Here is a 72089-nt window from a genome sequence, read left to right as displayed (position 1 = left end):
TTGCTTGGCTCTTTCTTTATTTTTGGAATCTTTGAAGTGCTTAAACTATTTATTTGGACTTGAATATTTGAACAATGCTTGCTTTTGGGTCCTTAGTAAATGCTATACTTGGGATTTGAATAGGTCATTCCGATTTCTTGGTCTTTAATTAACTCTTGACTCCATGAAGTTGAAATTGAGGAATGATTTGCTGATTTTGGTGGGTTTAGTTTGTTTATTTACATTCTATCATTAAATTGGTGCATTAATCCTTTGTTTGATGGTTTTAGCCCAAATTAGGACCTTTTTTTACTAGCTTCAAGAACGAGGGAGGTATAATTTTCTTTTATCCTTTTTGTCTCTCCCTATGTGGACCAATGTGCTAATTGAAATTTGCATGTCTACTTGCTTTCCTAGCCGCTCCTTATTTCCTTTCATTTATTTCATTTACTTTTGATTTTTATTAATGGGGTATGTGTACACCTCTTGGCTTGTAATAGATAGGGCGTAGCAAGTAATTTGGTCCATTTTCCCTTTCCCCTTTGTTTTAGTTAGCAAATGTAATGGTTGCATGCCTAGGTGTTACATGTTAAAAGCTTTATTAGGATCTTGCATCTAGTCGAGCATGATAAGTGCTACTCGATTTAGGTGATTTGCATGTCTACTCGTTTTTTTTAGTATAGATGAATGGAATGGATGAATGAATGTACGTCACCACACTAGTCCAACGCTAGTTGTGGTTCATCTTTTTCACTAATCTAATGATAGTAGGATGTCATAGAAAGGGCTAGTCCAATGCTAGACCCAATAGGTTCTTTTTTCCCTTTTTCATTAAGTGCATGATCACCACATATCACGCATTTTTCCTTAGTTTATCATTTGGTATGTTCCTCAAACCCCTTCCCCTTCACTTTAGGACTTGCATCTCATGCTAGTTAGGGTTCATTTGCGTGAAAATCCCCTCCTGATAAGGGAAACGAGCGAGTGTGGCTACTCGATAGCCTTAGCACGCTAGTTTTACCTTCTAATCCGAGGGAAAATCAAAGTCAAAAAATTAGACGTCATCCCCGTACCCAATTTGTTGCATTCCCTTAGGGACATACTTTCATCTTTTCTCACTTCCATGCTCTTTTAATCACTTTTTTTCCACATTTCTCAATCCATATTTTTCACTCATCTTACTTCATAAGTAGAATTCAAATTTCACATATATATTTATAATCCTATCTTCATTCATTTGCACACACTAATACTTTGATTTTTCACTCAAATTCACACGTGCATTTCCTTTACACACTCACACACTAATACTTTGATTTTTCACTCAAATTCACACGTGCACTTTCTTTACACATACGCACACAAATACTTTGTTGTTTGCACCATTTTATACATGAATCTTTTCATACACTTGCACACTTGCACTTGAGTTACCATTTGCATCAATCGACCTCCATGAGGTTTCCCTTTACTGGCCGCCACAATTCATGTGGTCTGGGACCAAAAACCTCACGAGAGACATTGTAGAATTTAGGATTGCACTTTTTTCGTTTCTGCATTCATATAGGCATAATCCAACATGCAATACATACCCTGGGTAGAAAATTAGGAAAGTTGGGGTTAAGCCACGCAACTAGCTTTGGCTAGGTCAAAGGGGTGCCTTGGAGTCTATCCTTGCCTTCCCCTTTGTCAAACGTGACTCCCGAACCTTTTTCTTTGTTTTACGTAGACTAGGAGTCGTTTTAAAAAGGGTTTATTACTACTTGATTTTAAAACTCATTTTTAGGTGACTTGGTACACCTTAAATCATTACCAAGTGGCGACTCCAAACTTTTCATTTCAAAACCCTTTTTAAAACTATTTTTGGGTCGAATCGTCGCTTCCCAAGTCCCATTGAGACCCATGTCTTTTCAACTCACAAAAAATCATTTTCCAATCAAAATTGAATCAAAAACATCTTTCTCAAACCATTTATTTTTCTTATCGAAAAAATGGGGCGCGACAGTTTGCATTCATGTAGTGCATCCAAATGTAATAAATTCTTTGGTTAAAACAAGAAAATCTTTGATTAAATCATGCAACTAGCCTTGGCTAGGTCAAAGGGGTGCCTTGGATTTTATCCTTGCCTTCCCCTTTGTCAAATGTGACTCCCGAACCTTTTTCTTTGGTTTACGTGGACTAGGAGTCGTTTAAATGGGGTTTCTTACTACTCTTTCCTATTTTTTTTAAAAATTCATTTTTTGGTGACTTGGTACACCTTAACTCATTACCAAGTGGCGACTCCGATTTTTTATTTCAAAAACCCTTTTTAAACTATAATTTTGGGTCAAATCGTCGCATTTTCAAACCCCCATTTAGACCCATTTTTCTTTTAAATCACAATTCATTTTCCAATCACAAATTGAATCAAAAAATACATTTTTTAAACCATTTATTTATTTATCAAAAAATGGGGCGCGACAACTTTATCCTTAAAATTTGAGATGAGATGACTTAGTCGGAGGTTCATTTCGGGTTACTAAACAGGCCCTGTTTGAAAGACCATAACTCACGACTCAGAGATCGGAATCAAGAAATTCCAAGGGCATTAGAAAGCTTATTTATAAGGCTATAACTTTTGTGTTTTAACCAAAAGCTGAATCAGTACGGAGCATAGGAAAAAATGGGTTCAAAGTTCCTGTCAGAACTATCCAAATTCAAAGGCAGTTCTGACAACCGATCTTGTTTTGGACATAACTGATGCTACGGAACTCGAATTTGGATGCACTTTATACTGTTTCGAAGCTAAGACCAAGATCTACATTTCTTATGAAGGGATCAACACCCAGTTCGCACGTTATCCAGGCGAACCGAGCATGGCCAGAGGCCAAATTTGAAAACGTAACACAATCCAGTGTTCCAAATAGGAGAGATTGTTTTAGCCATAACTCAGGCTACACTGATCCGTTTGACCTGAACTTTTGCAGGCACATCAAGGACTTAAGAAGCTACAATTTTCATGTTTTGAGAAACTTCTGAATCAGCATGCATCATAAAGAAAAACAGAAATCAAGTTCAGATTTGTGGACTGCCCTATTTCCAGTTTTGCCGGTTTTTGAACTTTGCAAACACATGGTCCGCTGCTACGATTCTTATACCAGTTTTCTGACTAATTTTATACCAAATAGTCCTACATATATCAGCTTCTAAAAGACCTACCAATGGTCCAAAATCTTCTCCTCAAATTACCACAAATATTACCAAACACCAACCACAATCTAGAATCCAATTTCACTAGTTTTTCACTCACTACAAAAACCCTAACCAACTAAACCCTAGCCAAGCTAAACTAACTTCCATTTATATTAGGGTTTCATAACCAAACCTGCTTTTGTTAAGAACCCACCATTCAAATGAGATAATCACACCAAAAGTTCCATTATCAAGTCTAATCACCAACCAAATCAACTAAGAAAACCTATAACAAGAAGCCCTAATTTCTCTTGGTTTGACCGAAATTTCAGCAGCAAAATATCACCAAGATGAACCATTAAACTCTATATAATCACCATCTATATCATATAAGATCATAAAAACAACAGAAGCATCACTTTTCATGGATTCAAGACTTATGCACCAAACTTTAACTTCCAAGAGAGATGACTTACCTTCTAGTTGCAAGTTTCTTAGGTTGATCTTCCAAAACTCAAGCCCCAAGTTGTTCCTGTGAGAACCCGTAAATACCCTAAAAATTTTCCTAGGGTTTTAGTTCCCTTAATTGCATAATTTTTGCATTTTCTGGCTTAGAAACTTTTTCTGGGTTGATTTTATGAGCAATTATAGTTTTTAGATGATTTTTCTAGTATTGGTGAGTTTTTAGAAAATTAAGAATATATACTGGACGTGGGACCCACTAGTGCGAAAAGTTCGAAAAAATTCGGCCAATTAGGTTAAATTCCGGATACTGTGTAAATTTTATCGGGTGTTAAGAGATAAGTAGAGTGTGTGAAGTGATTGATGTGAGAGAGAAAAGAAGTGATAAGAATGCATTAAATAGAGTGACAAGTGTCACCATGTTATTGGTTTTCCTTTAAGATTTACTATTCACAATTTTGACTTTTTGACCAAAGGATTAAATATCCAAAAATTGCATAAAATTCACAATTTTTCTTCTCTTGTTGGCCGGCCCTCTCTCTCAAGTTCAAGGAAGGAAGAAAACCTCTTCAAGTCTTGATTTCTTCTTGCTTCAATCCATAACTCAACCAACTAAACTAGTTTCTACTCCATAAAATCTTTCTAGTTGGTGTTAGTGGTTGATTTGGTGAAGTTTTTGGAAGAGCTAAGGTGTCCAACACCTCTACCTCTCTTGTTACTAGGTGAGTGGTGTGTGTATCTTCCTCCTACATCTAATGATGCTTAAGTTATGCTTATTAGTGATTAAAGTGCTGAAATTTCTGGTTTTTATCTTGACTTGAAGTGATTTGGTGAAGTTTTCCATTTATTGATGATTTTTCTGGTTTAATTGGATTATGATGGTGTGGTTGTTTGTGATGATTGGCAATGGCCTATAATAACTCTAGTGGGTGTGAAATTTGGATAAATGCAACCAATTTTGGATTTGGAATGAAAACTGAAAAGTTAGGGTTCTTAAATCCCCAATTCTGTCCGGTTTTGGATCATAGGGTTAGAGGCCGAATTTGACTTTGCTCAAAACATGAAAGTTGTAGGTATTGATGTGTTTGAGGTGCCTGTAAAATTTCAGGTCATTTGGATTAATGTGGAATGAGTTATGACGAAATTACTGTAGCTGTTCTGCTTTGGACAGAATGCGAAAACTGTACTGGTTATTGGCCATTTTGACTGGAATTGGTTTGGATTTAGTTGTTGGTGTCTTCTGATGAAATGTAGCTGGATGTCTTAGCTAACATATGCCTTTGGAATTTCGGCATTTGGACTTGTATAGACTACGTTATAGTAATTACAGTTTTGTGTGATTTGCAAACCTGTTTTGGTAATTCTGGTATAGTATTTGGCATTTTCGACCTATTTAAGCTAGGAACTGGATTGAGTGACCTTCTTCATTGTTGTAGCCCTGTTCCATAGCTTCGAAGCGGTGGGTCTTACACCCCCATCTAATAATCGTAGTGAGAGTTGTGCCATTACCGCATTATGAGGTCGAATCCGGTTTTCTTTCCAAGGCCTAAGTTTAAGGCCTTTCTTAATTCCTGGTTTGCTATCATGCTTGTATATGTTTATAAAACCCTATTGGGGTTGTGATTGGCATTGCTATATGACTCGTTATCGAGTCTCATTGCATTTGTTTACTTGTTCTAGGGCGTGACGGTGGTTCACGACATTCCCCTGACGGAAGTGCATGAAATAGCACTTATTTGATTTGTGAGTATACTACTCACTTAAATGTTACAATGTGGCTTTGTTATATGTGTAATTGATGCCTTGAAGGCTTATTTGCTTATTGGAAGTGATTAAGGTGAGGGTGTACTTGACCGCCCTCACCCCTTGTGATTTTATTCATGGCTATTGACTGTTTTACTGAAATACTGTACTGGTTATATGAAATACTGAATTCCACTCATGGAAACTGATTTGGTGTCGTTTGGATGAATGTCCAACGGCTTTACTGTATCACTGAGCTCAACCCCGTTTGGTAGTCAATTGGATCGAGCCGGCGAGGGCTTGGTCGTGAAAATTGTCTTGCCACGGGGACTGTACTGAGGAACCTTGTAGTAATGAGACTCTTGGTTCCGGTATACTCGAGTATTACCAAAAGTGACTGAATGGAGTGCGGGCCCGGTTGGGGTATGATTGGTGGAAGGAAAGGAAGTAAAGTGAGGTCTACGGTTTTGGTACTTTTAACATTGACGGAGGGTCAATGAGGTTGGATCAAGATTGCAAGTGTGGAAATGGGCTCTTGAGAGCCAACCGTATCCTTTCACTGGTTTGATTTATCTCTTAATTGCATATTTGAACTGAACGGTTATGATTATGTGATCTTGACTGCTTTTGTGTGATAGTTGCTCACTGGGCTTTAGCTCATACCGTGCCATTTGTTTTCCTTACAGGAAAATGACCACTTTTGGAAAGAATGTGCTAGTTGGTTCAAGTTGAGCTCATGTGAATGTATATTTTGAATAGCTCCTTGAGGGTGAAAACCCTAAGTGTTTTGTTGCAACCAATGGTTGGCTTGTAAATGGTTATTTGTACATGTATGAACTAGTTGAATATTTGATATGCCGTCTTGGCTTGCAAATGTTGGTTTCTAATGTATATATATGTTTGGTCGATGCTTGGTTGGATTTCGAACTGATACGCGTTTCAAACGGAAAAAAGAAAAAAAAATTTTGAAAAAGGAAAGGGCCAAATCCGGCCGGATTCTGACGTGTCCTCTACTGTTCATCGCGGCTTCGATTTTCGTTTTTTTTTATTTTGTGATTTTGACCTATTTGCGCGCGTTGGTAAGCTCCGGAGCGCATTAGATCGACGTTAACTGATCCGTAGTCCTGGCGAGAGCTGGGCAGGCAGTCCGCTAACCCCTTTGGTTCGCCTTAGGGGAAAGTGGGGCTGTTACAGTTCCTCCAAGATCCAAACTCAAGGTTGATGAAAACAAATGTGAGAAACAAAAGCTTTTCTCTCTCTTTTTCTTTCTCTCCCTCTCGGCTCTCTCTCTCTCTCTTTTTCTTTTGCTATTTTGTTGATGATTAGCTTGGTTTCTCTTGTATATTCTAGAATTATGCTTAGTCATAAGCTTAGTCATCAACCATAAGAGATATTTCTCACTCAACCAACCACATAAAAGTTTCACAATTGCCTCTTAGCCCCTACACTCGAAGTTGCATTTGTTCAACTCTTGCCCTTAAACATTTAATTCTTTGCAAATTAGTCCATAGGTCATTAACTTAATCTAGTCCAAACTAATTAATCTTACTTAGTTTCTCTCCTAATCATCCCACTAACTTAATCATCTATACTTAACCATGCATTAGTGTGACGGCCCCATCTTCCCCTAGGGCGAACCGGAGGGGTTGACGGACCGCCTGCCCAGCTCTCGCCGGGACTACGGGTCGCAAAACAGTCAAGTCGGATTTAATTCATAAAAGAAAACTCGACAAAATGAACAATTTTCCCCCTTAAGGTGTTATTAGAACAATAATATCATTGTACAAAAAAGTACAGTGCTCGAGCACTTCCATCGGACCAGAAAACGGAAAACGAAAATTTTGCCGCGGATGAACAGTGACCGGCCACGTCACTATCCGGCCAGAATCTGGCCGGATAGGAGGCCGAGGCTAAACCAAAATTTTCGAAATGTCCCCTGCCAATCCGGCCGGAAGTTGGCCGGATTCTGGGCAGTAGCCAGAGTCCAATTTTTTTTCTCTTTTTTTTTTCCTTTTCCCCTGCCTATCCGGCCTTATATCCGGCCAGAAGCTGGCCGGATTCTAGGCCGGATTCCAGGCAGTGGTTTTCCAAAATTTCCTGCTTTCATTTTTAAAACCGGCGATTGTACACATACACCAAATAACGAATCCAAGACTTGGTGAACCATACATACATGTCATCTATACATAAGAAAGTGTCCTTATACAATTCAAACACAAACACTTGAGTTCAAATACATCGAAGTTTCAAATGTTCGAGGAGCTTTCAAAACTAACTATGTCACTAGCTCAACTCATCTCAAATTGTGGTTCAACATCGCTCCTGTAAGGAAAACAAAACAACGGGGGTGAGCTTACGCTCGTGAGGTACCAAATGCACAATTTCATGCTACAACTATTAACACATATACATAAACCCCTTCATACAACATACACATATAAAAGGATACATGCGACCCTCAAGGGCCGATTTCCGATTGCCATACTTGATCTCACACGTTGACACTCCGTCAACCATTTAAACAAACCAAGATCCGTAGACACCACTTCGCACCATTTCCTTCCACCATTCACCCCCTATTCGGGCCCGCCGCCTCATAGTTCCAAAAGGGTAATACTCGAGTATACCACAAGGTCGAGGAGTTAACACTCCACTCGCCTATCAAGTACCCAAAGGCTCATTAACGAATCGCCCAAGCCCTTGCCGGCTCGACTCGAATAACGGTCTAAGGGTATGAGCTCAATTCCACATTAATATTAAGGCATTGCCCCATCACATGTCAAATCATGAACATATACCATTTCACATCCAAACAAAAATGGACAAATGCAAGTAAGTGGTCAAGAGCGATCAAGTACACTCTCGACCCAAATCAAGACATTTAAAATCACATAACAAGTATGCTCATCATATACTGGTACACTCACCAAATTTTCAAGCAAGTCACACGTTTGAATCAGGTGTAGGTCCCGGCCCACCGGTACGACCTAAAACAAGCAAATAACCATATTGAAGACTCAAACACAATTCAACGTACAAGTTTAACTTACTAATGCAAGTTGCTCAAAAGCCAATACAATGAAACATTAAGGTGTGGAATGTGAGTAAAAACCCAAAACTTATCCATTTCTACTCAAATCCTTCTCAATACAAAACCATCTATATTTCTAACCATTTGGACGGCATAACCCCTTAATTTCTTCACATTTCCAACCTAACCACAACCATTCAACTTATACCAATACACTTATATATCAAAATTTAGTCCATTCATCCCATTTAAGCCACAATATAATCAAATACACATCAACTACTAGCATATATACCATACATAGGAAAACCCCAATTTATACCAAAACCTAAAAACCGAAAATCCTACAAATGCTGAAATTTTCTACAATTAAACACCATTAACACACCAAGGCTCTAAATCAAGCCATATAAATCCACCACACCCAACTCAACCATAAGTTATCATATAAAACAGAAAATTCCTCAATAAATAGAAAATTTCCATAACTCAACCACAAGTCTTGAAATAACCCATAAAATGGCATCTATAACTACTAACATGTACTAATTTCATCTCACAACCAACAAATAAACATTTCCTAACTTGCTTACCTTACAAATGTGGGATACAAGGTAGAGGATAGCTTTTCTCTTCAAACAAAAACCACCAAGTAGTTCAATCCTTCCTAGCAAGCAAGTTTTGTGGAGAAATTTGAAAGATTAATGGTTGGTTTGCAAGATTTGGCCAAGAAATGAAGCAAAAGTTGAAGAGTTTTCTTTCTTTCTTCCTTCAAGGTTGGTCGGCAATGAGCAAGAGAAAAATGAGTAATTTTGGATCAATTTTTCTCTTAATAAGAAAGGTAAAGTGAAATTCAAAAGTCCAACTTCCAATAAGATCTCAACATGTGTTTTCCAAGCTTATCCAACATCTTTGTCTTGCAAAACTTAATTATACTAGCTAACCACTAATTAGCTCATAACACTAGGTACTAAAGCTTCCGTTTAGAAAATTTCCCAAAGTCACATTTACCGGTACCGATTACCCTAGTGGGTCCCACATGCACTGTACACCTCTATAAGCACAGAAATTGACCTAAACCCAGAAAATGATGCAAAATTCATATTTTCTCATAAAATTCCCCAGAAAACCTACATATAAAATAAAACCCCAAAAATAGACTTAAAAGTCCCAAAATAAATACCCGAAAAATAAGAAAATTTTCGGGGTCTCACACTCTCTCCCCCTTAAGTAATTTCGTCCTCGAAATTTCTCACCTGAGTCAGTAAACAGTTCTGGATATTTGGTTTCCATCTCACTCTCCATTTCCCAGGTTGCCTCCTCAACTCCGTGATTTTTCCACAGAATTTTCACCAGTGGAATTTGTTTATTCCTTAACTCCTTAACTTTTCTATCGAGCACTTGCACAGGTTTTTCTTCGTAAGTGAGGGCCTTGTCAATTTCAATCTCTTCCGGCTGAACAATGTGAGCTGGATCGGGATAATATCTCTTGAGCATAGACACATGAAATACGTCGTGAATCCGTGACAAGCTCGATGGCAACTCAAGCCGGTAAGCTACTTTTCCAACCCGCTGAAGGATCGGAAAAGGGCCTACGAATCGGGGTTGGAGTTTCTTTCCTTTTCCAGCAGTAAGACTCCGTAATGGTGTAATCTTCAAGAATACCTGGTCTCCTACTTCAAACTCCAGATCCTTCCTTCAATTATCGGTATAGCTCTTCTGGCGACTTTGGGCTGTCTGAAGTCTTAGCCGGATTAACTTGACCTTTTCTTGAGCATCCTCCATCCAAGGGATAATGGTAGGATCTAAGATGTGACGACCCCACCTCCCCCTAAGGCGTACCAAAGGGTTCGGCAGACCGCCTGCCCAGCTCTCGCCAGGACTCACTCCCTATCTCAAACGAGTCATGTACACACATCCATGAACCATAAATAACATTCCCAATTCAAGCTTATAATTTACATTGATAGAAATCGAGGTACAAAGTCTCAATACACCAAACTAGTTCAAAACGAATACAATCCAAGTACAACATGTTCCATCCGAGGAATAGCGCGAGTACAAGTCAAAAATCAAACAACTAGTCTATGCTAGACTTTACATAACTCACACCTCGCTCGTACCCCTGAAAGGAAAACAAATGGAGTGGAATGAGCTAAAAGCCCAGTGAGGTTCCAAATAGCAAATTGACCATTATTTATAAGTACAAGTTTTTGATATAGCAAAGTAACGAGCATGAAGAGTTCATAAATGTGAGCAATAACACGTCAAGTAACAATCTTAAAATGAGCGAGTGTAGAAGTTTTTCAAAAGAAACAATAATCCAATAAACAATAATCACCCCAAAGTATAAGGATACGGATGGCTCTCAGGAGACAAATTCCCATTCATCATCAGGAGCTTGATCACGTAGTAGTTGACACTCCGTCAACTTTCAAGTAAGTAACCAATCCAGTAGAACACCACTTACACGACTCTCCGTCCACCATTCACACCCCCTACTGGGCCCAAAATCCTCAATAAACACGGGTGGTAATACTTGAGTATACCGATTAGTCGAGGAGATATCACTCCACTCGACAATACAAGAGACCCAGGGTTCGTTACCCAATCGACCAAGCCCTTGCCGGCTCGACTAGAGTAACTCGCTACAGGGTTTCTGGAATTCCAGGAAGTGCGCGCATCATAAACAAGTATATCAAGTCAATTGCAACAATAAACAAGTATATCACGTAAGGGCAAGTGCGATAAAGTACACTCTTGCCCTTACAATTCACGTATATAACATGTAATCAGCTTGGTCACGTATCAAGTTCAAGTATCAAGTTCAATTCGGTATTTGAAAGCACTCACCAAAAGATATAGTGCCTTTACTGGTCACTTTCAGGTTATACTCCGGGTTCGGAGTCCAAATCTGCGATAAAACTCAGTTTGAGAACTTTGAAACATGACTTAGATTCGAAACTTAAACGTTTCGTTCAATAAAATTCAAGAAATTGGAATTCACTTGGATCGTAGTCGTGAAACACTTGCTCACTTTTTAAACGGTAAAACTTTGTAACTTTTATACTTGAAATCGTCATGCGAGTGGAAAATACAAGGAAAACATACTTCGAGCAATCATTATTTCATTTCTCAAGGGTACAAGTTCGGCCAAGTCCTTCCTTATATACCCCGAAACAAAAATACTCAAGTACCCTAGATGGTTCAAGTACTATTCATATCAATTCGACCCAAGTCGCAAGTGTATTTATATAGTCCTCGAGCGTAAATTCGGGCAGCATGCCCTTTGTGTTTACCTAATTTTCCAGCCATTTAGGCTTCATTATTTTTCTCAACCACAACCCAACATCACATATGTCAACAATTCATGTCCAGAGCCGTTCCATAGGCTCACAATATCATAATAACAAGAATCACAACAATGACAAGTGCAGAAATTCAACTTAGCACAAGACAGATTTGACGTACGAATGCGGAAATAACATATCCGAGGCTACGCTTATTGGATTGAGGCGTAACCTATGCCGTTTCGAAGCTAAGATATAGGGCTGCAATGTTTATGAAGGTCACTTAGTCCAGTTCCTAATGTAGCTTAGTCAAATCCTCAAATTACTAAACCAGAAACCAATTCGTCGGCTATATAACCGCATTACCCTGTAATGGTCATATCTCAGAGTACAAAAGTCCGAATCAGGTGTTCTTAGAGGCATTTGAAAGCTAAGTCAGAATACTACAAATTTCATGTTTTTGTAAAAAGCTAAATCAGTACGGAATCTAGTGAAAAAACGTAATAAACTGGACAAACTGAAGAAACGGACTGCTGAGGAAAAACTTAAAACAGTAAGGGTATTTTGGACTTTTCATGACCTACATTGCTCCGATTGAGTTGAAATTTTATAGGCACCTATAAAACACCATTCTCTACAACTTTCCTTCTTTGATCCAAGGCCAATTCGGCCTCCAACATACAGTTACAAATTCGGACAGAATGTTGGGAAAAATTTCCAGATTCTGGAATTTTTTTGTAATCAATGGAACTTTCTCAATTTTGTTGTTCTAATCACTACCAAAACACCTTATACAACCTTAATTGCAACATACAAGCATCATACAACAAATTGGGCAGAAATTCCTCAAGCCCTAGTTCATCATATAAAAGGGGAAAACTTCCAAATTCACCACACCCACTTGCATAATCATGAAATCAAGCCAAAACTTAAGCTAAAAACACATCTTAAAACAAAATTCAAAGCAACCAAGATCATGTTCAGATGTTGGTACCTCAAAAGCAAGGCTTGGTAGAGTGATCCTTCACCCCCTTTGGTATTTCTTGGTTCCTCAAGCTTCCCAACTCACACTTAGTACTTTAATCGGTTTAGAATTGGATTTGTTACTTGGGTTGAAGCAAATCAAGAAGGAAATTTGTTGCACTTGCTCTTCTTTTCTCTCTCTCCTTACTCAGCCAAGGTGCAGAAATAATGAAGGAGATTAAGCTAAGTTTGTCTTATAAGAAGGTTGGAAAGATAAGAAGTAATTCTAGCCACAAGTTTGTCTAACACTTGGTTGAATTACAACCACAAAATTTTCTCTTTCTTTCCTTGCATTTTAACCACTAAATTTCGGCCAATAGGAGAGCTAAGAGGGGGAAGATATTTTGCTCCATTAATGATAAACTTGTATGGCAAGAAAGTGGTGGTCAAGTGGTGCGTTCAATCGGTAGTGCGCGGGACCCGCCGGTTCGCGCCGTTTTTCTTAAAAACACACGTATTAGGGTTTTTACTTCCCATTCACTAACCTTATATCATTGCTACTAATCACATATTATTTCTCACTTAAAAGTCACTTTTAATCCCCAAAATTAATCCTTACTCTGTACCGAAAATTCATCCGGCGAAAAATCGCGAAAATCCTAATTTGCTCAAATCTTGAAAACGAAGAATAAAACACTACTTTCCAGGTTCATCTGCACTTATTGTTGAACAATTGGGTAGTAGAGCCTTAATAAATAATAATTTTCAAATAAAAGGAAATTTTTAAGAAAACGTGAGGAATTTACAATTTCAATAATTAACATTAGGATCTCTAGTAAAATATGAGAGATTTAAGAAACCGTTTAGTCACAAGTAAACTAGGGTTTTTTTTTTTGATTAAAACATTAGGGTTTCTAGTCTTTTAAAACAAAATAAGGTTTTAAATCAAACCCGAAGAAATATACTTTAATATTTTCTTCACAAACAACCTCCTAATATTCGGGATGTTACATAAGATCCTTTTCTCTCCAACTTCATCCCAATAAATTGGTGAATGACACTTTCGCCCATAAAGGGCTTCGTACGGCGCCATTTGGATTGATGAATGGTAGCTGTTATTATAGGCGAATTCTACTAAAGTCATGTGTTGTCCCCAATTGCCCCCGAAATCTTGGATACACGTGCGTAACATATCTTCGAGGGTCTGAATCGTCCGCTCCGACTGTCCATCCGTCTGAGGATGATAAGTAGTACTCAAATTCAGCTTCGTCCCCAAGGTATCCTGAAACTTTTGCCAAAATCTAGACACGAAACGAGGGTCTCGGTCAGAAACGATACTCACGGGCACTCCATGTAATCGTACAATCTCCTCCAAATATACTTGGGCTAACTTATCCATGGAATACTTCATATTCACAGGCAGGAAATGAGCCGACTTGGTTAATCGATCAACAATCACCCAAACGGCATCATGTCCTCTTTGAGTCCTAGGTAATCCAGAAACGAAGTCCATAGTGATATGTTCCCATTTCCATTCAGGAATTTCCAAAGGTTGTAGCAATCCCGAAGGCTTCTGATGTTCAGCCTTAACTTGCTGACACACTAGGCAGGTTTGCACGTACTGAGCTAGCTCTCTCTTCATCTTGTCCCACCAGTGCAATTGCTGCAAGTCACGATACATCTTGTTACTTCCTGGATGGATTGTATACTTAGATCGATGAGCTTCCTCCAAAATTTCCCTTCTCAAATCTCTATCATCGGGTACTACGATTCGATTTCTAAATCTTAAAATCCCTTCAGAGCTCAAATTAAAATCAGAAATTTCCCCTTTCTTCACCTTTTCTATCCAATTTTGAACCGTCGGATCTTTAATTTGAGCTTCCTTGATCTTTTCTAAAAACACAGACGTCACTTGGATGTTCCCAAAGATTATCCGATTAGGCTCCAGCTTTGGATTCCATTCTCCTACAGCTCCCAATAATTCCCATTCTTTCACCATCAATCCAGAAATCTGAGCCTTTCGACTTAAGGCATCGGCTACCACATTGGCCTTACCAGGATGGTAATTAATCGTATAATCGTAGTCCTCCAAGAATTCCATCCAACGGCGTTGTCTCATGTTTAACTCTTTCTGGGAAAAGAGGTATTTAAGGCTCTTATGATCGGAATAAACTTCAAAAGTCACTCCGTACAGATAGTGTGTGACGACCCCACCTCCCCCTAGGGCGTACCCCAGGGTTCAGCGGGTCGCCTGCCCAGCTCTCGCCAGGACTCACTCACTATGGAACTCAAATCATGTATATACATCCATAGACAATAGATGCTCAAGTAAAAGATAAGAAACTTCTACACACCAGAAATCTTCAAAGTTTTTACCATTCAAGTACAAACATCGAATATACAAGGGTTCTCATTCCTCATACCACCAGCCCGTGCCAAGCACTAGGGCGAGAACCATTACAAGGCCAAAGAACTAGATCAACTAGACTATACAGAACGCTCGTCCTTGCTCGCCTTTCCCTGCTAAGGAAAACAATTGACGTGGTATGAGCTAAAAAGCCCAGTGAGGTTCTATATATATAAACAAGTAATTAAACAAGGAACATTAGTCATGTAATAACATTTAATCCAGAAAACATGTTCAATATAAAGCAATGATAATACATTCATTAAAAGGATACAGGCTCACGAGGAGCTATTTGTTTGTTCGTTCGTTCCCCTGACATTTCCCCTTATTCTTCCAATCGTTTGAAAATACATTTTTTTTTGTAAGTAGAATCCCTCGTTCATCCTTTTGTTCGTTCATCCCCTTTTCCGGACGTTGACCGGACTCCACCCATCCGGACATTGGCCGGACTCCACCCATCCGGACGTAGCCGGACTACAAGGTAATACTCGAGTATACCAAATTCACCCAGGTTCCTAATCGCTCGACCGAGTCCGCTTCTGGCTCGAGACGACCGGTAACAAGGGCAAGGGCCCAGTTCAGCCAAAAGGCTTACATTCATGCGCAACTAGTATTTCAACATTTAATCACCGAAAATTTCATATTTATTTAGGTCGAGTGCGATAAAGTACACACTCACCTAGCAAAAGTTCATTTTAAAAATCATAGAAAACAAGTAACATGTAATCAAATAGTCACAAATAACCACATAGATCCAACAATCCACATAGTCATAGGAACAAAACGTATATAGAACACTCACCTATTTACGCACAACAACGTGCAAAATATCCTTCCGGATATTATCTTTAGTCACCGAGAAAACCTAAGATTAAATGAAAAGAATATTACCACTCATTTGTCACAACCAATTAGGTGCAATCAAAGAGACTCGTCGCATGATGAGTAGAACGTATAAAAAGACTTTAAAGTGGAACGTGGACATTTGGACTCGTGGATAAAAATAACTAGGGTTTCATAGACCACACATAAAACCAACTCAAAAGGGTTATAAAATTTTCTAATGGAAACACTTGAACTAAATACAAATCAAAATCCAACTAGATAGACTAGGAAATACCATTTTCGGAATCGTTTATGTGGTTGAAACTTATCTTATATTCAAGTAGATATTATAGACTAATTGTCTTAATGAAATTCATGAAAAAGAGAGGACAAAATACTCAAGAAAATCCTAAACTACTCCTCTTTATTTGGTAAGAGTAAGTAAACATTTGGAGTTTCCAATTGAAGAAGGATCATGTTTTTAAGATGGAAAAACGGTCATAGTATTTTACAAGTTCAAATAAACCTTAGCTTTCGGGCGAAAATTTGGGCAGCATGCCCTTTGTGTTTACCTAATTTTCCAGCCATTTTGGCTTCATTATTTTTCCTCAACCACAACCCAACATCACTCATAAGCAATTCAAGTCAAGAGCCATTCCATAGGCTCACAATATCATAAGAATAAGAATTACAACAATCACAAGTGCAGAAATTCAACTTAGCACAAGACAGATTTGACGTACGAATGCGGAAATAACATATCCGAAGTTACGCTTATCGGATTGAGACAAAACCTATGCCGTTTCGAAGCTAAGACACAGAGTTACAACATTCATGAAGGTCACTTAGTCCAGTTCCTAATGTAACTTAGTCAAAATCTCAAATTACTAAACCAGAAACCAATTCGTCGGCTGTTTAAACGCAGAACACTGTAATGGACATATCTCAGAGTACACAAGTCCGAATCAGGTGTTCTTAGAGGCATTTGCAAGCTAATTCAGAATACTACAACTTTCAGGTTTTGGCAAAAAGCTAAATCAGAATGGATCCTAGTCGAAAAACGTGATAAACTGGACTTAACTGATCACACGGACTGCTTGGGAAATACTTAAAACAGTAAGGGTATTTTGGACTTTTCACGTCCTACATTGCTCCGATTGAGCTGAAATTTTGTAGAAACCTATAAAATACCATTCTCTACAACTTTCATTCTTTGTCCTAAGGCCAATTCGGCCTCTAACATAGGGTTACAAATTCGGACAGAATGATGGGGAAAATTTCCAGATTCTGGAATTTTTTTGTAATCAATGGAACTTTCTCAATTTTCTTGTTCTAATCACTACCAAAACACCTTATACAACCTTAATTGCAACATACAAGCATCATACAACAAATTGGGCAGAAATTCCTCAAGCCCTAGTTCATCATATAAAAGGGGAAAACCTCCAAATTCATCACACCCACTTGCCTAATCATGAAATCAAGCCAAAACTTAAGCTAAAACACATCTTAAAGCAAGATTCAAAGCAACAAACATCATGATCAAATGTTGCTACCTCAAAAGCAAGGCTTGGTAGAGTGATCCTTCACCCCCTTTGATATTTCTTGGTTCCTCAAGCTTCCCAACTCACACCCTCCACTTTAATCGGTTTAGAATTGGATTTTCTCACTTGGTTAGCTAAGATCAAGAAGAAAATGGTTGTTCTTGTTCTCTCTTTTCTCTCTCCCTTGTGGTCGACCAAGCTGCTGAAAATGAAGAGAAAGGGTGCAAAATTTGGTTAAGTAAGAAGACAAAGTGTCTTGGTCAAGAAGCCTTAAGGTGGCGACAAGTGTCGCCACCACTACCTTCCATTTTTCTCTTTCTTTCCCTTACATTTCTAGCCTCATAATTTCGGTCAAACCAGCTGCAAATTAGGAAGATATTTTGTGCAAAAGTCAATAAGCTTGTATAGTAAGAAAAATGGTGGTCAAGTGGTGCGTTTAATCAGTAATGCGCGGGACCCGCCGGTTCGCGCCGTTTTTCTTAAAAACTCACGTACTAGGGTTTTTACTTCCCATTCACTAACCTTATCTCATTGCTCCTAATCACATATTATTTCTCACTTAAAAGTCACTCTTAAGCACCAAATTTGATCCTTACTCGGTACCGGATAATTATACTGCGGTTACACGAAAAATCCGATTTCACCTTGAATTGAAAACGAATAGGAAAACCCTAATTTCCTATGGTCATTGGCACTTTTCTAGGGTGATTGAACCATGGATAACATGAAATAATAATTTCCAAATAATTTTCAAATAAAAGGGAATTTTTGAGAAATATGCAAGGAATTTGCGAGTCCTCACATAGTGTCTCCACTTTTTCAGAGCGAAGACAACTGCGGCCAATTCTAGGTCATGGATGGGATAGTTTTGTTCATGAATTTTCAATTTCCAGGAAGCATAAGCTATCACATTTCGGTGTTGCATTAGTACACATCCCAATCCTTCTTTGGAGGCGTCGGTGTAAACGGTAAAACCGTCTGGGCCGTTAGGTAAGGCTAAAATAGGGGCCATTGTCAATCTCCGTTTCAGCTCTTGAAAGCTAGTTTCACACCTATCACTCCACAAAAATCGACCACCCTTCTTTGTTAAATCGGTCAAGGGACTGGCAAGTTTCGAAAAATCCTTAATAAATCGCCGGTAATAACCTGCCAACCCTAGAAAACTTCGAATCTCAGTAGGGTTCTCGGGTCGCTTCCACTCAGTCACGGCCTCCACCTTAGCCGGATCTACCGCAATTCCCTCCTTTGATATCACGTGCCCCAGAAAAGACACTTTGTCTAGCCAAAATTCACATTTGCTAAATTTGGCATACAACTGGTGCTCCCTCAGGGTTTGTAGGACCTCTCTCAAATGTTGTTCATGCTCCTCACGGGTTTTTGAGTAAACCAATATGTCATCGATGAAAACAACAACAAATCGGTCAAGAAAGGGCTTGAAAATTCGGTGCATAAGGTCCATGAAAGCAGCAGGGGCATTGGTCAATCCAAAAGGCATCACGGCAAATTCGAAATGCCCATACCGGGAATTGAAAGCAGTTTTGGGCACATCTTCTTTCTTAATCAACAGCTGGTAGTACCCCTGTCGAAGGTCTAATTTCGAAAAGACCACCGCACCTTGCAATTGGTCAAATAACTCATCAATGTGGGGTAAGGGGTACTTATTCTTAATCGTCACGTTGTTCAACCCTCGGTAGTCAATACAGAGTCTCAAAGTCCCGTCCTTCTTCTTGACAAAGAGAACGGGCGCCCCCCAAGGCGATCCGCTCTCGTGAATAAACCCCCGCTCTAAAAGGTCTTGCAACTGTAGTTTTAACTCTTTGAGTTCCGCGGGTGCCATTCGGTAAGGGGTTTTAGAAATAGGGGAGGCCCCTGGACAAAGGTTCACTTCGAACACCACTTCTCTCTCTGGAGGCAAGTTCACCAACTCGTCAGGAAAAACATCAGGGTATTCACTCACTATCGGAACATTTTCTATTTTCAGCTTGTCAATAGGAGTGTTAATAAGAAGAGCTAGGAACCCCTGTGCCCCTCTACTTAATAATTTCCTAGCTCGAATACCCGATATCATAGCAGATGAGGCTAGACTACCCCTCACATCTAACCTCAAAGTCGCCTCTCCAAGAATGCGAAATTCAACAGTTTTCCTCTTACAATCTAGCTGTGCATCGTACCGAGCCAGCCAATCCATGCCTAATATCACATCGTATCCCTTTATGGCTAGACTTATCAAATTCCCCAATAATTTCCGCTCACCTATCCAGATCTCACAATTCGTATACATTTTACTAGAAATCAAGCTTTGGTCCCCCGTAGGTGTACTAACTTCCAACTCATAAGGGAGAGTGACAGGATTTATATCAATTCCACACATAAATTCGGGGTTAACAAAAGAATGGGTAGCTCCAGGATCTATCAAAATTCTAGCTAGGCGGTGGAAGACAGGAATCGTACCTTCCACTACCTCTGCAGAGTCAGGAACTGGCCGTTGTTCAATGGAGTACACCCGTGCAGGTACCTTTGGTTTGGTACTATCTACCCTCGATTGACTTGAGGTAGCCTTGGATGTCGCCGGGGTAGTTCCTCTCGTCTCGCGTGCCTGGACCGGACAGTTGGCGAACCGGTGCTCCGCACTTCCGCACCGCAAACACTTATTCTGCTTCCTCCAGCAGTCGTCCTCCGTATGATTGGGTTTTCCACAAAAGTTACACGGCCCACGTGCAACAGTAGCAGAACTCCCTTGTGCGGTGCTCCTCGGCGGCCCTCGCCCTGGTTGGCTTCCTCGAGAAGGAGCCCCTCGAGCCGGACTCGTAAATCGTCCCCCTCCAGCTCCCCGTCCAAACTTAGGAGGGGAAGGGGCACTCTTATCACCTTGAGTTGAGGTACTTCCAGCAGCTCCACGCTTTCGATTTTGGAAGTTCCTCACCTGGAGCCTAGCGTTCTCGGATCGTAATGCCTTCTCAACGGCATCACTAAAAGTAGTGATTTGGGCAACGGCCAAATCCTTCTGGATTTCCACATTAAGCCCCTGAAGAAAATGCCTAGCCCTCCTTTGTTCGGTTAAAATGAGCTCAGGAGCAAATTTGGATAAACGTGTGAATTGGCTCTCATATTCGGCTACCGATTGCGTTCCTTGGCGTAGACGAATAAATTCGTCCTCTTTCTTCTCTTGAACCAGCGGCGGAAAGTACTTGGCATTGAATTCCCGTACAAAATTCATCCAGGTCCTTGGTGTCTGTTCTCGCTCCCACTTCGTCCGGATAATATTCCACCATGAGCGAGCGGCACCTTCAAGTTGAAAAACCGCAAAGGTCACTTGCCTCTCTTCCGAGTAATGTAGAGCGGCAAAAATATCTATCATCTTTTCTAACCATTGTTCGGCCACATCAGGATCGGGTCCTCCAAGAAATTTGGGCGGTGAAAATTTTTGGAATCGTTAGAGAGCTCGATCTTCGCTCTCGACATGATTTCCGGGGTTTCCAGGATTGCCAACTGGTGGATTAGGGTTGGGGCCCTGTTGTTGTACCACCTGGGCTAAAAGATCGGTCATCCGCTGGATAGCAGCGGCTACCTGCACATTGGGATCGATTTGGGGTTCAGGAGTTGGTTCGGGCACTGTAGCTCCCGTACCCTGTTCAGTCGTGGGATGTCTACCCCCACGTCCGCGCCCCCGGCCACTACGCGTGCCTTCCATCACTCTAGTTCAATCTATAATCAAAATATACCCATGAATATAACTTTAACACTAAAGGGCACACATCCCTGTACTTAACAAGAAATATGGCCACAAAATCAAACAATCACTTCATAACACACTTGAACACATAACACATAGTCATAGTATTCATAACAAGATCAAACATTTACACCAAAGTAGTCAGTCAGGTACAAACAGGAAACGTCTTACGGAAAGGGCAATACAAAAGTAATATATACAAAACTGGTCCTATATACAACACCACTAGCTAAGAGTCCTCCCCGGCCTACCATTCCGTGTCCCTTATATATACAAGTCAAAATCATCCAAAATGGCTTAAAAGCCATTCCCTAGCCTACCGTGGGACTAGAGGACCTATTCGCTTGGGAGGGTTCACTTCCAACCCCACCTCCTACACTAGAACTCTCGACACTCTCGTCCCCTAGTAGGTCTTCACACAAATTTAACATTGTTCCGGCGTTCTCCCTCAGTTGTCTCGCCCTCTTGGTCATACGTTTGCGCATCTCCCCAAGTTGCGTACACAAATCATCCACCCTATCTTGACCTTCGCTCAGGTCATACTCCAACTCCTTAATACGCTCCGCTTGCCTCTTGTTGGCCTCTCTTAATTGTTTCACTTCGGCTTCAATCTTAGCATAATCCTTGGCAAACTCTTTTCGTTCTTTGTCCACCGCAAACACAAGAGTATTGGGGTAGGTAAACTTGTGACGGCACTCACAACGTCGAAATCGACTCGCCGGACTCCAACGTAGAGTCGCCCCACTCGGCCGGATTTGGTACTTGATCATAGGAAGTACTCCACGGCCTTGCTTCGCGGTCGATCGCACACGGGAGCCACTAGGCACGTCCATCCTACACAAAAGTATCATTAATCCCCAACACCCTTAGGAAAACAATCAAATACAAATTCCAAATCAAGTAAGTTCTAACATGCCCAGGTTAATCTAAACCTAGGCTCTGATACCACTTGTGACGACCCCATCATCCCCTAGGGCGAACCGGAGGGGTTGACGGACCGCCTGCCCAGCTCTCGCCGGGACTACGGGTCGCAAAACAATCAAGTCGGATTTAATTCATAAAAGAAAACTCGACAAAATGAACAATTTTCCCCCTTAAGGTGTTATTAGAACAATAATATCATTGTACAAGAAAGTACAATGCTCGAGCACTTCCATCGGACCAGAAAACGGAAAACGAAAATTTTGCCGCGGATGAACAGTGACCGGCCACGTCACTATCCGGCCAGAATCTGGCCGGATATCCGGCCGGATTCTCGGCCGGATAGGAGGCCGAGGCTAAACCAAAATTTTCGAAATGTCCCCTGCCAATCCGGCCAACAATCCGGCCGGAAGTTGGCCGGATTCTGGGCAGTAGCCAGAGTCCAATTTTTTTCTCTTTTTTTTTTCCTTTTCCCCTGCCTATCCGGCCTTATATCCGGCCAGAAGCTGGCCGGATTCTAGGCCGGATTCCAGGCAGTGGTTTTCCAAAATTTCCTGCTTTCATTTTTAAAACCGGCGATTGTACACATACACCAAATAACGAATCCAAGACTTGGTGAACCATACATACATGTCATCTATACATAAGAAAGTGTCCTTATACAATTCAAACACAAACACTTGAGTTCAAATACATCGAAGTTTCAAATGTTCGAGGAGCTTTCAAAACTAACTATGTCACTAGCTCAACTCATCTCAAACTGTGGTTCAACATCGCTCCTGTAAGGAAAACAAAACAACGGGGGTGAGCTTACGCTCGTGAGGTACCAAATGCACAATTTCATGCTACAACTATTAACACATATACATAAACACCTTCATACAACATACACATATAAAAGGATACATGCGACCCTCAAGGGCCGATTTCCGATTGCCATACTTGATCTCACACGTTGACACTCCGTCAACCATTTAAACAAACCAAGATCCGTAGACACCACTTCGCACCATTTCCTTCCACCATTCACCCCCTATTCGGGCCCGCCGCCTCATAGTTCCAAAAGGGTAATACTCGAGTATACCACAAGGTCGAGGAGTTAACACTCCACTCGCCTATCAAGAACCCAAAGGCTCATTAACGAATCGCCCAAGCCCTTGCCGGCTCGACTCGAATAACGGTCTAAGGGTATGAGCTCAATTCCACATTAATATTAAGGCATTGCCCCATCACATGTCAAATCATGAACATATACCATTTCACATCCAAACAAAAATGGACAAATGCAAGTAAGTGGTCAAGAGCGATCAAGTACACTCTCGACCCAAATCAAGACATTTAAAATCACATAACAAGTATGCTCATCATATACTGGTACACTCACCAAATTTTCAAGCAAGTCACACGTTTGAATCAGGTGTAGGTCCCGGCCCACCGGTACGACCTAAAACAAGCAAATAACCATATTGAAGACTCAAACACAATTCAACGTACAAGTTTAACTTACTAATGCAAGTTGCTCAAAAGCCAATACAATGAAACATTAAGGTGTGGAATGTGAGTAAAAACCCAAAACTTATCCATTTCTACTCAAATCCTTCTCAATACAAAACCATCTTAATTTCTTCACATTTCCAACCTAACCACAACCATTCAACTTATACCAATACACTTATATATCAAAATTTAGTCCATTCATCCCATTTAAGCCACAATATAATCAAATACACATCAACTACTAGCATATATACCATACATAGGAAAACCCCAATTTATACCAAAACCTAAAAACCGAAAATCCTACAAATGCTGAAATTTTCTACAATGAAACACCATTAACACACCAAGGCTCTAAATCAAGCCATATAAATCCACCACACCCAACTCAACCATAAGTTATCATATAAAACAGAAAATTCCTCAATAAATAGAAAATTTCCATAACTCAACCACAAGTCTTGAAATAACCCATAAAATGGCATCTATAACCACTAACATGTACTAATTTCATCTCACAACCAACAAATAAACATTTCCTAACTTGCTTACCTTACAAATGTGGGATACAAGGTAGAGGATAGCTTTTCTCTTCAAACAAAAACCACCAAGTAGTTCAATCCTTCCTAGCAAGCAAGTTTTGTGGAGAAATTTGAAAGATTAATGGTTGGTTTGCAAGATTTGGCCAAGAAATGAAGCAAAACTTGAAGAGTTTTCTTTCTTTCTTCCTTCAAGGTTGGTCGGCAATGAGCAAGAGAAAAATGAGTAATTTTGGATCAATTTTTCTCTTAATAAGAAAGGTAAAGTGAAAGTCAAAAGTCCAACTTCCAATAAGATCTCAACATGTGTTTTCCAAGCTTATCCAACATCTTTGTCTTGTAAAACTTAATTATACTAGCTAACCACTAATTAGCTCATAACACTAGGTACTAAAGCTTCCGTATAGAAAATTTCCCAAAGTCACATTTACCGGTACCGATTACCCTAGTGGGTCCCACATGCACTGTACACCTCTATAAGCACAGAAATTGACCTAAACCCAGAAAATGATGCAAAATTCATATTTTCTCATAAAATTCCCCAGAAAACCTACATATAAAATAAAACCCCAAAAATAGACTTAAAAGTCCCAAAATAAATACCCGAAAAATAAGAAAATTTTCGGGGTCTCACAATTAGCATACACAAATGCAATTAAACAACAATCTTTATACATTAGCTCAATTAAGGGTTTTAAACCCAACTTAAGGTTATTCAATTAGCAAAACACTAGGGAATTTACTAGTGTAAGACTTTGTAGCTTTCTAATCCTACTTAACCTTTATAAAAGAAATTGAATCCGGTATCTACTCATACGAAAACATACATTAGCATGCATAATATTTACTACCACATAAACTTATGATTAATACGTAAACTAGGGTTTTGTGTAAAAATATCAAAGGTGTAAATCCATTAGGGTTTTAATAAAATTTCAAATTAAGGTTTTTTTATTTTAAAAGCAAAATCACATGTAAAGAATTACCATCATCCTTAAAATCAAATTTTATAGCAAAATTTAGCACTAATAATCCTTATTCAAAATTAAGGACGAATCGAGATCTCACACCAATCATATGTACAATTACCAATCATTGTTTATGATTCTGAGTCGACATGCGAGGCACCTCCCACCCGAACCGGTGTGGTACATGCTATCGCTCAGGGAACCGATTTTAGCACTGAGACGGTATGAGAGGCACCTCCTACCCGAATTGGTGTGGTACATGCTTCCGCTCAGAGCTCACGAGTTAAACGTGTTCATGCACAATTACCTATCATACGTATTCAGGTATTAAGTACCACGTAGTTCAGAGAGCGAGAGAGGACAAGGGCGTCACCACGAGTAAAATACGATTTGTCAATAAGATTTACTTCGATCGACGTCGAGTCAACACAAATGTAATTTGCAATGGCAACACTTCACTTAACTCATATAACAATTCACTTCACACAATTTGAATATCAATTCACATAGCACAATTCAATTGTAGCATCACTTGAGGGAGAACGAACGCGATAAAGAACACACTCGTCTCGACAAGTTTACGTCTCATGTATAACACTTGTACAATTCACATTTCAATCACATAGGCATTTAACATGCACTTGACAGTCACCGATTCAAAATAAGTGAGCAAACAAAGCTTTAAGTGTCCGCACCAAGATTCCTTTCAAAATCTCCTTGAGCACCTAAACAATTAACAAGTATTTATCACTCACAATCACGTATTAATCAAGAAAGAAGGTACACTCATTTAGACTAGTCAATACCTCAAACAAAGAACTTTAGCCACTCAAAATAAAAGTTCAAAAGTAAGGCTTTATTAATACAAGAAAAACTGATTTCCTTCATGAAATCAAGTTTAAAACGGTTAATCATTATCAAAGGGTAGAGAAAAGTTTCCAAAAACTCATTTCTCATCAAGTTGGAAAATTTCAGTTTTACACATCGAACTTAGGAAAATCAGAACTTGCACTCTGTAGGTCCAAAAATGGAAAATCTTACACCGTTGGAATTGACACTTTTCCAAGATTCTAAACGGAAGACAATCATTTTTCAGCTCAAAGTGGCTGATCTAGTAAACAAGGCAGTTTCAGTCATGTTTTTCGGCAAACTTTGCAAATTCGGCAAAATTCACAGGAAGTGAACTAGCCTCTGAAATTCATAACACATTAAGAAATCCAAATCAAGTTTTCAAACACAACAAATGAAACTAGATTCAGGGTTTTGAGCATCAAGATATAGCTGCTCAAAGTTGGCCAAAATCGAAGACAGTTCTGTAAATTTTCCAGGTTTGAAGAACAATTTTGGCACATCATTTGGGTATCGAAATGGTCTTAGAATAACACCAAATTTGGTACACACCATCTTCCATATGAGAACTACTTCACTATCAATATTCACATAAAAAAACATATGGGAAGGTAGTTAATAAAACTACCAAAGTTCAAGAAATCTCCCAAAGCAAATCTGTCTTTTTGGTTTTCTTTCCTTTTCAAACATTTTGCCCAATGAGATCAACTCCAATTTGATTCATTTTTGAAACCAAGGTCCAAGAAACATTTCCTATGTATTTGACAAGCAATGGACATCAAGATCTTTGAAGCAAAACATCCCAAGTTAAACTAGACCAGTCGGCTAGCAAGAAGGAAGAGTTTTCCAGATTTCCAGCTTTGCTACAGTTTGAAAATTGAACCATATCTCACTCAATACAACTTGAAATTGAGAATGGTCGGTGGCTTTGGAAACTAGAATCATAAGGCTACATTTCATCAGTAAAAATGTTTTTCAAAATCAATTCATAAGTGAGAGAAAATAGAGCCACAAAGTGCAACTTCTACCTTTCTCTTGGATAGGCCAATAGAACAGGACAGCAATTTTGCCGACTCACTGCGGCTCACTCATTTCGAACTAGAAAGTAAATTTTATACCGTTGGAAAGCTGTAACTGTCTATTTTCAAATTCAGCAAACGGCACTCGATTTTGATGTCTGTACAAAAAGATATATTCAATCAAAGGAACACTGTTCAAGCTGTCCGTACACATTTTTCAGGTTTCTTCACATTTCGAAATTTCAAGTTTTACTCAACCAATTCAAATGATTTTTGGTACAAACTTTCTACACACCATATACAACATATATACATCAGTTTCACAGTCATTTGAGCATCAAAAATTTGAAATAAAGGCATGGCAAAGATAGGACAGTTTCGGCCATCACCCAAATGAAATATTCCTTCAATTTTTCCTCCGTTTCTCTTTCCATAATCATCTTAAACAACACTTAAACAACTCAAACCAAGCATTATATCATCATATCAGCCCATACAACCAAGGTGGGAATTCATAGAGCCCACTTCAACCAATCCAATCCAAGTAATAACAACAATAATGAAGCTACATAATGAGGAGGGGCTCACGGCTGCTCGAACTTCTAGTGCCCAAGTCATGCAAATACCAAGTGGCCCAACTACACGAGCGCGCACTAGAAAATTCCAAGAATCACTTCAAGCTCTTGTTTGCACGATTCAAGAACGAATTGGGGATGACTTAAGGACCATTGAAGGATTACACCATGGAGAAACTACTTTATACACTTTCCTTCAAGTGGAAGAATCAAGCGAAGACTAGTCGTGGATCACTAGCTTGTTAATTAGGTTTTTAGTTATCATTATTAGTTGTTTGTTAGCATTAAATAATTTCGATCAATTACACTTTACCTTTGGCCGAATTCTGAGTCTTAGATTAGTTAATTAGTTGTTAGATATTAAGTTAATACAACTTGGACAATTACACCCTTAATGAAGGGCAAGATCGTCCATTGGCGGTCTAGGGTTTTGTCTTGTAAGGCTATATATAGCCTAGGTATTCATTCATGAAGGGGATTCAGATTTTTTACAAAATATTTGTGAGTTTATTCACTCTCTCTTGCCTCAAGAGAATTTCCTTTGAATGCTTGAGAATTAATCTCAAGTTGTTCATCGAACTTATCAATCAAGTAGTCACCTTGATTGTGGCGTTCTTCTATCTATACTTTTGGTCCACTAAATTTGCTAGTCTTGGGTTAAGGAATCTCCTTAGTTCGTGGCTTGTGATTCTAGAAGGGTCAATGTTCCGCAAATCATCCCAACTTGGTGTTCGTCTAGATCCGTCTCACATCAGTTGGTATCCAGAGCTAGTCGACGACATCAAGTATATCCCGTTGAGTTTGTTTCGTAAGCTTTCTAGTAAATTTTATCTTGCAAAACTGGTTGTGTCTCTCTTTGTGTCAAGTCCGATTATTATTACAAAAAAAAAAATTTCTGTCCGCCTTTGTTTGTTCTTGTTCCGTCGCTATTTGTTTTCTTTAGCTTTGTGTCCACTTCGTGCATTACTTGGTGCGTGAATTTTCTCTTAAAATCTACCTTCAAGTGTAGCCGTGTTTTGTTCCTTGCATATTCTGTTTAAATATCAAAAAAAAAAAATTTCGACGACTAGGGTTTTCACTTGCAACTAGGTTTTTCCTTGGGCGCAAGTCTTGCCAAATCTGTCCAAACTTTAAGTTTACTCCGCCAAGTTGTTCTAGTTAATTTCCCAAACTGATTCTGTGGTTAAACTTGTTTGGGGTTGGAATCTTGAAGAGGGACTACAATAATCTAGGGATTCTTGAGTTTCTTGAAACTAATCTTGAAGTCTCAAAATTTTGATACATGTCTTGATAGTTATTGGAGGATTGAAGGAGAACATTGGAGTGACATTAAATTCTGGAATTTTACCCAAAAACAGCCGAGTAATTGTGTGTTCGTAGAGTCAAAAAAAAAAGAAAAAAAAAAGGAAACACACAATCAGCTAGGACAAGGCCGAACAAGAAAGAAAAGAAGGAACTTGATTCTTTATTGCCAAGACCTGATTTGCTACACTTTGTTCCTTGAATTTGATCCGCAAAAACAGAAATTTAAGGCAAAGGAAGGGTTTAAAAATTCTGACCAACTTCTTCTTGAAAATCTTGAGCACCTTGAGCCTTGATCACTTGTATCACCCGTTGAGACTTGTGAGGATCTTGACCATCTTGATTCTTGAAGATTTGCACCTCTCTTCGTATAAAAAGTTTCTTGTACATCCTTGCATCCATACGGGGCTTCCTTGGCTTAGGAGTAAACCTCTTGGGAATTTCTTGAGCAAGCCGCTTGGGGAATTCTTGAGTGACGTCGCTTGTATCAACTTGTGAAGCCATTGTTTAGAACCAAGCGTTGAAACTGTCCTTGTGTGGAGTAAAGAGGAGGGGGCCAAATTGTTTGTTCTTAAGGGAGAGTAAGGGACGAAAATTTTGAGGGGCAAGGGTTGGCTTTAAGAAGAGGAAATTCTGGAAAATTTTAGAGGTGAGGAAGCTACCAAATCTGGAAAGTTTTTAGGAAGTTCTAGCCGACTTTGAGAGGGATTTAAGAAGAGGAATTCTGGAATTTTCAGAGGATAGTTTCGGTTAGAATAGGAAACTGCCAAAAAAAAAAACTGTTTGGCACTTGGTTAGCAGCCGACTTTAGGAAGGTTAAAGAGAAAGGAAATCTGGTATTTTTTTGGTAACAATTCTGATTTGGTTAGACGACTTTAAGGAAATTTCCAAATAAGTACAACACCTAACTTGTTTCCAAAAATCAATTAGGAAATTAAGTAAAACACTTGGGAAACTCCATCATTGTGCGTGGACATTTTTTTTACATCAATTCTTTCCTCGTTCCATTCCTTGTCAAAATTCATTACTTGAGTTTTCCGTTTCTACTTTTGTTCCTTGTTCTTTTGATACAATTGGGAGCTATTTGATTCAAGTTTGATTGAATTTCCTTGAGAAATTTCTGATTTCTTCAAAGGAAACAATCAAGTGGCTTGAGGAGTGAATCGGTAAGAGCATTAGAGTGCCATAAACACTTGAGTGAAAACACGAGAGTAGTGCAACACTTAAGGGAGCGAGTGAGGCATTTTCTACTAACAATTTGTCAAGTTTTGCAGGTTTCACCATGTCTCAGGAAAATGAACTTACCATTGCTCAGTTATCACTTAAAATGGATGCTATGTGGAAGGAAATGCAGAGGAGATTTGACCAAAGACTGGAAACGATCCATGAGCAGATTGATCAACTAAGTTCATCTAGGGTTTCTTCTAGGAAATCTAGGGGAAAATCCACCCTGGAGGAATCTAGTGACTCCAATGCCGATTCGGACCGTGAGGCATACGGGCAAGGGAGACCGAAGAGAAGCACAAGAGCAATTGGTGATGTAATCAAAGGGATTAAGATGAAGATTCCTCCATTCCAAGGCAAATCCGATCTGGATACATACCTTGAATGGGAGAGTCGGGTAGAGCTAGTATTCGATTGTAATGACTACACCGATGCACAAAAATTGAGACTTGCCATAGTAGAATTCACCGACTATGCCATAGTTTGGTGGGAACAAGTGGCTACCAGCAGGAGAAGGTGTGGTGAGCCACCTATAACCACTTGGACTGAGCTCAAGAGACTTATGAAGAAGCGATTTGTACCAAGTCACTACCATAGAGACTTGTACCAAAAACTTCAAACCTTGACGCAAGGTCAACGCTCAGTTGAGGACTACTACAAGGACATGGAAATCTCCATGTTGCGAGCTAATATTCAAGAAGATCAAGAGGCTACAATGGCAAGATTTCTCAGTGGTCTAAGGGTTGAAATAGCCGATCAACTTGAGCTTCAATACTATGTGGAGATAGACGATATGGTGGACAAGGCTATCAAGATTGAGCAAAGGCTCAAGCGGAGGGGTACCACCAGAAATTATAACACTAATCCACAACCATTTACTCGACCATTCCAGCCCAGGAGGGAGGAGAGAGGTCCGAACGTTTGGAACACTCCAAAGCCGAAGCAAGATCAAGGGTCAAGCTCACGGCCACCTTTTACCAAAACCGACTCCAAGGTTGTTTCAAAGCCAACAATTGAAACTTCAAAACCTAGGAATCGTGACACCAAATGTTGGAGGTGTCAAGGAGTTGGGCATATTGCAAGCCAATGTCCAAACCCAAGGGCCATGCTTGTCCTACCAAATGGAGACATTGTCACTGATGATGAAGAGGAGGATTACAAAGACATGCCTCCCTTGGTTGAAGAGGAAGATGAGATAGAGGAAGTTCCAACTCAAGACAAAGTTGGATTGGTAGCAAGGAGAGCACTAGCTACTCAAGCTAGTAAAGATGAGCTTCAACGTGACAACATCTTTTACACGAGGTGCCATGTGACCAACAAGGTATGCAGTTTGGTAATTGACCCCGGAAGTTGCACTAATGTTGCTAGTGCATTGATGGTGGAGAAACTAAACTTGCCAACTAGTGAGCATCCCCGTCCCTACAAGCTTCAGTGGTTAAACAACAGTGGAGAGGTACGTGTTCATAAACAAGTTTTGGTTACTTTTCGCATTGGTAGGTGTGAAGATGATGTTATGTGTGATGTAGTACCAATGCAAGCTGCACATATACTCTTAGGGCGTCCTTGGCAATTTGACAAAAGAGTTACTTTTGATGGTTTCTTGAACAAATACTCTTTTATGCATAATTGTAAAAAGATTACACTTGCACCTCTTACACCTCAACAAGTACATGAGGATCAAGTTAGTCTACAAAAAGAGTACGACTTGCATGCTACCACCAAGAAGGACAATGCCAAAGCTAAGAAATTAGTGTTGGCCGACCCTTCTTCAAGCAAGTTGGATCACTCTCATTCGGTCTTCGAGCCCACACAGGAGAGAAAACCCAGCATGCTTGCCAAGGTGAAAGATGTGAGAAAGGCCTTGCATTCTAATCAGGTTTTATTTATTTTATTTGGCAAGGAATCCTTACTCACTAATGCTCTTGATGCTTCTTTGCCTAGTGTTATTACTAACCTCTTACAGGAGTATCAAGACGTCTTTCCTGAGGATATACCTAATGGTTTGCCTCCATTAAGGGGAATTGAACATCAAATTGATTTCATTCCTGGCTCTTCCCTTCCAAACAAGGCACCATATAGGACCAATCCTGAGGAAACCAAGGAGCAACAACGACAAGTGGAGGAGTTGCTTAGTAAGGGTTGGATTCAAGAGAGTCTAAGCCCTTGTGCTGTACCAGTTGTACTTGTTCCGAAGAAAGATGGAGGATGGAGAATGTGCACTGATTGTAGGGCGATTAATGCCATAACGGTAAAGTACCGCCATCCCATACCTCGTTTGGATGACATGCTTGATGAATTACATGGTGCTATCATTTTTACTAAGATTGATTTGAAAAGTGGTTACCATCAAATTCGCATGAAAGAAGGAGATGAATGGAAAACTGCATTTAAAACCAAACATGGACTTTTTGAGTGGTTGGTCATGCCTTTTGGGCTAACCAATGCACCAAGTACTTTTACGAGACTCATGAATCATGTTTTACGCTCTTTCATTGGTAAATTTGTGGTCGTTTACTTTGATGACATTTTGATCTATAGTAAGACTCTAGATGAGCATGTTGTGCATTTACAAATGGTCCTCGATGCACTTCGCAAGGCAAGCCTCTACGCTAACCTTAAGAAGTGTACCTTTTGCACAAATCAATTGGTTTTCCTAGGATATGTTGTTAGCGAGCAGGGAATTCATGTTGATCAAGAAAAGGTGAAGACTATTAGTGAATGGTCAACCCCTACCAATGTAAGTGAGGTGAGAAGTTTCCATGGCTTGGCAAGCTTCTATAGGCGTTTTGTCAAGGATTTTAGCACCATTGCTGCCCCACTTACGTCAATTGTCAAGAAAGATGTACAATTTCATTGGGGAGAGGAACAAGCTAAGTCTTTCCAATTACTTAAACACAAGCTCACACATGCACCTGTTCTTAGTTTACCTAATTTTGACAAAGCTTTTGAAGTAGAGTGTTATGCTTCTGGTATAGGTATTGGAGCTGTTTTACTCCAAGAGGGTCGCCCGGTTGCCTACTTTAGCGAGAAGTTGAATGGAGCTGCTCTAAACTACTCAACCTATGATAAGGAACTCATGACCTTAGTGCGAGCTCTACAAACATGGCAACATTACCTTCGCCCACGTGAGTTTGTCTTGCACACCGATCATGAGTCGCTCAAGCATATCAAGTCCCAAGACAAGTTGAGTAAGCGACATGCGAGATGGATTACCTTCATTGACAGTTTTACCTTTGTGATCAAATACAAGACAGGTAAGACGAATGTTGTGGCTGATGCACTCTCACGAAGGTATACACTTATCACTACATTAGATGCTAAGTTGCTTGGTTTTGAATTTCTTAAAGATCTTTATGCCACTGACTCAGATTTTGGTGAGATTTTTGTCTCCTTGCCACGACACTCTCGTGAGCACTATTTCATCTCTCAGGGGTTCTTATACTACAAGGACAAGCTTTGCATTCCCAAGAGCTCCATGCGCACACTCCTGGTGAGAGAAGCTCATGGAGGAGGACTAATGGGACACTTTGGCATTGCCAAGACCTTAATGATTCTCCAAGAGCATTTCTTCTGGCCACGCATGAGGAGTGACGTAGAACGGGACATTGAAAGGTGTGTGACTTGTCACCAAGCAAAATCAAAGGTACACCCTTATGGTCTCTATACACCTTTACCAATTCCACATGAACCATGGGTTGATCTGTCAATGGATTTCGTGCTTGGACTACCTAGGACTAGAATAGGACATGATTCAATCTATGTGGTAGTTGACCGCTTTTCCAAAATGGCCCATTTTATTCCTTGTCATAAAACAGATGATGCTAAGCATGTTGCAGATTTATTCTTTCGTGAGATAGTTAGATTACATGGCATGCCACGCACTATTGTTTCTGATAGGGACGCCAAATTCCTTAGCTATTTTTGGAAAACTTTGTGGTGTAAACTAGGTACTAAATTATTATTTTCTACTTCTAGTTACCCACAAACGGATGGTCAAACCGAAGTGGTTAATAGGACTTTATCTACCCTGTTGCGCGCAATTATAAAAAAGAACATTAAATCTTGGGAAGATTGCTTACCACATGTGGAATTTGCATACAATCGCACTGTTCATTCTGCTACACATTATTCGCCTTTTGAAATTGTGTATGGCTTTAACCCTCTCACACCTTTGGATTTAACTCCTTTACCTGTTCATGAGAGAGTTAACTTGGATGGTAAGAACAAAGCTGAATATGTACGTGAGTTACACGCTAAGGTGCGAGCCAACATCGAGAAGCGTACACTTTAATACATCCAAAGTGCCAACAAGGGGCGCCGCAAGATGGTCTTTGAGCCTGGCGATTGGGTATGGATCCACATGCGCAAGGAGAGGTTCCCACTCAAACGGCGTAGCAAGCTACTCCCAAGGGGGGATGGCCCATTCCAAGTCCTGGAGCGTATAAATGACAATGCCTACCAACTTGAACTTCCAGGTGAGTATGCAGTACATGCTACATTTAATGTGTCTGACTTGAGTCCTTTTCATGCAGACGATGAGTTTGATTTGGGGACAAATCGCCTTCAAGAGGAGGGGACTAATGAGGAGGGGCTCACGGCTGCTCGAACTTCTAGTGCCCAAGTCATGCAAATACCAAGTGGCCCAACTACATGAGCGCGCGCTAGAAAAATCCAAGAATCACTTCAAGCTCTTGTTTGCACGATTCAAGAACGAATTGGGGATGACTTGAGGACCATTGAAGGATTACACCATGGAGAAACTACTTTATACACTTTCCTTCAAGTGGAAGAATCAAGCGAAGACTAGTCGTGGATCACTAGCTTGTTAATTAGGTTTTTAGTTATCATTATTAGTTGTTTGTTAGCATTAAATAATTTCGGTCAATTATGTGATAGCCCCACTTTCCCCTAGGGCGAACCAAAGGGGTTAGCGGACTGCCTGCCCAGCTCTCGCCAGGACTAACGATACAGACTAGAACTATCTATAGCGATCCGGAACTTACAAACGAGCGTAAACAGGTCAAAATGGTAAAATAACCCAAAATAAAAAAAATGAAATCCGGAGTCGGCCATGAATAGTAACCGACCCGTCAGAACCCAACCGAAATAGCTAACAACCATTCACATCTGAACTTTAGCGTTTACAAATCAAAATGACATACAAAAGTTTTCAAAAGTTAATATATACACATGGTTTGCCAAATCAAAAGAGAAAACGCCCCCAAAAGTACACTTAGGGTTTTAAAACAGTGAGCTATACAAAAGATATGTCCAACTAGCTCAGTTCGGCAACCGATTATCAAATCCAGACCAAAAGTGTTTATTTTCCTGTAAGGAAAACAAAAGGAACAGAAAGGGGTGAGCTTGCGCTCAATGAGGTACCAAACAGATAGCATTAAAATCATGGCATTTCACGTTTAGCAAATCAAGTACACATGCCAGATATAAAGCAAAGGAACCAATGATTCAAATCAGAAGGATACGGGTGGCTCTCAGGAGCCAAGTTTCCAGCGCAGTACTTGATCTAAACCGGTTGACTCTCCGTCAACGTATAAAGAACCAACGCGTCCGTAGATCCCCCTTTACACCGAATTCCGTCCACCAAACACCCCTTTACCGGGCCCGCTCACCGTAACCGAACAGAAATGGTAATACTCGAGTATACCTGGAATCAAGGGTCTCAATACCCAAAATCCCCGAACAGACTACCGTGGTTCGTTATCTAATCGTCCAGGCCCTTGCCGGCCCGACTCGAATAACTTAGCCACAGGATTGAGCTCATAGGTCATAGAAATCCGAACAGATGCAGACATAGATAACAGATTCAAATTTTGCATAGTAAATTGGCATATGATCAGACTAGAGAACGAGTGTGATAAAGTACACCCTCGTCTCGAACAAATAAACAGATTGCAGAGCAAAATCAAGTTAAACAACAATGAAGGGGAGTGGTACACTCACCGATTCAACTTCAAAAAGTTTCACTTCAGATTGGCCTTAATCGCCAAGAAACCCTAAAATAATCAAAATAAACCAATTGAAGGTTTTACTTCCAGAATCGAGTAAACAGAATGCACATGTGAGGCTCGACTACACGTCGTACGCCTTGCCAAATAAATACTAATGCAAGGGTGCAAAACATGATTTTCTTGGAAACGAAAAGGTAGCATGAAGACCTAGGCGCAAACAACCCAAAAGCCTTTCATTCTACCAAAAGGCAAACCTAACTTAAAGGAACCAAACGGCCTAGAAAATCGGGCAGCACTTCCCCTAAATCTCTTACTTTTCCAGCCATTAAGGCTACATTCTATCCTCAAATCAGTCCCAACATCTCACACAAAATTCATCTCATTTCCCAAAAGCCGTTCACTAGGCTCAAAGTGGTACAAGTACAAAAATTAACTAGGAAACAACCGAAATGAAAGCAAGCCCTAAAAGAGACTCGATAACGAGTCATAAACCAATGCCAACCACAACCCCAATAAGGTTTCATATGCATATATAAGCATCATAGGTAACCAGAAATTAAGAAATGGCTTTAACTTAGGCCTTAACAAAAAAACGTATTTGACCTCATAATGCGGTAATGACACCACTTTCACTACGGTTATCGAATGGGGTGCAAGACCCACCGTTTCGAAGCTATGAAACAGAGCTACAACAATGTAGAAGGTCGCTCAATCCAGTTCCTGGCCCAACTAGGTCAAAAATGCCAAACACTAAACCAGAATCACCAAAACAGGTTTGCAAAACACAGAAAACTGTAATCGGTATATCTCAGTCCATACAAGTCCAAATGCCGAAATTCCAAAGGCATAAGTTAGCTAAGACATCCAACTACATTTCATCAGAAGACACCAACTTCAAAATCCAAACCAAAACCAGTCAAAATGGCCAATTACTATCGCAGTTTTCGCATTCTGTCCAAAGCAGAACAGCTACAGTAATTTCGTCATAACTCATTCTACATTAATCCAAATGACCTGAAATTTTACAGGCACCTCCAAAACATCAATACCTACAACTTTCATGTTTTAAGCAAAGTCTAATTCGGCCTCTAAACCAGTGATCTAAAACCGGACAGAATTGGGATTTTATGAACCCTAACTTTCCATTTTTCACACCAAATCCAAAATTGATTGCATTTAACCACAATTCACACTCACTAGAGTCATTTCCAACCATTACAATTCATCATACAAGCCCCCAACATCAAGATCATATTAAACCAGAAAAATTCCCAATAAAATAAAAACTTCACCAAAACAAGCCAAATCAAGAGATAAATCACATTTTCAAACACTCAAGCCACTTCTAAGCATCATATAACCATTATTAGAGGTAGTAGGGTGTTCAAGCAACACTTACCAAGAAATCAAGAGAGAGAGGGATTGTGGACACCTTAGCTTCTCCAAAAAATTTCACCAAATCACTTACTAGCACCAACTAGAGGGAATTTATGGAGTAGAAACTAGTTTAAGTAATTTTCTTGGAAGATTTGAGCTAGTTTGAAGCTTGAAACTTGGAGAAGTTTTCTTCCTTTTCCTTGCAAGAGGTTCGGCCATGAGAGAGAGAAGAAATGGTGATTTTTGTGAAATTTTAAGATATTTAATCACTTGGTAAAAAAAGTCAAAAAGTGAATAGTGTCCAACCAATCAAATGGTGACACTTGTCACTTCATAAATGAATCTCTATCTCTTTGTTTCCCCCTCATACCAATCCAAATAACATCCTCTACTTATCTCTTAACACCCGATAAATTAACTCCAGTATCCAAAACTTAACCTTATTGGCCGAATTTTTCCGAACTTTTCGCACTAGTGGGTCCCACGTCCACTATTTACTCTTAATTTTCTAAAATTTCTCCAATGCTAGGAAAATCATCTTAAAACTATAATTGCTCATAAAATTCACTAAGAAAATATTTCTATGCCAGAAAATGCAGAAAACATGCAATTAAGGGGAAATAAACCCTAGGAAAATAATTAGGGTTTTACGGGTTCTCACACTCTCTCCCCCTTAAAAGAATTTCGTCCTCGAAATTCCTTATCATTGACTACTCCGAGATTAAATTGAGCATTATACTTAGCTAACAGATCTGTACCCCTTCTAGGGCTTCGTCCAATTATTTATATCTTAATCAGGGTCGATCATGCTTAACCACACCCGAACAAACCACACGAAGTTCCATAGAATCGCCTTTCTAGTTCACCAAATCCTTTCTAACCTAGGCCCTCATATCTTTCATATCCGGGCGCAAGAATCCCATCTAAGATAATTCACAACTCGAGCCGGCCGGTCCCAAGAGTAAACCATCTTTATTAAGGATTCCTACCCGACATACATACCTAGCTTCCTCGAGTCCCATGATAATGATTCGTACACTTATCATATGCCAGGTTCATAACTTACGCTCAAACGAGCACTTAGACATATTCATGAAATTAGGACCACAACACCACTTGGCCCAGTCTCACTCCGCGCAGAGACCACGCGAAGTGGCTCTGATACCACCTGTGACAGCCCCACTTTCCCCTAGGGCGAACCAAAGGGGTTAGCGGACTGCCTGCCCAGCTCTCGCCAGGACTAACGATACAGACTAGAACTATCTATAGCGATCCGGAACTTACAAACGAGCGTAAACAGGTCAAAATGGTAAAATAACCCAAAATAAAAAAAATGAAATCCGGAGTCGGCCATGAATAGTAACCGACCCGTCAGAACCCAACCGAAATAGCTAACAACCATTCACATCTGAACTTTAGCGTTTACAAATCAAAATGACATACAAAAGTTTTCAAAAGTTAATATATACACATGGTTTGCCAAATCAAAAGAGAAAACGCCCCCAAAAGTACACTTAGGGTTTTAAAACAGTGAGCTATACAAAAGATATGTCCAACTAGCTCAGTTCGGCAACCGATTATCAAATCCAGACCAAAAGTGTTTATTTTCCTGTAAGGAAAACAAAAGGAACAGAAAGGGGTGAGCTTGCGCTCAATGAGGTACCAAACAGATAGCATTAAAATCATGGCATTTCACGTTTAGCAAATCAAGTACACATGCCAGATATAAAGCAAAGGAACCAATGATTCAAATCAGAAGGATACGGGTGGCTCTCAGGAGCCAAGTTTCCAGCGCAGTACTTGATCTAAACCGGTTGACTCTCCGTCAACGTATAAAGAACCAACGCGTCCGTAGATCCCCCTTTACACCGAATTCCGTCCACCAAACACCCCTTTACCGGGCCCGCTCACCGTAACCGAACAGAAATGGTAATACTCGAGTATACCTGGAATCAAGGGTCTCAATACCCAAAATCCCCGAACAGACTACCGTGGTTCGTTATCTAATCGTCCAGGCCCTTGCCGGCCCGGCTCGAATAACTTAGCCACAGGATTGAGCTCATAGGTCATAGAAATCCGAACAGATGCAGACATAGATAACAGATTCAAATTTTGCATAGTAAATTGGCATATGATCAGACTAGAGAACGAGTGTGATAAAGTACACCCTCGTCTCGAACAAATAAACAGATTGCAGAGCAAAATCAAGTTAAACAACAATGAAGGGGAGTGGTACACTCACCGATTCAACTTCAAAAAGTTTCACTTCAGATTGGCCTTAATCGCCAAGAAACCCTAAAATAATCAAAATAAACCAATTGAAGGTTTTACTTCCAGAATCGAGTAAACAGAATGCACATGTGAGGCTCGACTACACGTCGTACGCCTTGCCAAATAAATACTAATGCAAGGGTGCAAAACATGATTTTCTTGGAAACGAAAAGGTAGCATGAAGACCTAGGCGCAAACAACCCAAAAGCCTTTCATTCTACCAAAAGGCAAACCTAACTTAAAGGAACCAAACGGCCTAGAAAATCGGGCAGCACTTCCCCTAAATCTCTTACCTTTCCAGCCATTAAGGCTACATTCTATCCTCAAATCAGTCCCAACATCTCACACAAAATTCATCTCATTTCCCAAAAGCCGTTCACTAGGCTCAAAGTGGTACAAGTACAAAAATTAACTAGGAAACAACCGAAATGAAAGCAAGCCCTAAAAGAGACTCGATAACGAGTCATAAACCAATGCCAACCACAACCCCAATAAGGTTTCATATGCATATATAAGCATCATAGGTAACCAGAAATTAAGAAATGGCTTTAACTTAGGCCTTAACAAAAAAACGTATTTGACCTCATAATGCGGTAATGACACCACTTTCACTACGGTTATCGAATGGGGTGCAAGACCCACCGTTTCGAAGCTATGAAACAGAGCTACAACAATGTAGAAGGTCGCTCAATCCAGTTCCTGGCCCAACTAGGTCAAAAATGCCAAACACTAAACCAGAATCACCAAAACAGGTTTGCAAAACACAGAAAACTGTAATCGGTATATCTCAGTCCATACAAGTCCAAATGCCGAAATTCCAAAGGCATAAGTTAGCTAAGACATCCAACTACATTTCATCAGAAGACACCAACTTCAAAATCCAAACCAAAACCAGTCAAAATGGCCAATTACTATCGCAGTTTTCGCATTCTGTCCAAAGCAGAACAGCTACAGTAATTTCGTCATAACTCATTCTACATTAATCCAAATGACCTGAAATTTTACAGGCACCTCCAAAACATCAATACCTACAACTTTCATGTTTTAAGCAAAGTCTAATTCGGCCTCTAAACCAGTGATCTAAAACCGGACAGAATTGGGATTTTATGAACCCTAACTTTCCATTTTTCACACCAAATCCAAAATTGATTGCATTTAACCACAATTCACACTCACTAGAGTCATTTCCAACCATTACAATTCATCATACAAGCCCCCAACATCAAGATCATATTAAACCAGAAAAATTCCCAATAAAATAAAAACTTCACCAAAACAAGCCAAATCAAGAGATAAATCACATTTTCAAACACTCAAGCCACTTCTAAGCATCATATAACCATTATTAGAGGTAGTAGGGTGTTCAAGCAACACTTACCAAGAAATCAAGAGAGAGAGGGATTGTGGACACCTTAGCTTCTCCAAAAAATTTCACCAAATCACTTACTAGCACCAACTAGAGGGAATTTATGGAGTAGAAACTAGTTTAAGTAATTTTCTTGGAAGATTTGAGCTAGTTTGAAGCTTGAAACTTGGAGAAGTTTTCTTCCTTTTCCTTGCAAGAGGTTCGGCCATGAGAGAGAGAAGAAATGGTGATTTTTGTGAAATTTTAAGATATTTAATCACTTGGTAAAAAAAGTCAAAAAGTGAATAGTGTCCAACCAATCAAATGGTGACACTTGTCACTTCATAAATGAATCTCTATCTCTTTGTTTCCCCCTCATACCAATCCAAATAACATCCTCTACTTATCTCTTAACACCCGATAAATTAACTCCAGTATCCAAAACTTAACCTTATTGGCCGAATTTTTCCGAACTTTTCGCACTAGTGGGTCCCACGTCCACTATTTACTCTTAATTTTCTAAAATTTCTCCAATGCTAGGAAAATCATCTTAAAACTATAATTGCTCATAAAATTCACTAAGAAAATATTTCTACGCCAGAAAATGCAGAAAACATGCAATTAAGGGGAAATAAACCCTAGGAAAATAATTAGGGTTTTACGGGTTCTCACACTCTCTCCCCCTTAAAAGAATTTCGTCCTCGAAATTCCTTATCATTGACTACTCCGAGATTAAATTGAGCATTATACTTAGCTAACAGATCTGTACCCCTTCTAGGGCTTCGTCCAATTATTTATATCTTAATCAGGGTCGATCATGCTTAACCACACCCGAACAAACCACACGAAGTTCCATAGAATCGCCTTTCTAGTTCACCAAATCCTTTCTAACCTAGGCCCTCATATCTTTCATATCCGGGCGCAAGAATCCCATCTAAGATAATTCACAACTCGAGCCGGCCGGTCCCAAGAGTAAACCATCTTTATTAAGGATTCCTACCCGACATACATACCTAGCTTCCTCGAGTCCCATGATAATGATTCGTACACTTATCATATGCCAGGTTCATAACTTACGCTCAAACGAGCACTTAGACATATTCATGAAATTAGGACCACAACACCACTTGGCCCAGTCTCACTCCGCGCAGAGACCACGCGAAGTGGCTCTGATACCACCTGTGACAGCCCCACTTTCCCCTAGGGCGAACCAAAGGGGTTAGCGGACTGCCTGCCCAGCTCTCGCCAGGACTAACGATACAGACTAGAACTATCTATAGCGATCCGGAACTTACAAACGAGCGTAAACAGGTCAAAATGGTAAAATAACCCAAAATAAAAAAAATGAAATCCGGAGTCGGCCATGAATAGTAACCGACCCGTCAGAACCCAACCGAAATAGCTAACAACCATTCACATCTGAACTTTAGCGTTTACAAATCAAAATGACATACAAAAGTTTTCAAAAGTTAATATATACACATGGTTTGCCAAATCAAAAGAGAAAACGCCCCCAAAAGTACACTTAGGGTTTTAAAACAGTGAGCTATACAAAAGATATGTCCAACTAGCTCAGTTCGGCAACCGATTATCAAATCCAGACCAAAAGTGTTTATTTTCCTGTAAGGAAAACAAAAGGAACAGAAAGGGGTGAGCTTGCGCTCAATGAGGTACCAAACAGATAGCATTAAAATCATGGCATTTCACGTTTAGCAAATCAAGTACACATGCCAGATATAAAGCAAAGGAACCAATGATTCAAATCAGAAGGATACGGGTGGCTCTCAGGAGCCAAGTTTCCAGCGCAGTACTTGATCTAAACCGGTTGACTCTCCGTCAACGTATAAAGAACCAACGCGTCCGTAGATCCCCCTTTACACCGAATTCCGTCCACCAAACACCCCTTTACCGGGCCCGCTCACCGTAACCGAACAGAAATGGTAATACTCGAGTATACCTGGAATCAAGGGTCTCAATACCCAAAATCCCCGAACAGACTACCGTGGTTCGTTATCTAATCGTCCAGGCCCTTGCCGGCCCGGCTCGAATAACTTAGCCACAGGATTGAGCTCATAGGTCATAGAAATCCGAACAGATGCAGACATAGATAACAGATTCAAATTTTGCATAGTAAATTGGCATATGATCAGACTAGAGAACGAGTGTGATAAAGTACACCCTCGTCTCGAACAAATAAACAGATTGCAGAGCAAAATCAAGTTAAACAACAATGAAGGGGAGTGGTACACTCACCGATTCAACTTCAAAAAGTTTCACTTCAGATTGGCCTTAATCGCCAAGAAACCCTAAAATAATCAAAATAAACCAATTGAAGGTTTTACTTCCAGAATCGAGTAAACAGAATGCACATGTGAGGCTCGACTACACGTCGTACGCCTTGCCAAATAAATACTAATGCAAGGGTGCAAAACATGATTTTCTTGGAAACGAAAAGGTAGCATGAAGACCTAGGCGCAAACAACCCAAAAGCCTTTCATTCTACCAAAAGGCAAACCTAACTTAAAGGAACCAAACGGCCTAGAAAATCGGGCAGCACTTCCCCTAAATCTCTTACCTTTCCAGCCATTAAGGCTACATTCTATCCTCAAATCAGTCCCAACATCTCACACAAAATTCATCTCATTTCCCAAAAGCCGTTCACTAGGCTCAAAGTGGTACAAGTACAAAAATTAACTAGGAAACAACCGAAATGAAAGCAAGCCCTAAAAGAGACTCGATAACGAGTCATAAACCAATGCCAACCACAACCCCAATAAGGTTTCATATGCATATATAAGCATCATAGGTAACCAGAAATTAAGAAATGGCTTTAACTTAGGCCTTAACAAAAAAACGTATTTGACCTCATAATGCGGTAATGACACCACTTTCACTACGGTTATCGAATGGGGTGCAAGACCCACCGTTTCGAAGCTATGAAACAGAGCTACAACAATGTAGAAGGTCGCTCAATCCAGTTCCTGGCCCAACTAGGTCAAAAATGCCAAACACTAAACCAGAATCACCAAAACAGGTTTGCAAAACACAGAAAACTGTAATCGGTATATCTCAGTCCATACAAGTCCAAATGCCGAAATTCCAAAGGCATAAGTTAGCTAAGACATCCAAATACATTTCATCAGAAGACACCAACTTCAAAATCCATACCAAAACCAGTCAAAATGGCCAATTACTATCGCAGTTTTCGCATTCTGTCCAAAGCAGAACAGCTACAGTAATTTCGTCATAACTCATTCTACATTAATCCAAATGACCTGAAATTTTACAGGCACCTCCAACACATCAATACCTACAACTTTCATGTTTTAAGCAAAGTCTAATTCGGCCTCTAAACCAGTGATCTAAAACCGGACAGAATTGGGATTTTATGAACCCTAACTTTCCATTTTTCACACCAAATCCAAAATTGATTGCATTTAACCACAATTCACACTCACTAGAGTCATTTCCAACCATTACAATTCATCATACAAGCCCCCAACATCAAGATCATATTAAACCAGAAAAATTCCCAATAAAATAAAAACTTCACCAAAACAAGCCAAATCAAGAGATAAATCACATTTTCAAACACTCAAGCCACTTCTAAGCATCATATAACCATTATTAGAGGTAGTAGGGTGTTCAAGCAACACTTACCAAGAAATCAAGAGAGAGAGGGATTGTGGACACCTTAGCTTCTCCAAAAAATTTCACCAAATCACTTACTAGCACCAACTAGAGGGAATTTATGGAGTAGAAACTAGTTTAAGTAATTTTCTTGGAAGATTTGAGCTAGTTTGAAGCTTGAAACTTGGAGAAGTTTTCTTCCTTTTCCTTGCAAGAGGTTCGGCCATGAGAGAGAGAAGAAATGGTGATTTTTGTGAAATTTTAAGATATTTAATCACTTGGTAAAAAAAGTCAAAAAGTGAATAGTGTCCAACCAATCAAATGGTGACACTTGTCACTTCATAAATGAATCTCTATCTCTTTGTTTCCCCCTCATACCAATCCAAATAACATCCTCTACTTATCTCTTAACACCCGATAAATTAACTCCAGTATCCAAAACTTAATCTTATTGGCCGAATTTTTCCGAACTTTTCGCACTAGTGGGTCCCACGTCCACTATTTACTCTTAATTTTCTAAAATTTCTCCAATGCTAGGAAAATCATCTTAAAACTATAATTGCTCATAAAATTCACTAAGAAAATATTTCTACGCCAGAAAATGCAGAAAACATGCAATTAAGGGGAAATAAACCCTAGGAAAATAATTAGGGTTTTACGGGTTCTCACACTCTCTCCCCCTTAAAAGAATTTCGTCCTCGAAATTCCTTATCATTGACTACTCCGAGATTAAATTGAGCATTATACTTAGCTAACAGATCTGTACCCCTTCTAGGGCTTCGTCCAATTATTTATATCTTAATCAGGGTCGATCATGCTTAACCACACCCGAACAAACCACACGAAGTTCCATAGAATCGCCTTTCTAGTTCACCAAATCCTTTCTAACCTAGGCCCTCATATCTTTCATATCCGGGCGCAAGAATCCCATCTAAGATAATTCACAACTCGAGCCGGCCGGTCCCAAGAGTAAACCATCTTTATTAAGGATTCCTACCCGACATACATACCTAGCTTCCTCGAGTCCCATGATAATGATTCGTACACTTATCATATGCCAGGTTCATAACTTACGCTCAAACGAGCACTTAGACATATTCATGAAATTAGGACCACAACACCACTTGGCCCAGTCTCACTCCGCGCAGAGACCACGCGAAGTGGCTCTGATACCACCTGTGACAGCCCCACTTTCCCCTAGGGCGAACCAAAGGGGTTAGCGGACTGCCTGCCCAGCTCTCGCCAGGACTAACGATACAGACTAGAACTATCTATAGCGATCCGGAACTTACAAACGAGCGTAAACAGGTCAAAATGGTAAAATAACCCAAAATAAAAAAAATGAAATCCGGAGTCGGCCATGAATAGTAACCGACCCGTCAGAACCCAACCGAAATAGCTAACAACCATTCACATCTGAACTTTAGCGTTTACAAATCAAAATGACATACAAAAGTTTTCAAAAGTTAATATATACACATGGTTTGCCAAATCAAAAGAGAAAACGCCCCCAAAAGTACACTTAGGGTTTTAAAACAGTGAGCTATACAAAAGATATGTCCAACTAGCTCAGTTCGGCAACCGATTATCAAATCCAGACCAAAAGTGTTTATTTTCCTGTAAGGAAAACAAAAGGAACAGAAAAGGGTGAGCTTGCGCTCAATGAGGTACCAAACAGATAGCATTAAAATCATGGCATTTCACGTTTAGCAAATCAAGTACACATGCCAGATATAAAGCAAAGGAACCAATGATTCAAATCAGAAGGATACGGGTGGCTCTCAGGAGCCAAGTTTCCAGCGCAGTACTTGATCTAAACCGGTTGACTCTCCGTCAACGTATAAAGAACCAACGCGTCCGTAGATCCCCCTTTACACCGAATTCCGTCCACCAAACACCCCTTTACCGGGCCCGCTCACCGTAACCGAACAGAAATGGTAATACTCGAGTATACCTGGAATCAAGGGTCTCAATACCCAAAATCCCCGAACAGACTACCGTGGTTCGTTATCTAATCGTCCAGGCCCTTGCCGGCCCGGCTCGAATAACTTAGCCACAGGATTGAGCTCATAGGTCATAGAAATCCGAACAGATGCAGACATAGATAACAGATTCAAATTTTGCATAGTAAATTGGCATATGATCAGACTAGAGAACGAGTGTGATAAAGTACACCCTCGTCTCGAACAAATAAACAGATTGCAGAGCAAAATCAAGTTAAACAACAATGAAGGGGAGTGGTACACTCACCGATTCAACTTCAAAAAGTTTCACTTCAGATTGGCCTTAATCGCCAAGAAACCCTAAAATAATCAAAATAAACCAATTGAAGGTTTTACTTCCAGAATCGAGTAAACAGAATGCACATGTGAGGCTCGACTACACGTCGTACGCCTTGCCAAATAAATACTAATGCAAGGGTGCAAAACATGATTTTCTTGGAAACGAAAAGGTAGCATGAAGACCTAGGCGCAAACAACCCAAAAGCCTTTCATTCTACCAAAAGGCAAACCTAACTTAAAGGAACCAAACGGCCTAGAAAATCGGGCAGCACTTCCCCTAAATCTCTTACCTTTCCAGCCATTAAGGCTACATTCTATCCTCAAATCAGTCCCAACATCTCACACAAAATTCATCTCATTTCCCAAAAGCCGTTCACTAGGCTCAAAGTGGTACAAGTACAAAAATTAACTAGGAAACAACCGAAATGAAAGCAAGCCCTAAAAGAGACTCGATAACGAGTCATAAACCAATGCCAACCACAACCCCAATAAGGTTTCATATGCATATATAAGCATCATAGGTAACCAGAAATTAAGAAATGGCTTTAACTTAGGCCTTAACAAAAAAACGTATTTGACCTCATAATGCGGTAATGACACCACTTTCACTACGGTTATCGAATGGGGTGCAAGACCCACCGTTTCGAAGCTATGAAACAGAGCTACAACAATGTAGAAGGTCGCTCAATCCAGTTCCTGGCCCAACTAGGTCAAAAATGCCAAACACTAAACCAGAATCACCAAAACAGGTTTGCAAAACACAGAAAACTGTAATCGGTATATCTCAGTCCATACAAGTCCAAATGCCGAAATTCCAAAGGCATAAGTTAGCTAAGACATCCAACTACATTTCATCAGAAGACACCAACTTCAAAATCCAAACCAAAACCAGTCAAAATGGCCAATTACTATCGCAGTTTTCGCATTCTGTCCAAAGCAGAACAGCTACAGTAATTTCGTCATAACTCATTCTACATTAATCCAAATGACCTGAAATTTTACAGGCACCTCCAACACATCAATACCTACAACTTTCATGTTTTAAGCAAAGTCTAATTCGGCCTCTAAACCAGTGATCTAAAACCGGACAGAATTGGGATTTTATGAACCCTAACTTTCCATTTTTCACACCAAATCCAAAATTGATTGCATTTAACCACAATTCACACTCACTAGAGTCATTTCCAACCATTACAATTCATCATACAAGCCCCCAACATCAAGATCATATTAAACCAGAAAAATTCCCAATAAAATAAAAACTTCACCAAAACAAGCCAAATCAAGAGATAAATCACATTTTCAAACACTCAAGCCACTTCTAAGCATCATATAACCATTATTAGAGGTAGTAGGGTGTTCAAGCAACACTTACCAAGAAATCAAGAGAGAGAGGGATTGTGGACACCTTAGCTTCTCCAAAAAATTTCACCAAATCACTTACTAGCACCAACTAGAGGGAATTTATGGAGTAGAAACTAGTTTAAGTAATTTTCTTGGAAGATTTGAGCTAGTTTGAAGCTTGAAACTTGGAGAAGTTTTCTTCCTTTTCCTTGCAAGAGGTTCGGCCATGAGAGAGAGAAGAAATGGTGATTTTTGTGAAATTTTAAGATATTTAATCACTTGGTAAAAAAAGTCAAAAAGTGAATAGTGTCCAACCAATCAAATGGTGACACTTGTCACTTCATAAATGAATCTCTATCTCTTTGTTTCCCCCTCATACCAATCCAAATAACATCCTCTACTTATCTCTTAACACCCGATAAATTAACTCCAGTATCCAAAACTTAACCTTATTGGCCGAATTTTTCCGAACTTTTCGCACTAGTGGGTCCCACGTCCACTATTTACTCTTAATTTTCTAAAATTTCTCCAATGCTAGGAAAATCATCTTAAAACTCTAATTGCTCATAAAATTCACTAAGAAAATATTTCTACGCCAGAAAATGCAGAAAACATGCAATTAAGGGGAAATAAACCCTAGGAAAATAATTAGGGTTTTACGGGTTCTCACAAATTACACTTTACCTTTGGCTGAATTCTGAGTCTTAGATTAGTTAATTAGTTGTTAGATATTAAGTTAATACAACTTGGATAATTACACCCTTAATGAAGGGCAAGATCGTCCATTGGCGGTCTAGGGTTTTGTCTTGTAAGGCTATATATAGCCTAGGTATTCATTCATGAAGGGGATTCAGATTTTTTGCAAAATATTGTGAGTTTATTCACTCTCTCTTGCCTCAAGAGAATTTCCTTTGAATGCTTGAGAATTAATCTCAAGTTGTTCATCGAACTTATCAATCAAGTAGTCACCTTGATTGTGGCGTTCTTCTATCTATACTTTTGGTTCACTAAATTTGCTAGTTTTGGGTTAAGGAATCTCCTTAGTTCGTGGCTTGTGATTCTAGAAGGGTCAAAGTTCCGCAAATCATCCCAACTTGGTGTTCGTCTAGATCCGTCTCACATCACTACAAGCTTCAAAGCCAAGGATAAAACCCATTAAAGCCAAGAATGAAAGATTGGATGGTGTTGGATGGTTACCTCCTAGCTTTGAGAGAAACCAGAAATTTTTTGGCACCAAAAGCTCCAAGAAAACCACCAAGAGGAAGTCTTTCTTCTAGTGTAAGTGAATTTCCAAGTGGTTTGTGAGTTGGATGCAAAGTTTGAGATGAAATGGAGGAAGATTGGTGCAAGAATGAAGAAGCTTTTCTTCCTTTCTTTTCTTTTCTGTTTGGTCGGCTGAAATGGAGAAGAGAAGATGAGGGTTTTGTGTTTTGTGAAGCTTCCTTGAGAAGCTTAAGTGATTGGTGGCCAAAATTCCTACAAAAGTCAACTAGGAATAGTGCTCGCACGCGCGCGTTTCATATCCTTTTTCTCTCGGGTTTATTTCACTTGTGCACTAAGCTTCAATTGTAATTCCTTTAACACTGTAATTATTCACTCTTAGCAACCTAGTATAAATTTCTTAAATCTCCATTTAGCCGTTCCGGCTCAATTTACGCAAATTTCTGATTCGCGCAATAAAGTAAAACTTACAAGAAATTTATGTAACGGTGATATAATTAACTAACTCTAAGGTAAATAATTATAAAAATAACTATTTTTAAGAATAAACATGAGTCCTCAAATTTCCAAGATTATTGCACTCTCGGATCAAATTTTTCCTCAAAAAACGTGTACTTATTATTCCTTACTAAACGAGCCTCCAAAAAATTAAATTTGCTGACAGGACATTTTAAAAATGTAAGTGAGACATTGTTTTGTATAAATGGATTTAAAATGGTTGAAATAAATTATTCGGAGAAAACGGGTGAATAAATGTTTAAATAAGCCAATAAATAAGATAAAAATAAGAAAATTTTTCAAGTCCTCACAATATACAATAATCATAATGTAAGAAAAGTAGAAGACATACAAATACCAATGAATAAGAGAAACAATTAAAATAAATTCGATCTCATAGTTGTTTGTAGAATCAAATCTTCAATTTATCCTTTGACTGGAAAGAAGAACTTAGCCATGTCTCGTGAGAAAAGTGGCCAAGAAAAATATTGATGTTTTTTTATGGGTAAAATACATAAAACCCCCCTGTGGTTAAGGAAATTGACACGAAACTTCCTCATTGTTTAAAAACTCCCACATAACCTCCTTGTGCTTTGGACTAATTTGGAAAATGGATGGAAATCATCCAAATTGATGAAAAGATGTAAATTTCCTATATTAACCCTATTTACAAACTAAATCAAAGTTTAGCTCAGGGCTCAATTAAAGTTTTAAAAACTTTTTTCCTTCATTTGAAACAAAGGTAGAACTAAGGAGCTCATTTGAAATTTTATAAAATGTATCATCTTCATCACCAATCCTCTGTTGCGACTCACGAATCATTTCAGTCCTCTTCATCTCCATCTCCATCTCCATCCTCATTTCCTCCACTTCCCTTATCATGTCCATCTTTATCCTTTCCATCCTCACGAACCCATCTCCCAGAACCCGTATGGCCGACACCATTTCTGCTAATGGGTCTCCCGTTTTCACATCATCTCCGACAACCCTTTTCCCGATATCACTTCTCCCGCCAAACCCATCTCTCAAAGCTTTAGTAGACCCATAATTTACACCAGTGTTAGGGTTAGGCCCACCCACATCATCAAATCTACTATATACCTTGGCAGCCGCGGCAGGCCCCACGTTCCCCCTTCCCGTGATCCTAATTCGAAACCCAGTGCCTCCGTTCACCATACCCCCATGAAAACTACTCCAATTACTACTATTATTATTGATATAACTGCCCATATGATTCAAGCTATTGGTGTTATATATATATATATATATATATATATATATATATCTCCAATGGGCTTAACATGTGACTCTTCCTGATCTTCTTCATCCTCATTGGCTTCGGCCGCAGCGGAAGAATTGGCATCCATGCGTTTAAAGTGGACCCAGGCGGAGCAATACCTGTGGCTCTTAGATCCGCCGTAGGGGCCGGCGCGTTGGATCTCGACACGGTAACGTTTCCTCAGCTTCTCCATCTTGTGCCGGTACTGAACGGCCGTTTTGGCGTTGCCGATGGGGCATCTAGGAGCGATGTTGTCGGCGACCTCCTGCCAGTGGTTGGCCCTGAGATTCCCACGGTGGAGGGAATACCACGGCAGAGTGATGATTGATGGTAGAGTTGCTGACTTGCTGGTGATTGTTGGTGATGGTGGAGCTACTGACCACCAGTGGTGGTACTGACGATGATTGGTGTTCACCAGTGTCGCTGACCATTTTGGTATTATTGACCAGTTTGGTTGTGAGCAGGGAAGAAATGGAGAAGGAAAATAAATTAAATAATGACAAAACACTGCAAAATACTAAATTGTCCTTGACAATGTCACTTGAAACTCCCTTAATACACTAGTGCATCTCAAACGCCGTCAATTTGGATGATTTCCGTCCATTTTCCAAATTAGTCCAAAGCACAAGGAGGTTATGTGGGAGTTTTTAAACAATGAAGAAGTTTCGTGTCAATTTCCTTAACCATAGGGGGGTTTTATGTATTTTACCATTTTTTTATTGTGAGAAAAAGAGAAAAAAACTACCGACTATAATATTCTACGATGATAATCTAAACAGAGAGCCAGAGTTATATTGATGTTTCCCACTCAAAAGATATCTCCTAGTTTTCCTAGAATTTAACCTATTAGAAATATATTGTTCTTTAAGTTAAAGTAAAAGTTGGAGTGAAAATCATAGCTAATTATCTTAAATGAAAATAGAGTTTTCCAATGAGAAATAGGATTCTTGGTTTCTTCCCAAAGTTGCGGAGAAAAATCGATCGATCTTATGATATTAGTCTCGAGTCTTGCACTTCTAAATTCTGCAACCGCATGCACCCCTGCTTCACATCAATTAATCTTCTCAGTAACCCTTTTTAAGCTCTTTGTGTCGCGCCCCACTTTTGGATGTGTGAATTGTGTGAGTGATGTGTGTGTGAAGTGTGGTGTGAACGTGTGCAAAATGAAAAGTAAAAAGGCCATGGGACTTTGGAAAGCGACGATTTGGCCAATTGAAATTTTAAAAAGGGTTTTTTTAAATATGAAAATGGAGTCGCCACTTGGTATAGATTTGGGGTGTACCAAGTCACCCAAAAAGTGTTTTTTAAAGACAAAGTAGTAAAACCCTTTTTAAAACGACTCCTAGTCCACGTAAGCCAAAGAAAAAGGTTCGGGGGTCACGTTTGACAAAGGGGAAGGCAAGGATAGAATCCAAGGCACCCCTTTGACCTAGCCAAGGCTAGTTGCGCGACTTAACCTTACCTTTCCTAATTTTCTACCCAATATATGTTCGCACGTTGGATATGACTATATGAATGCAAAACGGAGAGAAAAATGCAATCCTAAATTCTACGATGTCTCTCGTGAGGCTTTTGATCCCAAACCACATGAATTGTGGCGGCCAACAAAGGAAAACCCCATAGAGGTCGATTAATGCAAATGAGACTCAAATGTGCAAGTGTGGAAGTGTATGAAAAGAAATTTAAAAATCCAAGTGTTTGTGTGCAAGTGTATGAAAAGGTGCACGTGTGCAATTGTATGAAAATTCCAAGTATTTGTGTGCAAGTGTATGAAATATAGTGATAAGTGCATATAGGTGTAATTAAATGCAATTTCGTGAAGTAGAAATCAAAATGAACAATAAGGAAAGGAAATGTGAATTGAAAAGAATGAGTGAGTGATGAATGAGAATGAATGAACCTAAGGGAATGCATCAGGTCGGGTATGGGAATGACTCCTAACTTGTCGACTTCGATTTTCCCTTTGATTAGAAGGCAAAACTAGTGTGCTAAGGCTATCGAGTAGCCACACTCGCTCGTTTCCCTTATCAGAAAGGGACCCTTCAGGCAAATGTACCCTAACTAGCATGAGATGCAAAGGCCTAAAATGAAAGGGAAAAGGTTAGAGGGACATGCCAAATGCCATAAAAACTAAAAATGTATGAAATGTAGTGGAGCATGCGAATGTGAACTAGCGAGGAGGGTCCCTAAGGGTCTAGCGTTGGACTAGCCCATTCTATGAATTCCGACTAGCGTTGGACTAGTGGAAACGTACATTCATCCATCACATTCATTTATAAATATAGAAAGCAAGTAGACATGCAAAATCACTTATAACACGTAGCACATAACACTTAGCATGCTCGACTAGATGCAATAGCTTAATAAAGCAAATTAAACACATAGCAAACCAAATAATACCCCAAAAGCAAATGAAACTATTACATGGGCTAACTAAAACAAATGGGGGAAGGGGGAAAAATGGACAAAGTGCTCTCTAATTCCCTATCTATTACAAGCCAAGAGGTGTACACATACCCCATAAATAAAATAAAAGAAAGACTTAAAAATGAAAGGAATTAAAGAAAACTTAAGAAAGCCAAGTAGACATGCAATTCACGTAACACGTAGGAGCACGTAAGAGAGAAGTAAAGAAGATAAAAGAAAGTTATACCTTCCCCTAATGGTAAGCAAATGAAGGAAAATGGCTTCAAAACAATAAAGGGGTCAAGGCATCAATTTAAAAGTAAAGTATAAGCAAAAACATCAAAAACCACCTAATTGCACCTTGAATGAGCTCAAAAGCAAGGAAGGGGGCCAAGTCATGACTCAAATTGCAATTATTTTAGAACCCAATTGTAAGCTACTAGAACATAGTTGGGCCTTAGTAATATGCGGAGGAACATGGGGGACTGATTTGCAATTTTTTGAAACTTTTTACATGCCAAATTCATGCAACAAAGAAAACAACGTAAACAAGTTTCTGCAATAAACTTTCGGCAGCTTCCTCTTGTAAACTTCATGCCAGATTTTAAACAAACTAACTAACTAACACCAACTCTCAAACACCCTTGACAACTGAACATTTTTGTTAACTCAATCCCTTCATAAACAACCAACCCTTAAAATGAAATGAAAGATCAAATGATGAACCATATTGCGGCAGAAAATAGAACTTGCTTGAAATTTTATTTCCCAAAAACGCAGGTTCCCATCCAAATGCCCAATTTTGATCTAAACTTTGTTCCCCAGACACCAAAATAAAAAACTAAGCAACCAAAATAAGAACTTCCGCATCTAAAAAGGCTAAAAAACTTAACAGGATATCACGCCACATTCTGAAAGAAAAACATGCAAACATTTGATATTCAAAATCTGCTACAACTAAAGGAGAAGTCTGCTGCAGCTTCATTTACAAATGGGCTCTAGACAGCCTTAAGTATAACCATTTCATTTGTCCAAACTCTGGATTAAGCAATCAAAACAAATAAAACTCACATCCAACAAGCAAAACATAGAAGGAAATTATATAAAACACTTATGGAACTTTTAGGCAAGATGGAAAAAGATTACTGTAATTTTATTGATTCACTTTGAGTTGAGCGCATATGATATAGCAAGGGTGAAATATCTTGAAGACTTTGCTGGACAGCCTCAATAATAGCCTTTGGTATATAAAAATCCTCCAAACACACACTAAACCCCTCGGAATACAGATTTTCCATCAACAAGGGTGTCAAACAACTGAAGAATCTTAACACCTCCTTAGGACCTTTTTGTAAAGAAATGAGAACATGTTTGGGCTTTTGTGGAACATGGAGAAGCTTGAAGGATTAAATTGATTAAGTATTCAAATTACTTGGGCCATAGTGAGCTAAGGGGGGACTTGGGGGGGTTCAAAGGCAATTTTGAAACAATTTCCATGCAGGTTCATGCAACAAGCGTAAGAAACTTGTTTCTGCAACAATCATTTTTGCTGAAAGCTTTCTGCAGCCCAAAACAACATTGCTACTTTCATTTCCGCAAAACAAATGTCAACCTCGACACAAACTTAATCAAAATTCTTTCAAATCAAACCAACTTCATTTCCGCAAACAACTTCAACATTCAATCAAACCAAAACATAAAAGAAAAATCATGCAAATGCCATGAAGAAAATTTCTGCTATAACCATTTCGCAGCTTCAGGAAAAATCTTTCCTTCCACAACCATTCTCATGCAATTTCTTCTTACACTTAGACATATTCATGCAAACAACCAATAAAAGGCTTGATTGAACTATCATCTAGACAAGATACCAGCTTGGAACCGAAATGAAAGAGTAAACAAAAAAAACTAAAATCGTAAGACATGAAGATTCGGCCAGCTATGTACATTTTCCAGCAATGTTTTTTGCCATTCTTGTGGTCATTCTAATGCAACTTTTCCATCCAAACAAAAACTAGAATCTTAAACAAACATCATAACTTTGATCTTAACAATAAAATTACCAAATTCAACATCCTAATAAGCCAAAACCTAAACAGAAAAACACACCAGTGCTTAGAGAAAAGTCCAGCCAGCATTCGGCAATTGGAGTTGTTCATTATTTCATTTTTTTTTCTTGCTTAGCCGGACCAATAAACTTCCTTAGCTTGAACATCTAATTTTAATTAAACATCTAACCAAGTGAAAATCAACCACTTTCCAGCAAATTTCATGCTAAAATACCCATGCAATTTCCAAAACAAACTTCAACGGCTAAACTGGAAAAATTGGTTTAGCAATCCAGCAACTTCCAATAAAATTTCCAGCCATGCAACCAAATTCCTCAGCCATAAAGATCACATGCAACACCAAATAACAAACTATCTATCAGATTGGATCCAAAATCAAGTTCAAATGTCATCAAAATCACCATTTAACCAGAAATTCAACCCAATTCTCTCGATTGACATGCATGCAACCGGATTTTTGGTATTCCTTCAATTTTCTTGTTTAATCCAAGTTAATTAGCTTCATGCAGAGCTAGATCATCCAGGCTTTGGTTAGTTAAACATACATATAGCTCAGATCATCAAAACTTGGTCAACCGAAGCTGCAAATTTCCAGCTTAAACTCTCGGCAACCATTTTCTTCACAAACAGATTTTTCTATAACTTAAGTTATCATCTAACCACACAATCCTCACATGCATGCCCTTAAACAACTTCATCAACCCATAAACAACTAGTTTAAGTCCAGAAATTTACCTCAGCTTAAGACTTAGCTCACACGCCAAGCAGCTGCAAAATTTTCCTCCTCTCGGCTTTGCTCACGCACGCAGGGTTGGTTGGTCTGAGTTCAGTGGTTGCAGTTGTAGTGATTGTGGTTGAATTGAGCACGGCTGGTTGAGGTGAAGAATAATGGCAGCTCTCAGATGATGGAGAAAGTAATGAAGCTCACGCAATTGTCTCCTGCTCTCACCCTCTCTCGGACAGTTCAAGTACCGAAGCTCGCACCGCTCTCTTTCTGGCTTCTCTCGTCAATGATACCAAGGCAGAGAAATGTTGTTGTGAGCTCAGCTGGGAGCTCAACTCATGCGCAAGAAAGCTGAGAAAATCTTCCTTCCTTTCGGCTCGCACGCACAGGTTTGGTTCGCTTGGCTGTGGCAGATGGTGGAGCTGGTGGTTGCTGCGGTGATGGTGTTGGTTGGAAGATGATTGCAGCTAGTGGAGGTTGAAGAGAAACGAAGGGGACTCACGCACAACTTCTCCCTCTCTTCCTTCGAGCTCACGGACAGAAACAAGAAAGATTCAGCTCCCGAGTTTTTTTCTTTTTTTTTTTCCAGATGCAAGGTGCGGCTCCCTCTTTGTCTCTCTGGTCGATGATTCCGATGTGAGGTGGAGTGGTAATGCCAAGTTGTGATAGTGGAGAGAAATCTTGTTGTGTTCTGAGGTAGTGGAATGGAATGAGTGGCGGATGAGGGAGGTAGAGTGTTTTAGAGGTTATAAGTCGGCATAGAGATGGAAGGTGCTGGAATGTAAAATGGAAATGGATTCGGCAGAAATAGAATTTTGATTTTTTTATTTTTTGATTTTTTTATTTTTTGATTTTTTTTTTTGAAACAAACAAAATTGATAATAATAAAAACAAAATAATTAACATTTGATGAAAAATAAACTAGAACAATAAAGTGCAATTTCCATTTCTTTTCCATTTCCTATTTTCATCGTTTTTCTCTTTTTTTTTTTTCTTTCTTTTTTTTTTTTTCAAAATAACTTAACAAAAATAAACAAAATGCCAAAAGATTGAATTTAGAAGACATAAAACATATTTTGTGGGCAATTTTCTTTTTTCTTTCTTTTCTCTCCTCTTTTCTTTTCACTTTCTCATTTTCATTCATTTTCCAAGAGATTCTATGCTAACAACTTAAAAATAAAAATAAAACTAGAAACTAAAACTAAAAATCGAATAAAACTAAAATGAAAAAATTAAAAATAAACAGCAAATGAAATTACACCAAAATTTGGTGTCTACAGTTTGCCCCTCTTTGTCTGAGTTTTGAAAAAACTTGAGACAAAGAAGTAGACACCAAATACTTACCTGTGTTATTCGGCTGCAATGGACGCTTCTGAAATGAGGATCGACCTCTTTAACATTTTTTTTTTTTTTTTTTTTAAAATGGAATTGACCCAAACAGGAAATTAAAACGGGACTGACCCGAGCAGAAATTTAAAATTGGGACTGACTAGAGAAGGAAATTCAAATCATGGGACTGGCCCGAACAAGCTTTAATCGCGGGACTGACCCGAATGAGCTTTTGAATCGTGGGACTGACCCGAATGAGCTTTTGATCGAGGGACTGACCCGAAAATGCTTTTGATCGAGGGACTGACCCGAAAATGTTTTTGATCGAGGGACTGACCCGAAAATGTTTTTGATCGTGGGACTGACCCGAATAAGCTTTTGATCATCGGTCAGTGGGATTAAACCCGATCCTGCCGTGACGAAATTTGATTCGATTTTGGTTTTTGATTGATGATTTTTGCTTCTTTTTGACTTTTCTTTTTGACTTTTCAAAATCTTTTCAAAAAATTAATTTGCCCCAGTATGATGAATTTTTGATATTTGAGTCCAGAGTTGATTCTGTATCGCCATGCTATTGCACTTTTTGATGAAATTTGCTTGCGACATTTTCAATCTGCCTTTGTTCACCAGAGGACTCTTTCCGACACCGATTCCAGTGCGAGGTGTGATTGTTTTCATCCATGCATGAAATTTCCTGCAAAAGAGAAAAAACAAAGGAATTGCCACCCTTATTTGATCCGTTTGTCCTTGAGAATCGTGTAAACATGAGTCTTTGGATGCCTTCGTCAAAGTTGACCGTGGCATCTGACTTGGTTGGATTTGTCATTTCTAAACGTCTCTGATTTTTTCCGACTAACCGAGCGTGCATTTTGCCATATTGTGAAGCTTGCGTAACCGACCTTGCTGAATTTCAACCATTTTCGCAAGATGACTGAACCCAAGTATGCTTTGAATAAACCATGGGGTTATCATTCACCAAAATTCGATGATTAAAAAGTAATTTCACCTATCATGCAGAAATGAATATGTGAAAGAATGCAAACACAAACCATTTGTGCTTAAAGCCTACAAAAATGCCATGAATACAAGCAATTGAGAAAAAATGAGCTTCCTAAGAATGAATTTGCTAAAGAAATATTTTTACAAAACGACACAGTTTTGGCCAACGGATGTCATATTCGAGTTCCTGAATATCTTTGTTCTGCAATTCGACACTGGCAGAAGTATTATGAAGAGAAATTCCAAATGAACCAAGTCATCAACTGTTCTTCCTCGTGTTTGCTCATTGAAGAAACCTACCTAGCGCCCTTTCGGGTTTTCATCAAGGTTGCCCCCACCCCCTTTTTTTTTTTTTGTTTTGTTTTGTCTTTTCTCTCTTTTTTTTTTTTTTTTTTTTTTTTTTTTGAGGTGCCCTTTCGGGTTTTCACCTAGAGAACCATGAAATATCTCGACTATTATCGGCTCAGAAATATGAATTGAAGATTTCTGGCATCAGTAGAATGCATTTCCCTTGTGAGATTAGGCGAAAGCATTATAGACATCACCTGCCAGTTGATTAACAAATTTCCTAATAGAAATGCAGCAAGTGACGAAAACCAGGACTTTGGGCTTTTGTAATGAGGTCCGGTAGGGTGTTTTTCAAGAAAGGTTGAGGCTTGAAGGCAGATTTGATACGAGGGGTGAAATAACTTGAGATTGCACCCTTTTGAAAACAACTCCGATACTGAGGAAAATTTGCCCCAGTTTGATCAGATTTTCTCTCTTTGCATTTTTCATTGTATTTTCCTCACTTTTTGCATTTTTCTTTGAAAACTAAATTTGCCCCAGTGTAGGGTTTTCTTTTTCCTTTTCTTTTTCCTTTTTCCCTTTTTTTTTCAAAATGAATTTGCCCCAGTATGGGGATTTTTCCTGTCCTTTCTGATCGTCTCTGTTCACAATGAATTTGCCCCAGTGTGGGGTTTGCAATCCTCAGGGGCTGCCAAACGAAAAAATTATTGTTTTGATAGCTCAAAAGGGATAACTAGGGATGAAATGTTTTGATTGGAAAGGAAGATGGCCTGACTTTTACCTCGTCCCTTGCATGATTTCCAAAAGAAATTTGCATAATCAAAAATAAAGACTTCTTACACATGTCTGATTTGATAGGTTGAGAGAATGTTTACCCATCCATCTCTTCAAGGATAAGTGCTCCACTCGGTGGCACCTTTTTGAATGACAAATGTCCTTACCAGTTTAGATCAAATTCGTCTTTGACTTCATCTTGCATTGGCAAAACTCGCTTTAACTCTTTGTCCTCCTTCTCTAAAGGCTCGGAGGCGGACCTTTTTGTTATGAACACAGGCCACGCACTTTGATAACATTAGCCATGGCACATGGCGTTCAGCTGCTTTTCATCCATCAAAATCAATTGTCGGTGACGCTGCTTTAATCAATCAGCTTCGAACTTGGCAAAGAAGGGATTTTCTCAATGAAGAGATTTTTCAATGAAGGCTTCCTCAATGAACGAATTCTTAATAAAGGGATTTCTCAATGAAGGCTTTCTCAATGAAGGAATTCCTCAATGAAGACTTTCTCAATGAAGGAATTTCTCAATGAAGACTTTCTCAATGAAGGGATTTTTCATGAAGGGGTCTCTCAAAGAAGAGGTTTTTGTCCTTCTCAAAGAAGGGATTTTTCAATGAAGGGATTTTTGGCATTTTCAAACGAAGGGATTTGTGGCCTTTTCAACAAAGGAATTTTTGCCCTTTTCAACAAAGGAATTTTTCACGAAGAAATTTTTGAATGAATGGTATTATCGGAATCCAGAACAGTGATATTCAAATGGTCAAATAATTCCATCTTTGGCCATCTAAAAGAATTAAAAATTCGGGACAATAATCAAATAAACAGAAAAAACAAATTATGCATTTGATGGAAAAACTAGTCAAAACGGAAACAAGACAAAAACTTAGTTGCAAAAGATGTTTTCATTAAGCTATTCACATATGCAAGAAATGGTTTTCGTGAACCTTAGTAAATAACAACCCCTAGATTTACCGAAATTCCCTTCGAGAGGGAAGATACTCGGCCATTCAAATTATGCAAAGTTCCTTCAGGATTTTCAAATTTCGTCATTGGAGGTGGATGCTTCGAAGGTGTCCTTGTGTTCAGGGAAAGGATTTGTACTTATGCTCGGCCCTTGTTCACCTCTTTTCCTTAGCATTATTTCCCCTGCCTCGATCATGTCTTGGACTTTGTGCTTGAGTGCCCTGCAATCGACGGTTGAGTGACCAGGTACTCCCGAATGATAGGCACAAATAGCATGTGGATTGTACCCAACAGGCATACCATGAAGGTAAGTTGGAGGGGGAATCACGCCTATTTTGTTGGCAACCTTCAATTGCTCATACAATTGGTCCAAAGGTCTGCCTAGGTTGGCGAAGGTTCGGGTACGGCTTTGATTGTAGGTTTCAGTGGGTCGGGGATAGTTGTAGGTGGGTCTATTTGGTAGGGAAAATCTTTGGTGGTAAGGAGCCCGAGGACGAGCTTGTTGAAAGCTTGGTTGAGATATTTGGAAAGGGGTTGTAGGCGAGTTGGCATAATTTGGGCGAGGTCGAGGATGAGTGATATTGGTGTGGTAAACAGGATGAGGATTTAAGTAGTAGGGGTAAGGGTTTGAGTAGGTAGGGTATTGTCGAGGTCTGGGTCTTGGGACAGGGTTTTGATTCCAGGTGAAGGCAGTTTCCCCCTTTTTCTTTTGGAATTGCGGGTTCTTCCCACTAGTCCCCTGACCTTGCAAAGCATCCAACTGTGACTTGAGGGTAGAGACATTAACAATCTTCCCAGCTTTCACGAAGTCATCGTACTCCTCAAGTTTATTGACAATAGCAGCGAACGAGCATCCAGTCATGCGAAAAATTTCTTCGAAATATGGAGGATCATGTGCCTTAATGAAAGTGCGTATGATTTTGTCCTCAGTCATCGGTGGCTCGACTTTGGCAGCTATTTTTCTCCATCTCTTGGCATAAGTCTTGTGATCTTCAGATGGCTTCCTCTTTGTCCCTTCCAATGTGGTTCGTGTTGGAGCCAGCTCGCAATTATACTCGTATTGCCTTACAAAAGCATTGGACAAGTCAATCCAGGTTTTTACTTCTTCGGACTTCAAATTTGAGTACCAGTCGAGGGCATCCCCCTCCAGACTTTCCGGGAACAACCTTAGAGGCAGGTTCTCGTCGTCTACAGGCTTTCCTAACTTGTTAGCAAATAGTCGGAGGTGTGTCTTGGGATTACCCGTCCCATCGTACTTGTTAAACTTAGGGGTTTTGAATCCCTCAGGCAATTGCACATTTGGGAAGAAACAAAGCTTATCGTAATCTAGGACTTCTTGCTTGTTCAACCCCTGACTCTTCCTCATAAACTCATCAAAACGATCAAGACGTTTGAGCAGCTTTATATCAACGGGAGCAGAAGGTTCCCCCATTTCTGCCTTGGTTTGAACAGTATGATCTGGTAGGAATGGCTCAGCAACAGGGTGATAAAAGGTATGTGGCTCAGGTGGTATATTTGAAGTGATTTGGGGTGGTAGACCTCGCATGTGAGTAAGAAAAAATGAAGGATGAGGAGGGTAAGTGTATGGCAAATTTGTGGTGGGATAGGTGAAAGTTTCTTCGGGTGCAATAGGAAATGATGGAGTAACAGTGGCATGGGCCGAAGGTAGGACAAATGGCTCTTGCTCAGGCTGTCTGGCGGGTACAGGTTCGGGTTGAACTCCGCTGCTAATTAGCTCATCATTCAACTTCTTTTGGGCGGCCATCTCAGACGCCATCTCTCCAAACTTGGTAAGCATCTCAGTCAACTGAATCCCCAAACTTGCAGTCTCGGGTTGAGCGGTAGTAGCAGACCTATCTGACTGTTCCGGTTGTGAACTCATGTTTACACGACTCCTCTGGGCTTGACTACGGGATCGCGTTATGATGGGGCTTCGACGAGAAGCTATATTTAAATATTACCTGAGAATTTTGAAAGGAATTGCCTTTAGATTTAACCCTTGCTTAGTTATTCCAATAAAAGCAAAGAAAAAGAAAAGAAAAAACAAGAGTTAGTAGATATCCAGAAAATTCGGATGCATGTCCTATGGGGGAACCCTTTTTGCGCCAAGGGTAGGCCTAGAATGAGGATGCAATCCTCTAGAGTAGGCACTATACCATACCTGATGGATCCAATCAGCTTATGGAGTGAAAAAATAATTTAAAAATTTTGGCCAATTGGAGTGACGAGAGACACTTTGTCAAAATGAGGTCAACGTCCGAATGGATTGATCACTTTTGATCGATACAAGAATTTGTAAAAACGCACAGGTTTGACCTTGACAAACTTCCTATCGAAGAGACCGGAATTCGTTTGACAAAATTTCCTCAGTAAAGCGCGGGTCAAAACCCCAACTGATCAAATGGCTGGATGCAGTGGACGGTTTTCTTAAAACCGACTAGGTTTCCCAATTTGAAATTCGATCTTGAAACCTTAATTGGTCAAATGGGTTGAATGAAATCGATCATTTATTTAAAATCGACCAGATTACCCTAAAAAGGGGAACATGTCAAATGAATTGAATGAAATTTAATTTATCCAAAATTAATCAGATCACCCTAAAAAGGGTAAATTGATCAAATAGATTGAACGAAACTTGATTTATTCAAAATCGGCTCGGTTGCCCTAAAAATGGGTAAATTGGCAAAATGAATGAAATTGAATTAGTGATTTATTCAAAAATTGGTCGAATGACCCTAAAAAGGGTAAATTGGTCAAATGAATTGACGATTTATTCAAAATCGACCGGATGACCCTAAAAAGGGTAGATTGGTCAAATAACCCTAAAAAGGGTAAATTGATCAAATAAATTGACAATTTATTCAAAATCGACCAGGTGACCCTAAAAAGGGTAAATTGGTCAAATGAATTGATGATTTATTCAAAATCGACCAGACGACCCTAAAAAGGGTAAATTGGTCAAATGAATTGACAATTTATTGAATGAATCGGCAAAATGGATTGGTTGAATTGCCCGGCCATTGGTTATTTCAAAATCATTGAAGTGCATTAGTCTATGACCTTCTAAAAATCAAATTTTGGTCTTAATTTATTTATCATCTCAAAAGGAGGAATCATTTGTGAATTTCTTCAAATTAATGTCCTTCACGCAAGGGATTTTTACCAATTTTTGATAAAAGGGCCAAAAAGTGATTATTAGATGCTCATATTCCAAAGATCACTCTATGAAAATGATCGGATCCTACCTTACCTTGTGCACTACCCCTTTGGATGGTACAAAATGTAAACGTGCAAGTCTCACTGGATTAAGTATCCGAGACACAAAGGTGGTTTATTCCTAAACGCGGGATTCCCTAAGTGGCATTCCCTTTCTAGGGTTTATGCATGATGCCATTTATTAAAGCGATGTAAATATGCAATTCGAAATGAAACGTGACCTAAGGAACCCTTTATTTGCCAGGGTAGGCCTAGAATGATATGCAATCATTAATCTACGAATGCAATATACCAAAATCTTTAAACGTGCAATAACCTATCTACAAGGGTAGGTTCTAAAAGAAAGTCATGCCAGACCTCTTATTTCCTAATGTTTGTGAATGCAAAAGACAAGAGACAAGGAAACGTGAGTTCAACACATAATCACATAACACATTTGGACAAAAAGCAACAAAGACAGATAATGAAAGAGGGGTGGGACCCCTCCCCTCGTGAACAGTGTTTCCTAATTTAGGGTAAGGTCGACTCTTCCCTAGGCAATTCTAATATGGATGCATGAGGCTTGGCTTACTAATGCATCTAGACTCGATAGGTCATAGGCCCCCGAGCCTTCAGACTTAGAAACCAAGGGTCATCAATCCCAAGGTTCTTTGTCGGTGGCTCGAGCGATTCCCCAAACACCGCTACGCACACATCGTGTCACGGCTACGTGTTTGAGTGAATCTATCAAAACCTCAATCTTCGACAAAAAGCTAAAGGCTATCAACCAATAGCTTTAAGCGGAAGATTGAGTGACCCATTGGATCATGCTACACACACATCGTGTCGTGATCACATGTCCAAGTGAGTCACCTAATCCTAATAGGGTGGAGTGGCGTGACAAGCCACTAAAGAAAAATAAAAGGGATAAAAGAAGTAAAGCGTATGCTCGTATGCTAGTGCTCGTTTGGAGGGGAAGGGTCAAGAACCAACGCGAGGCTCTAGGGTGACCCATACCTCCCAAAATGCAATGCAAGCGCGAGATAACAAATAAACATTCATTCAAACATACATTCGTGAGTCGAGGGATTGGTTTGATTACGTATATAAGACAAAAGGTCCTAAAAAATGAAAAATGCAATCCTAATATCCACATGCCATGCATAGAAAGGGTAGAAAAAGGAAACGAATGGTTAAGTCAAAATGCTTGGACCCACTTAGGAAGTCCCCAGTGGAGTCGCCAACTGTCGCGCCCCACTTTTGGATTGTGTGAATTGTGTGAGTGATGTGTGTGTGAAGTGTGGTGTGAACGTGTGCAAAATGAAAAGTAAAAAGGCCATGGGACTTTGGAAAGCGACGATTTGGCCAATTGAAATTTTAAAAAGGGTTTTTTTAAATATGAAAATGGAGTCGCCACTTGGTATAGATTTGGGGTGTACCAAGTCACCCAAAAAGTGTTTTTTAAAGACAAAGTAGTAAAACCCTTTTTAAAACGACTCCTAGTCCACGTAAGCCAAAGAAAAAGGTTCGGGGGTCACGTTTGACAAAGGGGAAGGCAAGGATAGAATCCAAGGCACCCCTTTGACCTAGCCAAGGCTAGTTGCGCGACTTAACCTTACCTTTCCTAATTTTCTACCCAATATATGTTCGCACGTTGGATATGACTATATGAATGCAAAACGGAGAGAAAAATGCAATCCTAAATTCTACGATGTCTCTCGTGAGGCTTTTGATCCCAAACCACATGAATTGTGGCGGCCAACAAAGGAAAACCCCATAGAGGTCGATTAATGCAAATGAGACTCAAATGTGCAAGTGTGGAAGTGTATGAAAAGAAATTTAAAAATCCAAGTGTTTGTGTGTAAGTGTATGAAAAGGTGCACGTGTGCAATTGTATGAAAATTCCAAGTATTTGTGTGCAAGTGTATGAAATATAGTGATAAGTGCATATAGGTGTAATTAAATGCAATTTCGTGAAGTAGAAATCAAAATGAACAATAAGGAAAGGAAATGTGAATTGAAAAGAATGAGTGAGTGATGAATGAGAATGAATGAACCTAAGGGAATGCATCAGGTCGGGTATGGGAATGACTCCTAACTTGTCGACTTCGATTTTCCCTTTGATTAGAAGGCAAAACTAGTGTGCTAAGGCTATCGAGTAGCCACACTCGCTCGTTTCCCTTATCAGAAAGGGACCCTTCAGGCAAATGTACCCTAACTAGCATGAGATGCAAAGGCCTAAAATGAAAGGGAAAAGGTTAGAGGGACATGCCAAATGCCATAAAAACTAAAAATGTATGAAATGTAGTGGAGCATGCGAATGTGAACTAGCGAGGAGGGTCCCTAAGGGTCTAGCGTTGGACTAGCCCATTCTATGAATTCCGACTAGCGTTGGACTAGTGGAAACGTACATTCATCCATCACATTCATTTATAAATATAGAAAGCAAGTAGACATGCAAAATCACTTATAACACGTAGCACATAACACTTAGCATGCTCGACTAGATGCAATAGTTTAATAAAGCAAATTAAACACATAGCAAACCAAATAATACCCCAAAAGCAAATGAAACTATTACATGGGCTAACTAAAACAAATGGGGGAAGGGGGAAAAATGGACAAAGTGCTCTCTAATGCCCTATCTATTACAAGCCAAGAGGTGTACACATACCCCATAAATAAAATAAAAGAAAGACTTAAAAATGAAAGGAATTAAAGAAAACTTAAGAAAGCCAAGTAGACATGCAATTCACGTAACACGTAGGAGCACGTAAGAGAGAAGTAAAGAAGATAAAAGAAAGTTATACCTTCCCCTAATGGTAAGCAAATGAAGGAAAATGGCTTCAAAACAATAAAGGGGTCAAGGCATCAATTTAAAAGTAAAGTATAAGCAAAAACATCAAAAACCACCTAATTGCACCTTGAATGAGCTCAAAAGCAAGGAAGGGGGCCAAGTCATGACTCAAATTGCAATTATTTTAGAACCCAATTGTAAGCTACTAGAACATAGTTGGGCCTTAGTAATATGCGGAGGAACATGGGGGACTGATTTGCAATTTTTTGAAACTTTTTACATGCCAAATTCATGCAACAAAGAAAACAACGTAAACAAGTTTCTGCAATAAACTTTCGGCAGCTTCCTCTTGTAAACTTCATGCCAGATTTTAAACAAACTAACTAACTAACACCAACTCTCAAACACCCTTGACAACTGAACATTTTTGTTAACTCAATCCCTTCATAAACAACCAACCCTTAAAATGAAATGAAAGATCAAATGATGAACCATATTGCGGCAGAAAATAGAACTTGCTGGAAATTTTATTTCCCAAAAACGCAGGTTCCCATCCAAATGCCCAATTTTGATCTAAACTTTGTTCCCCAGACACCAAAATAAAAAACTAAGCAACCAAAATAAGAACTTCCGCATCTAAAAAGGCTAAAAAACTTAACAGGATATCACGCCACATTCTGAAAGAAAAACATGCAAACATTTGATATTCAAAATCTGCTACAACTAAAGGAGAAGTCTGCTGCAGCTTCATTTACAAATGGGCTCTAGACAGCCTTAAGTATAACCATTTCATTTGTCCAAACTCTGGATTAAGCAATCAAAACAAATAAAACTCACATCCAACAAGCAAAACATAGAAGGAAATTATATAAAACACTTATGGAACTTTTAGGCAAGATGGAAAAAGATTACTGTAATTTTATTGATTCACTTTGAGTTGAGCGCATATGATATAGCAAGGGTGAAATATCTTGAAGACTTTGCTGGACAGCCTCAATAATAGCCTTTGGTATATAAAAATCCTCCAAACACACACTAAACCCCTCGGAATACAGATTTTCCATCAACAAGGGTGTCAAACAACTGAAGAATCTTAACACCTCCTTAGGACCTTTTTGTAAAGAAATGAGAACATGTTTGGGCTTTTGTGGAACATGGAGAAGCTTGAAGGATTAAATTGATTAAGTATTCAAATTACTTGGGCCATAGTGAGCTAAGGGGGGACTTGGGGGGGTTCAAAGGCAATTTTGAAACAATTTCCATGCAGGTTCATGCAACAAGCGTAAGAAACTTGTTTCTGCAACAATCATTTTTGCTGAAAGCTTTCTGCAGCCCAAAACAACATTGCTACTTTCATTTCCGCAAAACAAATGTCAACCTCGACACAAACTTAATCAAAATTCTTTCAAATCAAACCAACTTCATTTCCGCAAACAACTTCAACATTCAATCAAACCAAAACATAAAAGAAAAATCATGCAAATGCCATGAAGAAAATTTCTGCTATAACCATTTCGCAGCTTCAGGAAAAATCTTTCCTTCCACAACCATTCTCATGCAATTTCTTCTTACACTTAGACATATTCATGCAAACAACCAATAAAAGGCTTGATTGAACTGTCATCTAGACAAGATACCAGCTTGGAACCGAAATGAAAGAGTAAACAAAAAAAACTAAAATCGTAAGACATGAAGATTCGGCCAGCTATGTACATTTTCCAGCAATGTTTTTTGCCATTCTTGTGGTCATTCTAATGCAACTTTTCCATCCAAACAAAAACTAGAATCTTAAACAAACATCATAACTTTGATCTTAACAATAAAATTACCAAATTCAACATCCTAATAAGCCAAAACCTAAACAGAAAAACACACCAGTGCTTAGAGAAAAGTCCAGCCAGCATTCGGCAATTGGAGTTGTTCATTATTTCATTTTTTTTTCTTGCTTAGCCAGACCAATAAACTTCCTTAGCTTGAACATCTAATTTTAATTAAACATCTAACCAAGTGAAAATCAACCACTTTCCAGCAAATTTCATGCTAAAATACCCATGCAATTTCCAAAACAAACTTCAACGGCTAAACTGGAAAAATTGGTTTAGCAATCCAGCAACTTCCAATAAAATTTCCAGCCATGCAACCAAATTCCTCAGCCATAAAGATCACATGCAACACCAAATAACAAACTATCTATCAGATTGGATCCAAAATCAAGTTCAAATGTCATCAAAATCACCATTTAACCAGAAATTCAACCCAATTCTCTCGATTGACATGCATGCAACCGGATTTTTGGTATTCCTTCAATTTTCTTGTTTAATCCAAGTTAATTAGCTTCATGCAGAGCTAGATCATCCAGGCTTTGGTTAGTTAAACATACATATAGCTCAGATCATCAAAACTTGGTCAACCGAAGCTGCAAATTTCCAGCTTAAACTCTCGGCAACCATTTTCTTCACAAACAGATTTTTCTATAACTTAAGTTATCATCTAACCACACAATCCTCACATGCATGCCCTTAAACAACTTCATCAACCCATAAACAACTAGTTTAAGTCCAGAAATTTACCTCAGCTTAAGACTTAGCTCACACGCCAAGCAGCTGCAAAATTTTCCTCCTCTCGGCTTTGCTCACGCACGCAGGGTTGGTTGGTCTGAGTTCAGTGGTTGCAGTTGTAGTGATTGTGGTTGAATTGAGCACGGCTGGTTGAGGTGAAGAATAATGGCAGCTCTCAGATGATGGAGAAAGTAATGAAGCTGACGCAATTGTCTCCTGCTCTCACCCTCTCTCGGACAGTTCAAGTACCGAAGCTCGCACCGCTCTCTTTCTGGCTTCTCTCGTCAATGATACCAAGGCAGAGAAATGTTGTTGTGAGCTCAGCTGGGAGCTCAACTCATGCGCAAGAAAGCTGAGAAAATCTTCCTTCCTTTCGGCTCGCACGCACAGGTTTGGTTCGCTTGGCTGTGGCAGATGGTGGAGCTGGTGGTTGCTGCGGTGATGGTGTTGGTTGGAAGATGATTGCAGCTAGTGGAGGTTGAAGAGAAACGAAGGGGACTCACGCACAACTTCTCCCTCTCTTCCTTCGAGCTCACGGACAGAAACAAGAAAGATTCAGCTCCCGAGTTTTTTTCTTTTTTTTTTTCCAGATGCAAGGTGCGGCTCCCTCTTTGTCTCTCTGGTCGATGATTCCGATGTGAGGTGGAGTGGTAATGCCAAGTTGTGATAGTGGAGAGAAATCTTGTTGTGTTCTGAGGTAGTGGAATGGAATGAGTGGCGGATGAGGGAGGTAGAGTGTTTTAGAGGTTATAAGTCGGCATAGAGATGGAAGGTGCTGGAATGTAAAATGGAAATGGATTCGGCAGAAATAGAATTTTGATTTTTTGATTTTTTGATTTTTTGATTTTTTGATTTTTTGATTTTTTTTTTTGAAACAAACAAAATTGATAATAATAAAAACAAAATAATTAACATTTGATGAAAAATAAACTAGAACAATAAAGTGCAATTTCCATTTCTTTTCCATTTCCTATTTTCATCGTTTTTCTCTTTTTTTTTTTCTTTCTTTTTTTTTTTTTCAAAATAACTTAACAAAAATAAACAAAATGCCAAAAGATTGAATTTAGAAGACATAAAACATATTTTGTGGGCAATTTTCTTTTTTCTTTCTTTTCTCTCCTCTTTTCTTTTCACTTTCTCATTTTCATTCATTTTCCAAGAGATTCTATGCTAACAACTTAAAAATAAAAATAAAACTAGAAACTAAAACTAAAAATCGAATAAAACTAAAATGAAAAAATTAAAAATAAACAGCAAATGAAATTACACCAAAATTTGGTGTCTACAGTTTGCCCCTCTTTGTCTGAGTTTTGAAAAAACTTGAGACAAAGAAGTAGACACCAAATACTTACCTGTGTTATTCGGCTGCAATGGACGCTTCTGAAATGAGGATCGACCTCTTTAACATTTTTTTTTTTTTTTTTTAAAATGGAATTGACCCAAACAGGAAATTAAAACGGGACTGACCCGAGCAGAAATTTAAAATTGGGACTGACTAGAGAAGGAAATTCAAATCATGGGACTGGCCCGAACAAGCTTTAATCGCGGGACTGACCCGAATGAGCTTTTGAATCGTGGGACTGACCCGAATGAGCTTTTGATCGAGGGACTGACCCGAAAATGCTTTTGATCGAGGGACTGACCCGAAAATGTTTTTGATCGAGGGACTGACCCGAAAATGTTTTTGATCGTGGGACTGACCCGAATAAGCTTTTGATCATCGGTCAGTGGGATTAAACCCGATCCTGCCGTGACGAAATTTGATTCGATTTTGGTTTTTGATTGATGATTTTTGCTTCTTTTTGACTTTTCTTTTTGACTTTTCAAAATCTTTTCAAAAAATTAATTTGCCCCAGTATGATGAATTTTTGATATTTGAGTCCAGAGTTGATTCTGTATCGCCATGCTATTGCACTTTTTGATGAAATTTGCTTGCGACATTTTCAATCTGCCTTTGTTCACCAGAGGACTCTTTCCGACACCGATTCCAGTGCGAGGTGTGATTGTTTTCATCCATGCATGAAATTTCCTGCAAAAGAGAAAAAACAAAGGAATTGCCACCCTTATTTGATCCGTTTGTCCTTGAGAATCGTGTAAACATGAGTCTTTGGATGCCTTCGTCAAAGTTGACCGTGGCATCTGACTTGGTTGGATTTGTCATTTCTAAACGTCTCTGATTTTTTCCGACTAACCGAGCGTGCATTTTGCCATATTGTGAAGCTTGCGTAACCGACCTTGCTGAATTTCAACCATTTTCGCAAGATGACTGAACCCAAGTATGCTTTGAATAAACCATGGGGTTATCATTCACCAAAATTCGATGATTAAAAAGTAATTTCACCTATCATGCAGAAATGAATATGTGAAAGAATGCAAACACAAACCATTTGTGCTTAAAGCCTACAAAAATGCCATGAATACAAGCAATTGAGAAAAAATGAGCTTCCTAAGAATGAATTTGCTAAAGAAATATTTTTACAAAACGACACAGTTTTGGCCAACGGATGTCATATTCGAGTTCCTGAATATCTTTGTTCTGCAATTCGACACTGGCAGAAGTATTATGAAGAGAAATTCCAAATGAACCAAGTCATCAACTGTTCTTCCTCGTGTTTGCTCATTGAAGAAACCTACCTAGCGCCCTTTCGGGTTTTCATCAAGGTTGCCCCCACCCCCTTTTTTTTTTTTTGTTTTGTTTTGTCTTTTCTCTCTTTTTTTTTTTTTTT

The 72089-nt window shown here is 39.3% G+C and overlaps 3 protein-coding genes and 4 long non-coding RNA genes across 7 annotated transcripts; 1 reads left to right on the top strand and 6 right to left on the bottom strand.

Annotated features, from left to right (window-relative positions):
- Positions 1-18441: 18441 nt before the first annotated feature.
- Positions 18442-20773, bottom strand: LOC140004743 (uncharacterized). Its single transcript, XM_072044887.1, has 4 exons — positions 20534-20773; positions 19117-20440; positions 18562-19029; positions 18442-18467 (listed from the first exon to the last, which is right to left on the bottom strand). The coding sequence occupies exons 1-4, from the start codon at positions 20771-20773 to the stop codon at positions 18442-18444; spliced, it is 2058 nt and encodes a 685-aa protein (XP_071900988.1).
- Positions 20774-30100: 9327 nt separating this feature from the next.
- On the top strand, positions 30101-34696 carry LOC140004742 (uncharacterized). The gene is made up of 5 exons (XM_072044886.1): positions 30101-31495; positions 31679-31918; positions 32006-32267; positions 33018-33911; positions 34575-34696. The coding sequence occupies exons 1-5, from the start codon at positions 30101-30103 to the stop codon at positions 34694-34696; spliced, it is 2913 nt and encodes a 970-aa protein (XP_071900987.1).
- A 453-nt stretch (positions 34697-35149) lies between these two features.
- LOC140004958 (uncharacterized) lies at positions 35150-36062 on the bottom strand. The gene is made up of 2 exons (XR_011812778.1): positions 36004-36062; positions 35150-35370 (listed from the first exon to the last, which is right to left on the bottom strand). It is a non-coding gene; the product is annotated as an uncharacterized lncRNA (long non-coding RNA).
- A 2714-nt stretch (positions 36063-38776) lies between these two features.
- LOC140004957 (uncharacterized) lies at positions 38777-39689 on the bottom strand. Its single transcript, XR_011812777.1, has 2 exons — positions 39631-39689; positions 38777-38997 (listed from the first exon to the last, which is right to left on the bottom strand). It is a non-coding gene; the product is annotated as an uncharacterized lncRNA (long non-coding RNA).
- Positions 39690-42403: 2714 nt separating this feature from the next.
- Positions 42404-43316, bottom strand: LOC140004956 (uncharacterized). The gene is made up of 2 exons (XR_011812776.1): positions 43258-43316; positions 42404-42624 (listed from the first exon to the last, which is right to left on the bottom strand). It is a non-coding gene; the product is annotated as an uncharacterized lncRNA (long non-coding RNA).
- Positions 43317-46030: 2714 nt separating this feature from the next.
- On the bottom strand, positions 46031-46943 carry LOC140004955 (uncharacterized). Its single transcript, XR_011812775.1, has 2 exons — positions 46885-46943; positions 46031-46251 (listed from the first exon to the last, which is right to left on the bottom strand). It is a non-coding gene; the product is annotated as an uncharacterized lncRNA (long non-coding RNA).
- Positions 46944-50681: 3738 nt separating this feature from the next.
- LOC113721858 (uncharacterized) lies at positions 50682-58704 on the bottom strand. Its single transcript, XM_072044885.1, has 3 exons — positions 58644-58704; positions 51256-51681; positions 50682-51199 (listed from the first exon to the last, which is right to left on the bottom strand). The coding sequence occupies exons 1-3, from the start codon at positions 58702-58704 to the stop codon at positions 50682-50684; spliced, it is 1005 nt and encodes a 334-aa protein (XP_071900986.1).
- Positions 58705-72089: the final 13385 nt, after the last annotated feature.

This window comes from Coffea arabica, chromosome 4c (assembly GCF_036785885.1).
Source record: "Coffea arabica cultivar ET-39 chromosome 4c, Coffea Arabica ET-39 HiFi, whole genome shotgun sequence".
In the NCBI taxonomy this organism is placed as follows: domain Eukaryota; kingdom Viridiplantae; phylum Streptophyta; class Magnoliopsida; order Gentianales; family Rubiaceae; genus Coffea; species Coffea arabica.
This window is presented reverse-complemented; position numbering and strand designations above follow the sequence as displayed.

Coding starts and splice junctions, on each gene's coding strand:
- LOC140004743 (XM_072044887.1), bottom strand. CDS start 20,773: ATGATAGATATTTTTGCCGCTCTACATTACTCGGAAGAGAGGCAAGTG. Junction 20,441..20,533: donor TACGCCAAGGAACGCAATCG/GTAGCCGAATAT, acceptor CATTTTCTTCAG/GGGCTTAATGTGGAAATCCA. Junction 19,030..19,116: donor GGACGGGACTTTGAGACTCT/GTATTGACTACC, acceptor ACCAATTGCAAG/GTGCGGTGGTCTTTTCGAAA.
- LOC140004742 (XM_072044886.1), top strand. CDS start 30,101: ATGTCTCAGGAAAATGAACTTACCATTGCTCAGTTATCACTTAAAATG. Junction 31,496..31,678: donor GGTTAAACAACAGTGGAGAG/GTACGTGTTCAT, acceptor AATTGTAAAAAG/ATTACACTTGCACCTCTTAC. Junction 31,919..32,005: donor AGGCCTTGCATTCTAATCAG/GTTTTATTTATT, acceptor AACCTCTTACAG/GAGTATCAAGACGTCTTTCC.
- LOC113721858 (XM_072044885.1), bottom strand. CDS start 58,704: ATGGTTGAAATTCAGCAAGGTCGGTTACGCAAGCTTCACAATATGGCA. Junction 51,682..58,643: donor TATGGCAAAATGCACGCTCG/GTTAGTCGGAAA, acceptor CAAAATGGTCAG/CGACACTGGTGAACACCAAT. Junction 51,200..51,255: donor GCCCATTGGAGATATATATA/TATATATATATA, acceptor ATATGGGCAGTT/ATATCAATAATAATAGTAGT.